Consider the following 64,332-nt stretch of genomic DNA (forward strand, 5'->3'; position numbering starts at 1 on the left):
ATTGTGATGTGCCCTCAGTTTCCACCTCTTCTTCAGTGAGTCTCATTACAACAAAGCAAGAAGAACACATTTTCTCAGCTGGCTTCTTCTCATTCAAACCTGTTCAAAAACCAAGCTTTTGCAACCAAAAACAAAGTGTTTCAAACCCATCTATATCAGATGAAAATTCAGCAGTAGATACCGTTTTCCCTCCCCTCCCATTCCTACCTCCAATCCCATTCCTACCTCCAATTCCCTTCCTACCTCCAATCCCATTCCTACCTCCAATTCCTTTCCTTCCTCCAATCCCATTCCTGCCTCCCAATCCATTTATACCTCCAAACCCATTCCTACCTCCAAACCCTTTCCTACCTCCTAGCCCACCAAGCCCACCCCAAACTCCAACTCCAGTGCAACCACCTTCAAATACTCCACTTCCATCACCAACATCTCCTAGTCCATGGTCACCACCTCCCGAGATTCCTAGTCCATCTTCACCACCTACCGAAAGTCCAACTCCATCGTCACCACCTCCAAGTCCATTGCCAGAACCTCCAACTTCAGAACCTCCAAGTCCATTGCCATCAAGAAGTGCACCCGCACTCAACTACTATACACTCTAACCACCATGCCCACACAGCCAATTTATCCAATGCTGTTTCATCCCCTTGAGATTAAATAAAGCACTTGACGAAGAACTGCGCAATTTAAATGAGCTTCCAGGAAAAAAAGTAGAAAGATTGAAATGTTAAGTTAAAATTAACTTACATGTTGTAGAGTGTTTGAAAAATTTAGATATGTAAGTTAATGTTAACTTGCCAGAGGAATTTATACAAGTTGGTGCTATACCTGTTCATAAATTGGTTACTTTCGTTATCGGTCGTGAGATATATACGTATATTTTCTGATGATGATCTGCGGATAAATACATATATGTTAGCAATTGGTTAAAAATATAAGGGTATGCCACTATATTAATACAATATGTTAATAATAGCTGAATGATGAACTGCTAAAATTCTTTGGACTTTGAATAGAAGCCAACATACCCAGAAATATTTGATAGAATGGTACACAGTGATCAACTGCTTCAAAGCCAACGATGGAATCTTCCTTCTAGATTTATGCCACTTCCTTGAAAAATCGATTTTCTTTGCAATATCTGTCTTGCTGTACTTATAACTGTTTAAGGAAATCCTAAAAATATTTTTCTGCTGGAGGGTCTAAAAGTTTATACTAGAAAAGGCTTATGTGTGTTATCATATTTGTTTGTTGAAAGTTTGTGGTTCTCAGATTTTCTTTTGCTTTTATTTATTCTTCACATCCCTCTTCTGATTCTCAAAGCAGGAATTCTTAGTAATCGGTTTTCAACAATTAAAGATAGAATATCACAAAATAAATTAACTAGTTTTCAAAAAATATAATAATAATAACAATAAAAGATAAGAATAAAAAAAAATTAAAAAATGTAAAAAATGAATTTATTAAAAATTGTTACTTATGAATATATGTATGTGTTAATTATTAAAAACTTTAATTCAAATAATATTTCTATTTCTCTTTTGTATGAGAGATAAGGTAAAAAGAGATAAGAGTTATCTCTTCGTTTAATGTATGTAATATTATAACTTTCAAAATATAAAATAAAATAAAGTTTGACGTATTTGGATGTGGGTGGAAAAGATAAAGATAGGTAGATACAAGGAAAAGAATTGGCAAGTGATGAGATTTAGGAAATTCTAACATTTTAAAAACATTTTTAGCTCTAATTAATAAGTAAGGAAGGATTCAGGTCAAACTATTTTATGTTAGTGTTAATAAACTTATATGTGTTTTATTAACATATTTTACTTATTTTGAACACATATTGTTTTACTTCCTTTAAATTTTTTTTCTAGTTTTTAATTCATTATACCAATACATCAAACTTTTCTTTCTTTTTATATCTTTATTATTTAATTTAATTATTATTTCATATCCTCTAGTCTACTTTCAATTAGGTCATGGCATTCTTTATTAGTTTATATCTTTGTCTTGAGTTTATATCTATACATCATTTAATTTATTTTTAATCGCATACTAGTCTTCTTTATTAATTTGTATTTATGATATTTAATCACACTAAATTTATTTTTTCTCATTTAATAAATTTTCAGTTACATATTGGTCTTATTGATTTTATTTATTTGTATGTTTAATTTACTTTCCAAATGAGTTCATATCATTGCTATTACATGGAGATTTTATTAAAAAGAAAAAAAAAACATGGAGAGCCATGTGATAAAATTACATCTCAAGACAAAACAACACTTGTTATGAAAAAAAAAACTTCATGATTTCTTTTAAAAAAATAATTTCATACTTTAAATTACTTCGTATAATAAGAAAAAGATAAATTCTTTAGCATATTAAAATATTTATCATTAATCCATCCTCTCATTTTTCAAAAAATGTCTTTAATTTTTATAAGTCTTTTATCTAGAAGCTTAATACTAAACTTTTTTGACCTATTCTTACCGGTTTAGTCCCTCCAAACCATTATAATTGTCAGAGTCCATCACCAAGACAAACATCTGTAATTTGATACCACTTGTGCATATAAAGGAGCATGTTCATCAAGAAGACAAAATACCAATAAAATCTAAGCACATATATTGGGTAATGTTTATTTTATTTATTTATATTTTGTATTGTTTTAAATATAATTCTTTTATAATTCAAAGTCAATATTTTTTAATTCAATAAACTTAGATAAAGCAAAGTTACCTATAAGTCCTATTCTTATTTTTATACCTTCTCAAGTATACCTTTTTATTTCTCTTTGTATTGTTTTTATTGATTATATATATATATAATATTGATCATTTATTCATCATTTAATTTATTTTTAATCATATACTAGTCTTCTTTATTAATTTGTATTTATGATATTTAATTTACTTTTAATTAAGTATTGATCCTCCACACTAAATTAATTTTTTCATTAAATAAATTTTCAGTTATAAATTCATCTTATTGATTTTGTTTATTTGTATGTTTAATTTACTTTCTGAATAAGTGCATATCACTATCATTACATAAAGATTTTATTAAAAAAGGAAAAAAAAGAAAGAAAAAAAAACACGGTGAGCTATGTGATAAAATTACATCTCATATAGGCAAAACAGCATTTATTATGAAAAGAAAAACCATGATTTCTTTTAAGAAAATAGTTTCATACTTTAAATTTATATACTAAGAAAAAGATAAATTCATTAGTATACTAAAGGAATTATCATTAGTCCATCCTCTCATATTTCAAAAATTATCTTTAAATTTTTTTTAAAATTTATCTAAAAGCTTAATATTAATTTTTTGTGATCTTCGGGAGCCATCGTGAAGATAAATCTAGGTTTTGATACCACTTGTGTCTATAGAGAAAGATGGTCATTGGAAAGCCAAAATATCAATATAATCTAAGCACCATATATTTGGTTAATGTTTATTTTATTTATTTATATTTTGTATTATTTTAAATATAATTATTTTATAATTCAAAGTGAATATTTTTTTTAATTCAATAAACTTAGATAAAACAAAGTTCTATATGTCATATTTTTTATACATTTTCACGTATTCCTTTTCATTTCTCTTTGGATTGCTTTTCTAGATTATTTATATACAAACATGATGTATATTAATTCTCATCATGTTAAATTGAGAAACTGATATGATCGTATTCAGAAAAGATTACGATTATTTCTGACTTTGTCAAACTACGTTTTTTTCTAGCATATATTCTCTTTCCCATGTATGCCAAACCACGTGGATCCAAAAAGCCACTGAAACATAAATCCTGATTATTGCGTGGATTTCTTTTCTGATCTCCAAAGCAAAGTCATTTTCATAGCGTGTGTTTTGTTACTGGTCGTAGAGAATCCACGTATATTAAGCAAATGGAATATGATATACTGCCATTCCTTTATACTCTCATTTAACAATCATAAATAATATTATTTCATTTTAAAATTTTGTTTATATATTTTTTATCCGTTAAATATAATATTTTACTATTAAAATGAATTGTAAAATAGAAATGAAATAAAAGAAAAAGTGATCACTATAGTTTTTTAAACTACCATCAGTTTTAAAATGTCATGTTTAGGGAATTTTACATTTTCCTTTACAACTGATTTTGTTGTTACCGTGTCACGGCATTGTTGTCGTAAGTCTACGAAATTGTAGGGTTATCATCCGTGAGATTTTCTACGTAAGAGAAAGGAATGAGATTTTAGAAGTGGGATTATGTTGTGGAAGTGCATAATGGAGAGAGTAGAGTGGGATTTAGGAAGAGAAGATTGTACATGACAGTGTGTTTTGGGTCTCACGGATAGGAGATGGGTATAGATGAACTAAAACTAGGTATAGCGTTTGATGTTGTCAATCTAGTGTGGAAGTGGAAAAAAGAAGAAGAAAGAAAGAGTTAAGGAGAAGGGTGGGTACATGTAAATGAAAGAAAGGAATTGTAGGGAGAGTTAATTGGGTTAGTTCTCATTGTTGAATATTAAACTAAGATAGCTTTTCAAAAGGTTATGATTTTACGTAAAAGTGGTTGGTGAAGTAGGAAAAATAAGGTACAGGAAATGATAGAAAGAAGTGAGGCCATCATTAAAACAAGGACCCGATATTTTAACAATTTTTTCTAACAAATTTTTAACGTGTCACTGTTTTATTAATTTGTATATTTGAAATGGACCAATCACAAATTATCACATATACGGTTGTAAACAAGTTGTCAAAAAAATTGTTAAAAGAACTTTTTCTTAAAATAATTAAGATAAAAGTAAAGAAAGGATGGGTAGTTTACTAGGTTCACATGAGAAATTGAGTTGTTTTATTTTGGTGGATCCATGTGGGGTTTACTTAGGGATAAAAGTATTGATTTTATTTTATTTTAATGAATTTGGTGTTAGTTATTAGAAAATGGGTGTATATAGTATATGTTTTCCGTTTTCTTATTTTGGTTGACTTGTCATTAGTTTGATGATTGTTTTATTATTGTTTCGAGAACGTCTATCACATAAAGGTTTGTTGCATGATTGTGTGAGTATAATATTGTTTATTTTTTGGAATTGGGTTTATGTTTGTGATGCCTGGTGAAGCTCCTAGAAGAGTGGTGGAAGTAGCATCGGTACATACTTGGTGAAGCTCCTAGAAGAATCACTAGTGCAGTAAAGGGAAACGACACTGGTTATTTTCGTATATATACAGTGGTTCATGAACCGAAGCATATACAGACGAGGCAAAAAAGGGTATTCTTTTTACCTCGGTTTTGAACCGAGGCAGTATGTGGGGTCTTTAGCCTTGGTTGCTTCCGAACCGACGCGCTAGATACTTCTTTTTTTCAGAAACTGGGTCTTTTGCGTGAGATGTGCATACTAGTTTACGCTTCTAGAATATAACTATCGAAGAGGCTACTACCTCGGTTATAAAAACAACTAATGCGTAAACCTTTCAAAAAAAATTCAAAATAAAAATGTAAATGAAAAATTTGAAAATATCTACTAACTATAGGCCTCGGTTCGCGCTTAAACCGATGTATAAAGGGCCTATGACATTGATTAAAATGGAACTGAGGCAGTAGAGGTTGACAAGATGGATTTGAAATGTTCAAAATCAATTTATGGCATACTACCTCGATTGGTCAAAGAACCGAGGCAGTAGGCCTATTTCAAAAAAATTGTGAGGTTTTTTTGACACTTAACCTTAAAGTTATATGTAAGTAATCGGTAGTGAGTTTGTGAGTGACCGAGTGAGTTTGGGTGTAATTTGGTTACTTTGGCGAAATAATTGTATGATTATATGTTGGTGACTTTGATTTCTGATAGTGTAGTTGTTAATGATTTGTTCTGATGACTTGTTTCTATTAGTTCACCCTTGCATGTTGTGGTTGTGGTTTCCACCCATGATGATCGTACTTTTATGAGAGTAGATGATGTTACAAGTGTAGCAGCTAAAGCGAAGTTGAGACTTTCATAAAAACCAAAAATGCAATTAATGTAAATTCCATAAGACGTGTTTTGAAAAGTTTACATAAAATTGTTTATGGATAAACAAATATATTGGCATGTGATTATAACATTATATGATTAACACCCGAAATGGATGTTATTTTTGCTTCCTTTTTTTACATTTCAAAACTACCATTTTAAAATCAAGTGTTCATATGATAATGCAAAATATTTTATTTTTTTGTATTACAGAATGACGATGATTTCAAAATCTATTTTTCTTTTTAATTTTGTAAAATGGTGATCTCAAAATATCATTATTATTCCTGAATAATAAATCTATTATATATATATATATATATATATATATATATATATATTTTTTTTTTTTTTTTTTTTTTTTTTTTTTCAAAACTAAGAAAAGGTACTTGAGAAGAAGAAGGTCTTATCCATCTTCAAAATCGTGGTGGTGTTTTTGTGGCACTTGAGAGGAAGAGACACCAAAAATGGCTTCATCTTCTGTTCAGTGTTGTTCTGTTTGGGTTCCTTCTCTTCCTAACCTTAACACTAACACCCTTCGCTTCCTTTCAGTTAATCCAAACTCCGTTGCTTTCTCCTCCCCTTCTTCCAGAATCAGAGCATCTTCTTCCTCCCCAACCCTCGAAGAAGCTGCTATGAGCATCGACAACCTGCGACGTTTCATCAACCTTAACTCTGGAAAGTGGAACGGCTCTTTCTATGTACCATCTCAAAACCCCTTTTAATAATTTTTTCTTATACCCTTTTTCTTTCATGGACAAACTTTGGTTTTACTTCTTTCTCTCTTTCTAGTGCCTTTGTACTTGTGCAATGTGCTTTGTCTTAGAAGGATTTTCATTTGTTGGTAATGTTTTTACAAAATGTAGAGATTATATGCTCTTTACATTGTCATCCAATCCAGTTATAATTCACATGTATGCTAAGTTTGTTGAATTTCATGATAACTACCTTGAGAAATGCCCGAAACACATATGAACACCCTCCCTTTAATTAGTTGAAACTTCATGACTTTGGAGTTGTTAGTGTAAATTTTTTGCGGCCTAAAAAATCAAAAGGAAAATGCTATCTGGTTCGGTTGGGGTACTGGCTAAATAATTAAAGAAAAAGAAATTTTTGTTTGGAGTTATGGGAAAAGATGTTGCAAATCATTTTACAAGACCCAGAAATTAAACTACCTCATGCACAAACTAAAGGCATTTTACATTGTCATCTGATCAAAATTGACATGAACGTTAAGTTTGGCGATTTTCAGAGTAACTAATGTAAAAGTTCAGCTAGAATGATTTCTGGTTAAATAGCAATGTAAAACTTTTTACTGTGGTAGTGTGTGCAAATTAAAATTTAATGATTGTTATCGTCTATTAAGTTAAAATTTCGAAAGGAAAAGTACTCAACTTAAACAACTGTGCCCAAGTTATTTTCTATATATTATTCATCTCATTTTTTGAGTAGCACTGTTTTCCTCTGTTTTGTAGCAATTTGATTCATGTGGGAATATGTTACAACAACTGAGTACCAAGCTTTCCGCTAGCTCTTATGGGGAAGATGAACTCATGAGTCTCATTCAAACGTAATAAACTTTTCTCTCCCTCTTATCAGCATGCTTCTTTTCTTGTGAACAAAGCAAAAGTAAATAATGCAACACAACTAGAACTTCAGACGAATTGTAAACAAAGAGCATTGATTGTTTTTAATCTTATTTTTAAATTGATATAATGTATTTTTTTGGACAAAATCTTCTTTTCTTTTTGCTTTTGTTTTATGGTTTTCAGAATTTACAAAATAAACAAAGAAAATAACAAAATATTGTTTTCGCTCTCTCCTTTTTTTTTTTCTAAACTTTGTAAAATGAGGACAAAAATTTAAAACGAATGTCATTTTTGTTATTGTTAATAGCAATTAAAATAAACAAAGTGCATCTGAAATTTTGTGATACTTGAATCTAAAACACAGATGATGTCGACCTTTACAAGGAGAGTGGATTCAGTCTACTTAACTGTAACCCCATTGTATTAAATCATTTAAGTCTCAGAATTATTTGTTCATCATCAGGTTGCTTAAAGGTTGAGAGGACATCTTATGTTAATTGTTGCTTCTTGCAGGCTTTATATTAAACAACCTTCATCAAGTACTTCAATTTCTGGAGATGACAATGATGCAGAATGGGCTGAGTACAAAATTAAAGAAACCAATATGTTTACTGCTGACAAATATCAACAAGTGAGATTTTCTTCTTATGCTGGAATGTAACTGTAAACCATCATCTTTTCAAAACATTTTTTGGTTCCTTCTTTATGATCCCATTGTTTCTTTAGTGTATCCATCACAATTAGTTTGCAGATAGGCTTTTTTCCATCTGAGAGGGCATTTGCATTGAGATACCAAACAGCTGGCATGTTGGAAACAGTATTAAGGCAAGGTGTTCTCGGAGAAGATGACACCGGTGAAGAATCACCAAGGTAAAAATGCTTCTTTTCATAGAAGAGACCAGGTAGTACTATTTGACAGATTTCTATATTTGTGAAGTGTAACAATTGCTGACGTTATAACATTTATCATGCATTACTGCTTTAGCAAATGAAGTCTAGGCTGCATTGGTTTGGTGAAGATAAAAATGGATTGTGCTTCACTTGTTCAGATTGCCGTGGCATAGAGATAAATGGCTAATAGTAATGAGTTCTTGTCATATCATTTGGCAGCTTGCATAATATAAGTGGTAAAGTGAGGAGTGTGGTGGGTTGGTGTGACACTATATCTTTATTTCTACTCGTACTAAAATAATAAACTAGTAAAATAACTTTGCTATGCTCCATTGAAAGTGGAGATAGAAATTATGAAATGTCAACATTTAAATGTGACGCTGCAGTCGCTGCTCTTGATGATAGTAATTTTCAACTTGATGTGAAGTTTTATTCCAATGTAACATATGCTGGTGTTGCCTTATTATTTACATCATATTACTTTATCAACCTATTTTCCTTTATGCTGTTCAACTTTTGAGTCATAGTAAAATAATGACTTGATGCTAGTATTATAGTCTTTCCGGCAAAGTAGGGAAACAAATGTTTCAAACACTGATTCTTTGGTTATAATTAACAATATATCATGGCAATTGCTTACTTAGTTACTTTGAAACCTTCAGATTTAATGTCATTTTGATTAATCTGAAACATCCTAGAAACCAAGTTTTATTTGACTACGTTGTTTTTCACATTGATTACTTGATGACATTGCTGTATCAAAAACCAAGATCTTCTTTAGTAGTTTTTCTTGGCCTTTTCAGTTTTACCCTTCCCCTTTTAACACCCTAATGTGAAAAACTACACTATTTGCCACCTTACATTTGTAATGAGAACCTTTTCCTCTTTGGATTGAAGGTTTTATTGTTGAGTGATTTGACCACTGAGCTCCGACATGGTAAAAGGAAGGCATACTAAATTACTAGCACGCATGTCTTATTTTATGCCTAAGATTATTTACTTTACACTTCCATACGGTGCAGAAATCTCAAGCTTCCCTCTCGGCGACCTTCTGTTGTATGTGAGAATTGCCTGTACTCTCTTCAAAGAGATAAGCGAGCAAGAGCCTTTCACATTTTGGAGCCAAAAGGTACTGTAGATATGCTTATCGTCTTCCTAGAGGAAAGAAGTGATGGGGCTCCTCCTCTACTTGACAGTTCTAAGGTGAGCTTAACTGAGATAGGTGTAGCTTTCATTTATTGTGTATGTCCACTGCAGATTTGATAAGAGTTTTTGTTTTGTATGTTCTACTCATGCTGCAGCAGCAGAACAATATCTTATTCTATAGTTTCTTATGACCTTTTTCATTCATTTTGAATTCATTTCAGGATGCAAATAATAGGATTATACCTTTTCTTGGTAAATGGAAAGGCCATTCCATTACAAAACGAAGTGGTGTTTATGGTTCCACAATTGCTAAAGCCGATACCGTTGTGTTACATGAGATGGATCACAATGGCCAACTTATTCAGGTATTTTACTACTCAATAACAAATGTGGCCTACTCAGTGAAACTTTAGTTCAATAGAATTGTTAAAACACTGAATTATGCAATTTGTGTCTGTGAAAACAAGTCAAAATTTTAGTGCCCTGATGCTTTATTTATCCCCTTTGCTTGTCTTCTGTTTGAATATATTTTATGAAGTTTTTACTCTCTAATTCCCTTTTGCAATATTGGTTCTACTATTCAGATGTTTGAAATGGAGTTATTAACATACAACAGTCCAAAAAGTATCGTCAAAGTTTTTCAGAAGATGCAGACATATACTATATGAGATGCATAGAATCTTTATTGAATGACATTTTCTTCTGTATACTTCTTCATCACCCCCTTTCAAATTTATTTTATTGGAGCAATGTACTAACATTTGATAAACAAGTTATTTCTTCTATTTGACTCAACATGAGTCCTTTTCCCCTACCTTCATATGTTGTAGACCATAAGATATTTTAAGATTATCACCACTTTCTGAATACTGGAGGTTTATGTTGTTGCTATTTTTGTTTGGATATCAGGATGTTACTTCAATATCTGAGGGGGAAAATGTTACAACCAATGTGCATTGGAGTGGCAGAATATCAGAGTATTTGGTGACATTTGATGGAGGTTATCAGATGATACTATTACCGGGGGGCATGTACATGGGATGCCCTTGTGATATAGCAAAAAGTGTGGCAGAATCAAAATCGTTCCATTTGGAGTTCTGTTGGTTGGAGACACCTGACAAGAGGCAAAGACTTGTTCGCACATATGATGTGCAAGGCTTGGCTGTCTCATCTACTTATTTTTATGAGACCAAATTGTGAATCCTATGTTGTCCTTTTTCCTGAAAATGGATCCTATAGTTGAGTATGAAAATGGCCTGTGCAATAAATGTTCATATTTGTCTTTGCATCCATTGGAGGAATGTGATTTTCTAGTATATTTATTGAGCCTCTGGTGGGAATGCAGATTTTTGTTGTTGTTGTTGGGTTACATAATATTAATGGTGTGTCAACTTAGATGATAATTATGTTTATGAATCCAAAACAAATCAATTATTATTGAGCAATTCTCAATTTCCTTAAAACAGTAAACTGGATTGACCGTTAGAAATAACGTAGATTAATTTTGTATCTAATCTTCTAATTACAGAACATCCTAGTTTTTTTATTGATTTTATCTTTTGACGGAGATTAAGAGAAAGAAATAGAAATAATAATGACTTTTTTTTATGTAATTTTTGTTGTCAGTTATTTTTTTTTATGTTTTAATATTTATAATTTGGTCTCTTAACAAATAAAATATTATTTATAGTCTTTATATAATAAATCTTTCATTGATATATGTTTTTACTCATAATTTAATTAATTAGATTATTTTAATAAAAATAGTCATCTTAATATATTTAATAAATTGTTATATATATATATATATATATATATTTATTTATTTATTTATTATCATCAAAACTTTATCCCACATACCAACATATCCAACAATGTAGACAATTCACGACTCACATTCATCCACATAAATCTATCATCTACGAATTGAGCAATGTCTGTCATATATACATTTGTAGAAAACCTACTCTTAATGTACTAAGCAATCAAGATCCTCTATCACAAATAGAAAAAGATATAACTAAAACAATTAATACATAATTATCTGAAATAGTGTTAGCTTTAAAAGGAGAGTTTTAATAAAACTTAAATTTATCTTTGAAAGTATTTTGCAAATATGCTTATTGGACACTAACAGGCAATGGTTTATCAAAAAGTTCAAAAGCTCTTTAAAATCCCTTTTGTGATGGTAAAAAGCACAGAAACACATTTTACACAAAGAAGTAGTTAACCACTTGTTTTTATACTTGTTAACCCTTAACACGCGCTACATATATTTTTTGCAATGTCAATCATAAAAAAATTCACTAATCAATCAATTAATTACAAGTGTTGTCTTTGTCACTCCTAGATTATAATGAGTATGCAAAGTTGTTCTTAACTATTCACTAATTAATTGATTGTTTATCCATACCTTTGACCCTAAGCTTCACCCTCATAAGTTAGAACTAGGAAAGTTTTGTTGGTTTTTCATTCGTATGACATTCCTCAAATTTAGTTTTTTTTTTATTAATAATGAATTGGGTTCATTACTCATAAATGCTTTAATTTCATATTTTTGACTCATCTAATTTTTGCTCATTATTTCGGTGATAACTTTTTTTTAGACATATTCCCATTTTTTGGTAATTCCTATTGCATTGAATTCCTATGCTATTTTCAACAATTTTTAGAAGTTGAGGCATATTTGCTGCAAATGATTTGAGTTTGTTTTTCTCTCTCCAAATTTTAGTTTTGTTCTGTGATATTAATTTGCATTTCTAAATTAGAATTCAAATCAAAAATCGATTAAATTTTATTTTGACAAATGAATATAAGTTGGATTAAATGATATTGATATTTAATTTATGTAAATAGGTTTCATTGATTAATTGAATGATTAATTGTTTAAATTTGGATTTAATCTTTAGAAAACTATGATTTTCTCTGATTGTTTGATTATTGGAATTTTGGATTGATTTTTTTTTTGTATCTCTTGATTTAGCTTTTGATTTCTATTTTTGTTTTATTTTTTCAATCCCAAAACCCACCAAACTGCCTAACAACATAATTAGTACAAAACGATAAGAACATCGCAAGAACAATTAGACAGATAAATAAGAAAGATTGGAAAAGAAAACAGACAGAGAAATTAGATATGGTTCAATTAAAATGATAACTAAACTTCAATATACATCTACTATCACAAATTCATTACAAATACATATTAAAACTTTAAGGTTTCTCTCAACATGAACTCTTAATTCTAGGTTGAATATAATAGCTCATACAAGGTCCTATTTATACAGAAAATAATTTGACAAAACTAACTAAAGTCAAACATGCCAAAACAGTAGAAAAAGACACATGAGCAATACTTCACAAACATCAAACCAGATAGACACTAGACTAAATCCAAGTAATGAAAGAATTTACTGTGAAGCAAAGCTTTTGGGATCATACTAAAGGATTATGATTTAGAGGCCTTCACCACCTCCTCATATGCTCATGCAATCTCCTCTCACACAAATAGTTATTTCTTCAAAAAGAAAATTTCTTGACAAAAAAAGAAAATTTCTTGACAAAAAAAGAAATTAAAACCTATCCATCTCTGATACAAAGAAAATCAGGCCGCCGGTTCTTCATGGTTGGCTTCTTCCTGGTTGGCAGCGGCCTGGTTGGCTTCTTCCTGGTTGGCAGCGGGTCTTGGCCGTGGCCGTGGAGTATCACGTCTGATTTCTTCTATAATAACGAAGGACTGCCGGCATCTTGCCCACTCCAGCTTCGCTCGCTCGAATTTTCCTTCTTCTAGGTATTTCTTGCACAGCTCGACATGTTGGAAAATAATATCAGCATGAGTTTCTACTAGCCTGTCCATGGTGACGTGGGGAAAATGACAGAGTTATCCCCCTTCCAAACGACGACCTTTTATAATGGACAATGATACTTCGACATCAAAATTTGACAACATTTTGACACAACCACGTGTCGGGTTCTGATTGGTCTAAGTGGAAGAGATTTTAAAAATTGAAAATGACATGGAAATGAAGGTCAGATGGGTTTTGATTGCGCGGGCTTCATTTTGGGATGAATGGGGTGCCAAGGAGAATGGTAGGAAGTCTTTATCCTAGATTTTTTAGTCTTAGGAGTGGAAGATTAATCTCATGTGTAGTAGGTCCAGTTACTCTTGTAGAGTATAAATAATACCATTAGTGCACACCTCTATTAATATCTATGTCAAAGCATCATACATGGATAAGTGAGTCTAGAGTGTTTATAATTGTATGTTTTTATGACTTATAGAATGTTTCAGTGTTGAATTTATATGTGGTGTATTACATTTTTTATGAAGTTTTGTTTTGAATACTAACTCACCCTACGTGTCTTTTGTTGTTCTTGTGTGTTGTATGTTTATTTTGCGATGATCACCTTATTGGTGGGAGCAAATAAAAGATAGATGTTGAAGTATCGTTAGTGGAGAACAGTGATGTTACGTAGTGTTTTGTTTGTCTAATCTAATAATTAAGTTTAATTCTTATTAATATAATTATTATTAGTATTATTTTATTTTAGATAACTATAATAATAATAATAATATACTTATAAATGGTGACAAATCTCTCTTGTTTTATAATTTTATAATGCTTGGTTTTATTAATATAAATTGCGAAAAATTAGGATATTAATTACAATATATTTTATTACTTTAAAATTAAACAATTATATACTTTTTTTTTCTACAAATCATCCTTAACTGAACAAACTTTTTTTATCCGTAACAATTTTTATTAATAGTTTATTATGTTGTTGTTCTAACTTTACCTTACACCTTGGGTGTTTCGGAAACAAAAGTTTTAAGTAACCTGAACACACGTAAAATATATATATATATATATATATATATATATATATATATATATAAAAGTATGATACTTTTAAAAATATGTGTAGAAGAAATTTCACGTACATTTATAAAAAAATGAATTAAACTTTTTATGTAAAATTAATTTAAACATAATTTAAAAAATAAGAATTTGGATAAATCATATGAAATAAGTTTTTACAAATTAGTTTATCTATTAATTAATTTTAATTTATAAAATAGTTTTATTTCAATTTTTTCTTCCATTAACATTTATGTACAATTTTGGATAAATAACTTTTATGTATTCAAAGTTAAGCTTCTTCATATGGAGAGTATTTCTTGTATCACCTTCATATTTTTCATTATAAAAAATACTTAATTATTTATGAGTTTAAAACATTTTGAATTATGTAATTCAAACAAATATTTTAAATTACATAATCCAAATATAAATTTTAAATTATATTATTTAAAAATCTAAAAATATATTTTAAATTGTGTAATCTAAAAATATATTTTATACTTTTGAATTATACAACCTAAAAATTTAAATACACGATTGTAATAGACATTTCGAACACAAAAGAGTCAAAAGATAGAGGTTCTACTTAATTGGGTCCAATTACTCTAATTTGAGATAGAGCTATTTTTCACTTAGTGCTTCTTTCTGCATCTCTTACAGATATTTTTAAATTTAGAAATATCTTTTAGAACATCCAATCTAAATATAAAATTCTTTTTTTAATTTCAGAAAGTATTTTTGAATTTAAAAATACCATCAAAAATAGTTATTTCGAAACACCTCCCAAAATATATATATATATTTCTAAAGTCATTTCTACATTCAGAAATATCTTTAAAACACTCATTCTGAAATGTCAAAGATATAAATCTTATCTGGAATAGTAAATCCAAAATATTAGTAAATCCAAGATTTTATGTAATGCGGCATAGAAAAAAAGAAAGAAAAAATGATGATTTGAAGATGAGAGAAATGATGATGATTTTGAGATGTGGTGCTCATAGAAGAAGCAAAATTAAATAGTTAAGGTTTTTAATATTGTTTAATTGAGGGGTAGAATTTATATTAAAAGTTTTACGGTGGTGCAGATAGAAAAAGTTGGGGTGAAGGAAGTAGAAGCGTTTTTCACTGGGTCCAGTTAGAATTGTTATTCAAACAGTTTAATTGGGCCAAGAATAAGATTCCAACAAGTTAAGCACATCTTTTTCTACCTGTCTTTTTCAGAAAATATATATGATGAAAATAAATTTTATATTGTAAAAAATACTGAATAAAAATATATGTGCTGTATTATAGGATGTGAATTTACATATGTTTCTATTATAAATTTGTTTACCGTACAAAAATCAAATATGTTTTCCTTGTGTAATTAATTTTGTGTACAAGTTTTTTTTTTCTAAAAAGTTATATTTTAAGATCAACACATTTAATTATGATATTTTTTAATTGAAATTAAAATGAAAAAATTATCCTTTAATAGAAATGGAGTTAACAATGATACAAATTATAATAAAATTATGCTTTTAGTTCTACTTTTTCTTATTCAATTTAGCCATTTATGATTCTTTTATCTATTTTTTATAATTTTAAAATGTTTCAATTTTGTTCCTTTAAACAATATTTATAAAAAGTTAAGTACTTGGTTAACCAAAAGTAAAATTTTTATAACATTATAGAGAGAGTAACTTTATATGAACTAAATGCATATCTTACCCAACAAATTATCATTTTTAATTGAAAATAAAATTATTTCAAATTATCATTTTTATTTGTAATCTAATTTATGATAAAAAATTATCTTTTTCATTAATAATTGAACAATCATGATGCGGATTATTTTTCAAACTTGCAATATAATTACAGATAAAAGAGTATCTTAATTAATTTAATTTTAATTAAAAAAATTTACTATTGTTAATTTGATAAATATAATCAGTTATTGTAATTGAAAATATAAATTTGTATAACTATTAATTTATTTTAAGTTCAATTATAACAATTTTTTTCTTTAGATTTTACGTATAATATAATATTATATATATATATATATATATATATATATATATATATATATATATATATATATATATATATATATATATATAATTGCTAACGCGTCTGTTTTTTAATTGATACATTTTAGTAATGTGTATCGGGTTTTAGTAGACAAAAATACTCTTATATATCATGGATTGGAATTGTTAACGTGTGTAAGCCTGTTTTTAGTTGGTACATTTTAGCAATGTGTATCGGGTTTTAATAGACAAAAATACCCTTATATATCATGGATTCTAAGTTTTAAGGTTAAGGGTATTTTAATAATTTTCTTTCTCCAAACTTTAAAAAAAAAAACCAAACCCTTACTCACCTCTTTCATTCCTCTCAACCCTTTCTCTTTCATCTTTCTCACTTCAACCTTTTCTCTGTCATTCTACTGTAGACTCCAATTGAAAAAATCAGAAACATTTGTCGTTAAACAATTTTTCTTTGTAAAAAGTTGAGTCATCATATTCACCTTCAGGCAAAGGTTCATTCAAGATCTCTTCAATTTCACCATCTTCACTAACCTCTCTAATTTCATCATCTGCATATGTTGAATCATCATCTCTAAAAAAACCCTCTAGGCCAATTACCAATTCTTTTCGAATGTCATTATGCTTGTGAAAATTAGATAAAATTATATCTGACAAAAATTATAAAATGAAAACTCATTATAAAATCATTTTTTGTAAGAAATTGTTTAACAACGAGTGTTTCTGATTTTTTACGGGCCAATTACCAATTCCTTTAATGTCATTATTCTTGTGAAAATTAGATAAAATTAGATAAGACAAAAATTATAAAATGAAACTCATTATAAAATCATTTTTTGTAAGAAATTGTTTAAGAACGAGTATTTCTAATTTTTTCCTGGTCAATTACCAATTTCCTTATGCTTGTGAAAATTGGATAAAATTAGATAAGACAAAAATTATAAAATGAAAACTCATTATAAAATAATTTTTTGTAAGATTGTTTAACCGCCCGTGTTTCTGATTTTTTTCAGTTGGGACAGAGAAAATGTTGGAGTGAAAGAGATGAAAGGGAAACGGCAAATAATATAATTTCAGTATAGTTCATGTTTTTTAATACCTAATTATAGTGCAAATTATATTTCAAAAGAACAGTTGAATAATTATGATATTTATTTTTCAAAATTTTATAATAATTACTTTGATTACTATTTATAAAAGATAAGTCTTATTACAATTAATTTGGTAAAGGATAAAAAATGATATTTTAGAAGTGATAGTAGTATAAAAATAATGAGACTTAATTATTTTAATATTAAATGGTTTTAATATAAATAGTTTCATTATAAACGAGTTTCATTGTTTTAAAACACATCATCCTTCTATAAACTACTTTTTATAGAGTTTGTTAACTTGGGTTTTTTCTACTTGCTTGTTTGATTAAATAATCGAGACCGTTAGTATTAATCATTGCGGCGAGTTTTTCAATCTAGACTGATCAGTTTCTCTGTTTGATTAATTTGAGTTTTCAACCCTTTTCCTTGGTTTTTTCATATATATGTGGCATGTGGACTCTGCTTAGCTTGCATGTTTCTTTTCAGTCTTTGGTCTGAGTTTCTGTTGATTAGTAGTTCTAACGGTGTTTTTTGATCATGTTTCTATTGTTCGTTGAAGCAGATAGAGCTTCCTAAGCTTTTGGAGCTGTTGTGGGACACCTAGAGTTGTTTGATTTCCAATAAGGAGAGCGAGCTAGTTACTTTGGTTTTAGCTGATAGGCAAGTTTTAATTGATGTTTGTATGATTGTATGACAATTAATTTAAGTAATTGGGTTGTACGATGAATTTTGGCTTGTTGAGTTGAATTGTATGTGTTGGAGTTGGTCTTTAAATTACATGTGTTTGAATCTCTACGATGATTGAACGATATAGTTTATGATAGCATTGAATTGTATCATCAAATTGTACATGAGTTGAGAATTAATGTTTTGGTTAGTGCAAGTTGTTGTTGAACTTTGGTTTGATAATAAGTGAGAATAATTGCTAGTTTTTTTGTCTAAAAATAGGGTTTTAACATGTGAAATTATAGAAGGATTATTCTTTGAGTAAGTTTGATATTTGGGATATGTTTTTGTGTAAATTAGGACTTGGTTAGCCCCTCATTTTGCTAAAATATGGTCTACATTATGTGAAATATGATGTTAATGATTTTGGATAACTTGTTTGATCTAATGGACTGAGTTTTTGACCAATTGAGCTAATTGATATTCAATATGAGGTATACACATGTTTTCAAATCAATTATCGAGCCAAGAATACCAATTTGGTCATTTGGATAGGTCTTGATTGCATCCACATCAAGTTTCAAAGTTGTTGGTACAGTGCTAAGCGACCTTATGTGGCGTTAAGAACCACCAAACCCAAGAGACACTAGGCTCGAGGAAGTTGAGCGTCGAATAGGGACGTTGAGCGCTGCAAAACCAGAGAGCCACTGGGCTCCAAGGCACTGAGCGACCACTTTGGGCACTGAACATTGTAAAGTTAATGAGTTCTCTTAATTTCTAAGGGTTAAGTGGTGGTTTTGGACGTTGAGTGTCACTTTTCCACTACAAGTTTAAGCTTCTTTTTCCTTTAATTCTATGGGCAAGAGATTGTCTCACTAGCTGAAGGTCATGGCTCACTGGGACCTAGCACTAGGCGCCTCCTTTTTCAAGTATTTTCATGTTTTCTATGTTTGAAATGATTTAAGTATACTTAAATTTACAATTATTGATCCTTTATGAATGGTATAAATATGGTTGAGTATGAATGATATGAGATGTGAGAAGAATTTCAAGGAGAGATTTTGTGATTTGAGAAAGTGCCAGTGTATGCTTGACAGACAAATTTTGAAAAGGAAGTATCCTAATATTCTACCAACCATTTAACTTATGTAGAGTTTTTCTTGGCCTTTTCAGTTTTACCCTTCCCCTTTTAACACCCTAATGTGAAAAACTACACTATTTGCCACCTTACATTTGTAATGAGAACCTTTTCCTCTTTGGATTGAAGGTTTTATTGTTGAGTGATTTGACCACTGAGCTCCGACATGGTAAAAGGAAGGCATACTAAATTACTAGCACGCATGTCTTATTTTATGCCTAAGATTATTTACTTTACACTTCCATACGGTGCAGAAATCTCAAGCTTCCCTCTCGGCGACCTTCTGTTGTATGTGAGAATTGCCTGTACTCTCTTCAAAGAGATAAGCGAGCAAGAGCCTTTCACATTTTGGAGCCAAAAGGTACTGTAGATATGCTTATCGTCTTCCTAGAGGAAAGAAGTGATGGGGCTCCTCCTCTACTTGACAGTTCTAAGGTGAGCTTAACTGAGATAGGTGTAGCTTTCATTTATTGTGTATGTCCACTGCAGATTTGATAAGAGTTTTTGTTTTGTATGTTCTACTCATGCTGCAGCAGCAGAACAATATCTTATTCTATAGTTTCTTATGACCTTTTTCATTCATTTTGAATTCATTTCAGGATGCAAATAATAGGATTATACCTTTTCTTGGTAAATGGAAAGGCCATTCCATTACAAAACGAAGTGGTGTTTATGGTTCCACAATTGCTAAAGCCGATACCGTTGTGTTACATGAGATGGATCACAATGGCCAACTTATTCAGGTATTTTACTACTCAATAACAAATGTGGCCTACTCAGTGAAACTTTAGTTCAATAGAATTGTTAAAACACTGAATTATGCAATTTGTGTCTGTGAAAACAAGTCAAAATTTTAGTGCCCTGATGCTTTATTTATCCCCTTTGCTTGTCTTCTGTTTGAATATATTTTATGAAGTTTTTACTCTCTAATTCCCTTTTGCAATATTGGTTCTACTATTCAGATGTTTGAAATGGAGTTATTAACATACAACAGTCCAAAAAGTATCGTCAAAGTTTTTCAGAAGATGCAGACATATACTATATGAGATGCATAGAATCTTTATTGAATGACATTTTCTTCTGTATACTTCTTCATCACCCCCTTTCAAATTTATTTTATTGGAGCAATGTACTAACATTTGATAAACAAGTTATTTCTTCTATTTGACTCAACATGAGTCCTTTTCCCCTACCTTCATATGTTGTAGACCATAAGATATTTTAAGATTATCACCACTTTCTGAATACTGGAGGTTTATGTTGTTGCTATTTTTGTTTGGATATCAGGATGTTACTTCAATATCTGAGGGGGAAAATGTTACAACCAATGTGCATTGGAGTGGCAGAATATCAGAGTATTTGGTGACATTTGATGGAGGTTATCAGATGATACTATTACCGGGGGGCATGTACATGGGATGCCCTTGTGATATAGCAAAAAGTGTGGCAGAATCAAAATCGTTCCATTTGGAGTTCTGTTGGTTGGAGACACCTGACAAGAGGCAAAGACTTGTTCGCACATATGATGTGCAAGGCTTGGCTGTCTCATCTACTTATTTTTATGAGACCAAATTGTGAATCCTATGTTGTCCTTTTTCCTGAAAATGGATCCTATAGTTGAGTATGAAAATGGCCTGTGCAATAAATGTTCATATTTGTCTTTGCATCCATTGGAGGAATGTGATTTTCTAGTATATTTATTGAGCCTCTGGTGGGAATGCAGATTTTTGTTGTTGTTGTTGGGTTACATAATATTAATGGTGTGTCAACTTAGATGATAATTATGTTTATGAATCCAAAACAAATCAATTATTATTGAGCAATTCTCAATTTCCTTAAAACAGTAAACTGGATTGACCGTTAGAAATAACGTAGATTAATTTTGTATCTAATCTTCTAATTACAGAACATCCTAGTTTTTTTATTGATTTTATCTTTTGACGGAGATTAAGAGAAAGAAATAGAAATAATAATGACTTTTTTTTATGTAATTTTTGTTGTCAGTTATTTTTTTTTATGTTTTAATATTTATAATTTGGTCTCTTAACAAATAAAATATTATTTATAGTCTTTATATAATAAATCTTTCATTGATATATGTTTTTACTCATAATTTAATTAATTAGATTATTTTAATAAAAATAGTCATCTTAATATATTTAATAAATTGTTATATATATATATATATATATATATATATATATATATATTTATTTATTTATTATCATCAAAACTTTATCCCACATACCAACATATCCAACAATGTAGACAATTCACGACTCACATTCATCCACATAAATCTATCATCTACGAATTGAGCAATGTCTGTCATATATACATTTGTAGAAAACCTACTCTTAATGTACTAAGCAATCAAGATCCTCTATCACAAATAGAAAAATATATAACTAAAAAAATTAATACATAATTATCTGAAATAGTGTTAGCTTTAAAAGGAGAGTTTTAATAAAACTTAAATTTATCTTTGAAAGTATTTTGCAAATATGCTTATTGGACACTAACAGGCAATGGTTTATCAAAAAGTTCAAAAGCTCTTTAAAATCCCTTTTGTGATGGTAAAAAGCACAGAAACACATTTTACACAAAGAAGTAGTTAACCACTTGTTTTTATACTTGTTAACCCTTAACACGCGCTACATATATTTTTTGCAATGTCAATCATAAAAAAATTCACTAATCAATCAATTAATTACAAGTGTTGTCTTTGTCACTCCTAGATTATAATGAGTATGCAAAGTTGTTCTTAACTATTCACTAATTAATTGATTGTTTATCCATACCTTTGACCCTAAGCTTCACCCTCATAAGTTAGAACTAGGAAAGTTTTGTTGGTTTTTCATTCGTATGACATTCCTCAAATTTAGTTTTTTTTTTATTAATAATGAATTGGGTTCATTACTCATAAATGCTTTAATTTCATATTTTTGACTCATCTAATTTTTGCTCATTATTTCGGTGATAACTTTTTTTTAGACATATTCCCATTTTTTGGTAATTCCTATTGCATTGAATTCCTATGCTATTTTCAACAATTTTTAGAAGTTGAGGCATATTTGCTGCAAATGATTTGAGTTTGTTTTTCTCTCTCCAAATTTTAGTTTTGTTCTGTGATATTAATTTGCATTTCTAAATTAGAATTCAAATCAAAAATCGATTAAATTTTATTTTGACAAATGAATATAAGTTGGATTAAATGATATTGATATTTAATTTATGTAAATAGGTTTCATTGATTAATTGAATGATTAATTGTTTAAATTTGGATTTAATCTTTAGAAAACTATGATTTTCTCTGATTGTTTGATTATTGGAATTTTGGATTGATTTTTTTTTTGTATCTCTTGATTTAGCTTTTGATTTCTATTTTTGTTTTATTTTTTCAATCCCAAAACCCACCAAACTGCCTAACAACATAATTAGTACAAAACGATAAGAACATCGCAAGAACAATTAGACAGATAAATAAGAAAGATTGGAAAAGAAAACAGACAGAGAAATTAGATATGGTTCAATTAAAATGATAACTAAACTTCAATATACATCTACTATCACAAATTCATTACAAATACATATTAAAACTTTAAGGTTTCTCTCAACATGAACTCTTAATTCTAGGTTGAATATAATAGCTCATACAAGGTCCTATTTATACAGAAAATAATTTGACAAAACTAACTAAAGTCAAACATGCCAAAACAGTAGAAAAAGACACATGAGCAATACTTCACAAACATCAAACCAGATAGACACTAGACTAAATCCAAGTAATGAAAGAATTTACTGTGAAGCAAAGCTTTTGGGATCATACTAAAGGATTATGATTTAGAGGCCTTCACCACCTCCTCATATGCTCATGCAATCTCCTCTCACACAAATAGTTATTTCTTCAAAAAGAAAATTTCTTGACAAAAAAAGAAAATTTCTTGACAAAAAAAGAAATTAAAACCTATCCATCTCTGATACAAAGAAAATCAGGCCGCCGGTTCTTCATGGTTGGCTTCTTCCTGGTTGGCAGCGGCCTGGTTGGCTTCTTCCTGGTTGGCAGCGGGTCTTGGCCGTGGCCGTGGAGTATCACGTCTGATTTCTTCTATAATAACGAAGGACTGCCGGCATCTTGCCCACTCCAGCTTCGCTCGCTCGAATTTTCCTTCTTCTAGGTATTTCTTGCACAGCTCGACATGTTGGAAAATAATATCAGCATGAGTTTCTACTAGCCTGTCCATGGTGACGTGGGGAAAATGACAGAGTTATCCCCCTTCCAAACGACGACCTTTTATAATGGACAATGATACTTCGACATCAAAATTTGACAACATTTTGACACAACCACGTGTCGGGTTCTGATTGGTCTAAGTGGAAGAGATTTTAAAAATTGAAAATGACATGGAAATGAAGGTCAGATGGGTTTTGATTGCGCGGGCTTCATTTTGGGATGAATGGGGTGCCAAGGAGAATGGTAGGAAGTCTTTATCCTAGATTTTTTAGTCTTAGGAGTGGAAGATTAATCTCATGTGTAGTAGGTCCAGTTACTCTTGTAGAGTATAAATAATACCATTAGTGCACACCTCTATTAATATCTATGTCAAAGCATCATACATGGATAAGTGAGTCTAGAGTGTTTATAATTGTATGTTTTTATGACTTATAGAATGTTTCAGTGTTGAATTTATATGTGATGTATTACATTTTTTATGAAGTTTTGTTTTGAATACTAACTCACCCTACGTGTCTTTTGTTGTTCTTGTGTGTTGTATGTTTATTTTGCGATGATCACCTTATTGGTGGGAGCAAATAAAAGATAGATGTTGAAGTATCGTTAGTGGAGAACAGTGATGTTACGTAGTGTTTTGTTTGTCTAATCTAATAATTAAGTTTAATTCTTATTAATATAATTATTATTAGTATTATTTTATTTTAGATAACTATAATAATAATAATAATATACTTATAAATGGTGACAAATCTCTCTTGTTTTATAATTTTATAATGCTTGGTTTTATTAATATAAATTGCGAAAAATTAGGATATTAATTACAATATATTTTATTACTTTAAAATTAAACAATTATATACTTTTTTTTTCTACAAATCATCCTTAACTGAACAAACTTTTTTTATCCGTAACAATTTTTATTAATAGTTTATTATGTTGTTGTTCTAACTTTACCTTACACCTTGGGTGTTTCGGAAACAAAAGTTTTAAGTAACCTGAACACACGTAAAATATATATATATATATATATATATATATATATATATATATATATATATATATATATATATAAAAGTATGATACTTTTAAAAATATGTGTAGAAGAAATTTCACGTACATTTATAAAAAAATGAATTAAACTTTTTATGTAAAATTAATTTAAACATAATTTAAAAAATAAGAATTTGGATAAATCATATGAAATAAGTTTTTACAAATTAGTTTATCTATTAATTAATTTTAATTTATAAAATAGTTTTATTTCAATTTTTTCTTCCATTAACATTTATGTACAATTTTGGATAAATAACTTTTATGTATTCAAAGTTAAGCTTCTTCATATGGAGAGTATTTCTTGTATCACCTTCATATTTTTCATTATAAAAAATACTTAATTATTTATGAGTTTAAAACATTTTGAATTATGTAATTCAAACAAATATTTTAAATTACATAATCCAAATATAAATTTTAAATTATATTATTTAAAAATCTAAAAATATATTTTAAATTGTGTAATCTAAAAATATATTTTATACTTTTGAATTATACAACCTAAAAATTTAAATACACGATTGTAATAGACATTTCGAACACAAAAGAGTCAAAAGATAGAGGTTCTACTTAATTGGGTCCAATTACTCTAATTTGAGATAGAGCTATTTTTCACTTAGTGCTTCTTTCTGCATCTCTTACAGATATTTTTAAATTTAGAAATATCTTTTAGAACATCCAATCTAAATATAAAATTCTTTTTTTAATTTCAGAAAGTATTTTTGAATTTAAAAATACCATCAAAAATAGTTATTTCGAAACACCTCCCAAAATATATATATATATTTCTAAAGTCATTTCTACATTCAGAAATATCTTTAAAACACTCATTCTGAAATGTCAAAGATATAAATCTTATCTGGAATAATAAATCCAAAATATTAGTAAATCCAAGATTTTATGTAATGCGGCATAAAAAAAAAGAAAGAAAAAATGATGATTTGAAGATGAGAGAAATGATGATGATTTTGAGATGTGGTGCTCATAGAAGAAGCAAAATTAAATAGTTAAGGTTTTTAATATTGTTTAATTGAGGGGTAGAATTTATATTAAAAGTTTTACGGTGGTGCAGATAGAAAAAGTTGGGGTGAAGGAAGTAGAAGCGTTTTTCACTGGGTCCAGTTAGAATTGTTATTCAAACAGTTTAATTGGGCCAAGAATAAGATTCCAACAAGTTAACCACATCTTTTTCTACCTGTCTTTTTCAGAAAATATATATGATGAAAATAAATTTTATATTGTAAAAAATACTGAATAAAAATATATGTGCTGTATTATAGGATGTGAATTTACATATGTTTCTATTATAAATTTGTTTACCGTACAAAAATCAAATATGTTTTTCTTGTGTAATTAATTTTGTGTACAAGTTTTTTTTTTCTAAAAAGTTATATTTTAAGATCAACACATTTAATTATGATATTTTTTAATTGAAATTAAAATGAAAAAATTATCCTTTAATAGAAATGGAGTTAACAATGATACAAATTATAATAAAATTATGCTTTTAGTTCTACTTTTTCTTATTCAATTTAGCCATTTATGATTCTTTTATCTATTTTTTATAATTTTAAAATGTTTCAATTTTGTTCCTTTAAACAATATTTATAAAAAGTTAAGTACTTGGTTAACCAAAAGTAAAATTTTTATAACATTATAGAGAGAGTAACTTTATATGAACTAAATGCATATCTTACCCAACAAATTATCATTTTTAATTGAAAATAAAATTATTTCAAATTATCATTTTTATTTGTAATCTAATTTATGATAAAAAATTATCTTTTTCATTAATAATTGAACAATCATGATGCGGATTATTTTTCAAACTTGCAATATAATTACAGATAAAAGAGTATCTTAATTAATTTAATTTTAATTAAAAAAATTTACTATTGTTAATTTGATAAATATAATCAGTTATTGTAATTGAAAATATAAATTTGTATAACTATTAATTTATTTTAAGTTCAATTATAACAATTTTTTTCTTTAGATTTTACGTATAATATAATATTATATATATATATATATATATATATATATATATATATATATATATATATATATAATTGCTAACGCGTCTGTTTTTTAATTGATACATTTTAGTAATGTGTATCGGGTTTTAGTAGACAAAAATACTCTTATATATCATGGATTGGAATTGTTAACGTGTGTAAGCCTGTTTTTAGTTGGTACATTTTAGCAATGTGTATCGGGTTTTAATAGACAAAAATACCCTTATATATCATGGATTCTAAGTTTTAAGGTTAAGGGTATTTTAATAATTTTCTTTCTCCAAACTTTAAAAAAAAAAACCAAACCCTTACTCACCTCTTTCATTCCTCTCAACCCTTTCTCTTTCATCTTTCTCACTTCAACCTTTTCTCTGTCATTCTACTGTAGACTCCAATTGAAAAAATCAGAAACATTTGTCGTTAAACAATTTTTCTTTGTAAAAAGTTGAGTCATCATATTCACCTTCAGGCAAAGGTTCATTCAAGATCTCTTCAATTTCACCATCTTCACTAACCTCTCTAATTTCATCATCTGCATATGTTGAATCATCATCTCTAAAAAAACCCTCTAGGCCAATTACCAATTCTTTTCGAATGTCATTATGCTTGTGAAAATTAGATAAAATTATATCTGACAAAAATTATAAAATGAAAACTCATTATAAAATCATTTTTTGTAAGAAATTGTTTAACAACGAGTGTTTCTGATTTTTTACGGGCCAATTACCAATTCCTTTAATGTCATTATTCTTGTGAAAATTAGATAAAATTAGATAAGACAAAAATTATAAAATGAAACTCATTATAAAATCATTTTTTGTAAGAAATTGTTTAAGAACGAGTATTTCTAATTTTTTCCTGGTCAATTACCAATTTCCTTATGCTTGTGAAAATTGGATAAAATTAGATAAGACAAAAATTATAAAATGAAAACTCATTATAAAATAATTTTTTGTAAGATTGTTTAACCGCCCGTGTTTCTGATTTTTTTCAGTTGGGACAGAGAAAATGTTGGAGTGAAAGAGATGAAAGGGAAACGGCAAATAATATAATTTCAGTATAGTTCATGTTTTTTAATACCTAATTATAGTGCAAATTATATTTCAAAAGAACAGTTGAATAATTATGATATTTATTTTTCAAAATTTTATAATAATTACTTTGATTACTATTTATAAAAGATAAGTCTTATTACAATTAATTTGGTAAAGGATAAAAAATGATATTTTAGAAGTGATAGTAGTATAAAAATAATGAGACTTAATTATTTTAATATTAAATGGTTTTAATATAAATAGTTTCATTATAAACGAGTTTCATTGTTTTAAAACACATCATCCTTCTATAAACTACTTTTTATAGAGTTTGTTAACTTGGGTTTTTTCTACTTGCTTGTTTGATTAAATAATCGAGACCGTTAGTATTAATCATTGCGGCGAGTTTTTCAATCTAGACTGATCAGTTTCTCTGTTTGATTAATTTGAGTTTTCAACCCTTTTCCTTGGTTTTTTCATATATATGTGGCATGTGGACTCTGCTTAGCTTGCATGTTTCTTTTCAGTCTTTGGTCTGAGTTTCTGTTGATTAGTAGTTCTAACGGTGTTTTTTGATCATGTTTCTATTGTTCGTTGAAGCAGATAGAGCTTCCTAAGCTTTTGGAGCTGTTGTGGGACACCTAGAGTTGTTTGATTTCCAATAAGGAGAGCGAGCTAGTTACTTTGGTTTTAGCTGATAGGCAAGTTTTAATTGATGTTTGTATGATTGTATGACAATTAATTTAAGTAATTGGGTTGTACGATGAATTTTGGCTTGTTGAGTTGAATTGTATGTGTTGGAGTTGGTCTTTAAATTACATGTGTTTGAATCTCTACGATGATTGAACGATATAGTTTATGATAGCATTGAATTGTATCATCAAATTGTACATGAGTTGAGAATTAATGTTTTGGTTAGTGCAAGTTGTTGTTGAACTTTGGTTTGATAATAAGTGAGAATAATTGCTAGTTTTTTTGTCTAAAAATAGGGTTTTAACATGTGAAATTATAGAAGGATTATTCTTTGAGTAAGTTTGATATTTGGGATATGTTTTTGTGTAAATTAGGACTTGGTTAGCCCCTCATTTTGCTAAAATATGGTCTACATTATGTGAAATATGATGTTAATGATTTTGGATAACTTGTTTGATCTAATGGACTGAGTTTTTGACCAATTGAGCTAATTGATATTCAATATGAGGTATACACATGTTTTCAAATCAATTATCGAGCCAAGAATACCAATTTGGTCATTTGGATAGGTCTTGATTGCATCCACATCAAGTTTCAAAGTTGTTGGTACAGTGCTAAGCGACCTTATGTGGCGTTAAGAACCACCAAACCCAAGAGACACTAGGCTCGAGGAAGTTGAGCGTCGAATAGGGACGTTGAGCGCTGCAAAACCAGAGAGCCACTGGGCTCCAAGGCACTGAGCGACCACTTTGGGCACTGAACATTGTAAAGTTAATGAGTTCTCTTAATTTCTAAGGGTTAAGTGGTGGTTTTGGACGTTGAGTGTCACTTTTCCACTACAAGTTTAAGCTTCTTTTTCCTTTAATTCTATGGGCAAGAGATTGTCTCACTAGCTGAAGGTCATGGCTCACTGGGACCTAGCACTAGGCGCCTCCTTTTTCAAGTATTTTCATGTTTTCTATGTTTGAAATGATTTAAGTATACTTAAATTTACAATTATTGATCCTTTATGAATGGTATAAATATGGTTGAGTATGAATGATATGAGATGTGAGAAGAATTTCAAGGAGAGATTTTGTGATTTGAGAAAGTGCCAGTGTATGCTTGACAGACAAATTTTGAAAAGGAAGTATCCTAATATTCTACCAACCATTTAACTTATGTAGAGTTTTTCTTGGCCTTTTCAGTTTTACCCTTCCCCTTTTAACACCCTAATGTGAAAAACTACACTATTTGCCACCTTACATTTGTAATGAGAACCTTTTCCTCTTTGGATTGAAGGTTTTATTGTTGAGTGATTTGACCACTGAGCTCCGACATGGTAAAAGGAAGGCATACTAAATTACTAGCACGCATGTCTTATTTTATGCCTAAGATTATTTACTTTACACTTCCATACGGTGCAGAAATCTCAAGCTTCCCTCTCGGCGACCTTCTGTTGTATGTGAGAATTGCCTGTACTCTCTTCAAAGAGATAAGCGAGCAAGAGCCTTTCACATTTTGGAGCCAAAAGGTACTGTAGATATGCTTATCGTCTTCCTAGAGGAAAGAAGTGATGGGGCTCCTCCTCTACTTGACAGTTCTAAGGTGAGCTTAACTGAGATAGGTGTAGCTTTCATTTATTGTGTATGTCCACTGCAGATTTGATAAGAGTTTTTGTTTTGTATGTTCTACTCATGCTGCAGCAGCAGAACAATATCTTATTCTATAGTTTCTTATGACCTTTTTCATTCATTTTGAATTCATTTCAGGATGCAAATAATAGGATTATACCTTTTCTTGGTAAATGGAAAGGCCATTCCATTACAAAACGAAGTGGTGTTTATGGTTCCACAATTGCTAAAGCCGATACCGTTGTGTTACATGAGATGGATCACAATGGCCAACTTATTCAGGTATTTTACTACTCAATAACAAATGTGGCCTACTCAGTGAAACTTTAGTTCAATAGAATTGTTAAAACACTGAATTATGCAATTTGTGTCTGTGAAAACAAGTCAAAATTTTAGTGCCCTGATGCTTTATTTATCCCCTTTGCTTGTCTTCTGTTTGAATATATTTTATGAAGTTTTTACTCTCTAATTCCCTTTTGCAATATTGGTTCTACTATTCAGATGTTTGAAATGGAGTTATTAACATACAACAGTCCAAAAAGTATCGTCAAAGTTTTTCAGAAGATGCAGACATATACTATATGAGATGCATAGAATCTTTATTGAATGACATTTTCTTCTGTATACTTCTTCATCACCCCCTTTCAAATTTATTTTATTGGAGCAATGTACTAACATTTGATAAACAAGTTATTTCTTCTATTTGACTCAACATGAGTCCTTTTCCCCTACCTTCATATGTTGTAGACCATAAGATATTTTAAGATTATCACCACTTTCTGAATACTGGAGGTTTATGTTGTTGCTATTTTTGTTTGGATATCAGGATGTTACTTCAATATCTGAGGGGGAAAATGTTACAACCAATGTGCATTGGAGTGGCAGAATATCAGAGTATTTGGTGACATTTGATGGAGGTTATCAGATGATACTATTACCGGGGGGCATGTACATGGGATGCCCTTGTGATATAGCAAAAAGTGTGGCAGAATCAAAATCGTTCCATTTGGAGTTCTGTTGGTTGGAGACACCTGACAAGAGGCAAAGACTTGTTCGCACATATGATGTGCAAGGCTTGGCTGTCTCATCTACTTATTTTTATGAGACCAAATTGTGAATCCTATGTTGTCCTTTTTCCTGAAAATGGATCCTATAGTTGAGTATGAAAATGGCCTGTGCAATAAATGTTCATATTTGTCTTTGCATCCATTGGAGGAATGTGATTTTCTAGTATATTTATTGAGCCTCTGGTGGGAATGCAGATTTTTGTTGTTGTTGTTGGGTTACATAATATTAATGGTGTGTCAACTTAGATGATAATTATGTTTATGAATCCAAAACAAATCAATTATTATTGAGCAATTCTCAATTTCCTTAAAACAGTAAACTGGATTGACCGTTAGAAATAACGTAGATTAATTTTGTATCTAATCTTCTAATTACAGAACATCCTAGTTTTTTTATTGATTTTATCTTTTGACGGAGATTAAGAGAAAGAAATAGAAATAATAATGACTTTTTTTTATGTAATTTTTGTTGTCAGTTATTTTTTTTTATGTTTTAATATTTATAATTTGGTCTCTTAACAAATAAAATATTATTTATAGTCTTTATATAATAAATCTTTCATTGATATATGTTTTTACTCATAATTTAATTAATTAGATTATTTTAATAAAAATAGTCATCTTAATATATTTAATAAATTGTTATATATATATATATATATATATATATTTATTTATTTATTTATTATCATCAAAACTTTATCCCACATACCAACATATCCAACAATGTAGACAATTCACGACTCACATTCATCCACATAAATCTATCATCTACGAATTGAGCAATGTCTGTCATATATACATTTGTAGAAAACCTACTCTTAATGTACTAAGCAATCAAGATCCTCTATCACAAATAGAAAAAGATATAACTAAAACAATTAATACATAATTATCTGAAATAGTGTTAGCTTTAAAAGGAGAGTTTTAATAAAACTTAAATTTATCTTTGAAAGTATTTTGCAAATATGCTTATTGGACACTAACAGGCAATGGTTTATCAAAAAGTTCAAAAGCTCTTTAAAATCCCTTTTGTGATGGTAAAAAGCACAGAAACACATTTTACACAAAGAAGTAGTTAACCACTTGTTTTTATACTTGTTAACCCTTAACACGCGCTACATATATTTTTTGCAATGTCAATCATAAAAAAATTCACTAATCAATCAATTAATTACAAGTGTTGTCTTTGTCACTCCTAGATTATAATGAGTATGCAAAGTTGTTCTTAACTATTCACTAATTAATTGATTGTTTATCCATACCTTTGACCCTAAGCTTCACCCTCATAAGTTAGAACTAGGAAAGTTTTGTTGGTTTTTCATTCGTATGACATTCCTCAAATTTAGTTTTTTTTTTATTAATAATGAATTGGGTTCATTACTCATAAATGCTTTAATTTCATATTTTTGACTCATCTAATTTTTGCTCATTATTTCGGTGATAACTTTTTTTTAGACATATTCCCATTTTTTGGTAATTCCTATTGCATTGAATTCCTATGCTATTTTCAACAATTTTTAGAAGTTGAGGCATATTTGCTGCAAATGATTTGAATTTGTTTTTCTCTCTCCAAATTTTAGTTTTGTTCTGTGATATTAATTTGCATTTCTAAATTAGAATTCAAATCAAAAATCGATTAAATTTTATTTTGACAAATGAATATAAGTTGGATTAAATGATATTGATATTTAATTTATGTAAATAGGTTTCATTGATTAATTGAATGATTAATTGTTTAAATTTGGATTTAATCTTTAGAAAACTATGATTTTCTCTTATTGTTTGATTATTGGAATTTTGGATTGATTTTTTTTTGTATCTCTTGATTTAGCTTTTGATTTCTATTTTTGTTTTATTTTTTCAATCCCAAAACCCACCAAACTGCCTAACAACATAATTAGTACAAAACGATAAGAACATCGCAAGAACAATTAGACAGATAAATAAGAAAGATTGGAAAAGAAAACAGACAGAGAAATTAGATATGGTTCAATTAAAATGATAACTAAACTTCAATATACATCTACTATCACAAATTCATTACAAATACATATTAAAACTTTAAGGTTTCTCTCAACATGAACTCTTAATTCTAGGTTGAATATAATAGCTCATACAAGGTCCTATTTATACAGAAAATAATTTGACAAAACTAACTAAAGTCAAACATGCCAAAACAGTAGAAAAAGACACATGAGTAATACTTCACAAACATCAAACCAGATAGACACTAGACTAAATCCAAGTAATGAAAGAATTTACTGTGAAGCAAAGCTTTTGGGATCATACTAAAGGATTATGATTTAGAGGCCTTCACCACCTCCTCATATGCTCATGCAATCTCCTCTCACACAAATAGTTATTTCTTCAAAAAGAAAATTTCTTGACAAAAAAAGAAAATTTCTTGACAAAAAAAGAAATTAAAACCTATCCATCTCTAATACAAAGAAAATCAGGCCGCCGGTTCTTCATGGTTGGCTTCTTCCTGGTTGGCAGCGGCCTGGTTGGCTTCTTCCTGGTTGGCAGCGGGTCTTGGCCGTGGCCGTGGAGTATCACGTCTGATTTCTTCTATAATAACGAAGGACCGCCGGCATCTTGACCACTCCAGCTTCGCTCGCTCGAATTTTCCTTCTTCTAGGTATTTCTTGCACAGCTCGACATGTTGGAAAATAATATCAGCATGAGTTTCTACTAGCCTGTCCATGGTGACGTGGGGAAAATGACAGAGTTATCCCCCTTCCAAACGACGACCTTTTATAATGGACAATGATTTTCGAACGACGGCCAATGTTCAATCAAAGGGATACACCATGAAAATGTTGATAACTTACACTATGGGTGAGTTAACGTTTACCACCTATACACAAAGCATATACCATATCAAAATACAATAATTAAAGCATTAAAATTAATATCATTCATCTAAAATTTAAACATGATATCATCATTTAATTAAGAACACTTGAACATTTTTATCCTTATAATATTAAATAAAGACCCCTGTTTTACTTCTTAACAATTACTTTTCGATCAGACACTTATACATATAGCATAATTTTAATTAATATTGCACCAAATCCATTTTAAAACATTAATTATTATTATTATTTTTTATTACGTTTCATTTCTTGCAAAGAAAACCAAAATATAATATATATTAAGATGACTTTCCAATATTAGTAAACTTTACACGGTTGATGAATGCTTTAATATAAAAAAATCTGCACTACTTAAAGTGATACATACATTAAAGGTCCTACCACCACAAGCTTAATTTATTTATTTTAAATAAATCATTTCCCGTGAGGGACCTTTCATTAACCTTTAAACCTTTTATTAGCTTTTAAATATAATAACAGTGGTGACATCAAACAAATTTTTCCTTATTTCCAATGTATACCATCAAAATCCAGTAGCTCCAAACTCTATTAATGTGTACCCATAGTAATTGATAAGTACTGCAGTTGATAAGACATTTCACTTGCACCTTCTATTTACGTAAGATAAATTGGTACTACTAACACTGCATCTAAAATAAGACAAATCTCTCTCCAACTAAAGTTAACCCCTCATGAAATAATAGATGCAACCAAGACTGTCTATCAATCTTTTAATTTAAAGAAAACTTACAAAAGTCTAACCCTTACCCTCATACAACTCAATTATAGTTTAGGAATAAACTTGACTATGAAAATGATTACAGATCAATTTGAATTCATGTACTAAGTTCATATAGAGTATCAATAGAGAAAAAGATGCCTGCACAGTAATATGCAAATTATTATCATAAACATTTTCACCAAAAACGTTCAACGTTTACTAAGTTCTTAGAACAAATTAGTACCTGCTTGTACCTCTCTTTTTTCCTCTCGGCCTGCACAATAAAATCTTTAGTAAGAGATTAGAGGGTAAAAATCATAAAGAATTCTAAATCTACAAAGCCAAATGGACAACAAGAAATGAGACACAAAAGTGACGATACAATGACGACACTCCGGCGGACTGCAAATTTTGACAACAGAAAGCGACGCTTCTGGAAAGAGACACGAAAATGGTTGGGTGGGAGGAAGACGCACAAACGCTGATACGACTGTGGAACAGCGAAAACGCGTCCTTTTCGGTGGCCGTTGCAATCAAAACTTTGAATGACGCTGGTCACCGGAACGGACAATACTTCCTCAGGCGACACTCTGGCGGACAACGAAAATGGGTGGGTGGGAGGAAACGACACTCTCTCTAGGAACATCGGCACTCCGACGGCACTACGACGGCCCTCCACCAGTGGGTGGTTGGGTGGAGGGAAAAGAGGACTCTCTCTAGGTTTCACGCTCTCTCTCTTTAAGCTTCGATTCTGTCTCTAATCATGCCTTAGATTCAAAATCTGAATTGTGAAAATGAACCCCCAAAATTTAGACCAGGTTCCGACGGTGTAGACAAGGTTCCGGTGGGAGTATGGTGAACAGTGAAAAGTTGGCCCACGACCGATTCTGCTTAGACACACTTGTGGCTGGGAAGACCCTCTTTCTAGGGTTCTCTCACGAAAATGAGATTTTCAATTTTTGAAATCCCAAAATGAAGCCCGCGCAATCAAAACCCATCTGACCTTCATTTCCACATCATTTTCAATTTTTAAAATCTCTTCCACTTGGACCAATCAGAACCCGACACGTGACTGTGTCAAAATGTTGTCAAATTTTGATGTCGAAGTATCATTGTCCTTTTATAATTGGAATGATTTTCGAAACTCTGTGTAAATTTCTCTATGTAATGCATTATCTTTGTTGAATCTTGTGTTCTATTCTTGTTATTCACACATATGATGGGAATTTATGCTATTTGAGTGGTTGTAATTATTGGAAAATGTTTATACTGTGGACATAGGTAGAATAACCAAGGTAATTTGATTCTAGACATAAATTGAAACTTTTGGTCATCATAAACATAATATTTAATGCAAAACTTGTGTATGAAACGACTATTGTTTTTGCATGAAGATTTAGAATTTGTCATCTAAGGGATTATAGGCTTGTATACTTTTGATGTTGATGCTTGATTATGTGAGAAATATATTGCGTAGAGAGTTTTACATAGTGAAGAACATGAAATCCAATCCCGGTGAATCTATACTTGAATTTATTTCATAAATTGTAAACATGAAATTTATGTTTTGTTTGTTAAAAATCCATTGATGTTCATATTTCTAGCCAAATTAGTAAATAATCACAGTTAGCTAATTCAACACAAATCTGTTGGAAAAACGATACTTGAACTTACCATTTATATTAGTTATGCGATTCAATACATATAACAAACAAATAAATATGTAAGTCTTGGTATCTTTTCTTTCATAATTTCTTTCATAATTTCATATATATATATATATATATGAAATTTTCTTTTTTTCCGTAAAAATATCTTTTTTCCAATTTTACTTTTGAACGTTATTTTTAATTAAAATAATTATATTTTCATTTCTTTAAGAGTCTAGAAAATAATATTTTTGAATTGATAATGGATTAATTAAAATAGTGATACTTACTTATTTTAATATTAAAATATTAAAGTGTAAATATAAAGTTTTATAAAAAAGTTTTACTATTTAAAATCATCACTTTTTTTGGAAATCATTCTTGTGAAGCTTTCTCAATTCTTTCTTAGCTTTCTCACTCTCTACTCCTCTATTTGAAGATTGGAGATTGCGAACCGCTAGAGTGATCTTCACGGCGTGTTCTCCAACCAATCAGTATATATGTTTATACATGTGTCCCATGTCCTAATGTTTCTTAATTAAACTACATTTATGTGTTTGTGTCTGTTTCGCATTCGGGTTTCATATATCCAATGCTCTAATAACCATCTAATTTCAAGTGAAGATGGATGACATATGTGGTGGGAAGAATATGAGGTGCTCTAATAACCATCTAATTTCAAGTGGAGATGGATGACATATGTGGTGGGAAGAATATGAGGTCCTAGTATAGGGGGTTTACCTTGGCCAAAGATATTAATGAACTAACTTTTTGTATGATAAGATAAAACACATTATCAATGACTCTGCAGAACAGTAGAAATATGCATAACTTTTCAAAGTCTGATATTAATATTTGTATCTAAATAATTGAGTCTTGTATAAGTCTTTGTATATGATATGTTTTTTTAGCAATGATTTGTATGAATGACTAAGTATGTGATGTTAATTTTATTTCCATTATATAAAAATTCTTTTGCACATTAATTTACTTTCTACAATGTTATTTTCTTCTTTCTACAATGTTATTTTCTTCTTTGCGGCAATTAATTTAATTGGTGAGTTAAGAAGGAAATAACAATTGATCTAGCTTAGGAAAAGAAAGATGTAACAATTTAGTTTCCAGGTTTGATCTAGTTGTACATAATCCTTTTGAAAAATTTGGTAGTTATCTTCTTTCGGTGTAATATCTTGAAGTTATATAAAACCATTCCATACAATTTTGGTATTATGGTAATACTTAAGCTAACTATAATAAATTTTCCTCTAGATATTGGATTATCTACTATTGAATTATTGATTTTGTGATGCACATTTTAGTGGTATTAATTTATTAAATGGGATATTACATTTTTACCTTTTAAATAACCAATAAGTTTAAATTTAATTATTTTTTAAATTATAATAAATATTTCATCATTTTATCTTTTTAAATTATTTATTTAAATTTAGTTATCTTTCTATTTAAATTATTTATCTATATTAAAAAAAGTACAAAGTTTCCATATTTTTATCAAAATAAAATGTTAAGTTTATGTTATTTTGTTTTGAAGGATATGAAACAAAATGTTAAGTTGGTGTTATTTTCCAAGTTTTTTTTAGTAATAACTTGTATGATTGAAAACATAGAAGAAGCAGCATATTCGAACATTAACAGAGATGCTGATAAGAATGTGCCACCTAAGCGACAACGTATGGCACATGAGTTGCGTTAACTACTTTACTCAAATGATGTCTTTTACAGTTACACCACAGTGATCAACCTTGTTAATGCTTTGTTTAGTTACCCTTAAGAATACAACATCATGTACAGAAAAAAAAGTTCAGCCATTCCTTCATTTTGTGCCAGAAATGAAAATCTGCACCACCTTATGCATGCTGGCCATGGTTTTGGTGATGATGACCAGCGACTTCATCACCGTCATGGCAGTGACTGAGAGTCACATTCCCACCACTTTGGATGGCCCATTTGAGCCTGTGACCCGCCGGTTCGACCCATCACTGCGACGGGGCAGTGATGACCTGCCCATGACTCATCCAAGGCTCAGAAAGAATGTCACTTTGAATTTCCCTGAACAGATTGCTCTTGCAATTTCTTCACCAACTTCTATGTGGGTTTCTTGGGTTACTGGTACTTTACCTCCTCTCCTCAGAGTTTCCAAAAAAGCTGTCATTTTTAAGAATAATTAGTCCATGATAGTTCAAAGGGGTTTTATTTGGCATCTGATCTCAAAAGCTTGATAGTTCTCACAAAAAATGTCTTTTAAGGTAGTTTTTGTTCATCACATGTTATCATTAAAATGCAATTTAGCATCTCCAAGTAAGAACTAAATTGCACTTTGATGATAATATATAGGGAAGATAGCTACTTTCATGGACTTTTTTTCTTAATTTATTTGAATTACAGGATTATATTGAATCTGTCGTACACTTTGAGAACGAAATAGACCATTCTACTGTCATAAGAAGGATGATTTATGATTTGCCGACAGTGTAACATTCTTTAAATTGAAAGTGGGCAGAAAATAAATTATTTTTTGAATGTTAATAGTGTTGTGTTCTAAAGCATCAAGTTGTTGTTACTTGTTTGTGTTGTTTGGTTTCGGATAAGGGGATGCACAGATTGGCCTCAACGTGACCCCAGTAGATCCTGCATCTATTGGAAGTGAAGTGTGGTATGGAAAAGAGAGTGGCAAGTACACAAGTGTTGGGAAAGGTGATTCTGTTGTTTACAGTCAGTTGTATCCCTTTGAAGGCCTATGGAATTACACCTCTGGTATCATTCATCATGTGAAACTTGAAGGTATGTTTGAGTTTCTTTTGATTTGTATTTCTGCTCAAATGGAGGGTTGTTGGAAATATAAGTGAGTCTAAATCCCATGTCGAGTAGAGATGAAAATTTTTAATAATATATAAGAAAATAAGACTCCGAAACTCGTTATCTTAATGTTTTGAGTTGGTGATGATGTCAATTCTTTATATGGGTTGGACTCATGTTTCATTGGTGTTATCTGTCTTGTGCTTAAAAGACCTATTGTTGTTATTGTTAATTACTTAGGTTCTTAAAAGCAATACTTTCCAAAGTTTGATGTTTGTCTTGTGACACAATTCTTGGATAAAAGAACTCTTTTGAACGATTGTTCTTGTGATAAAATTCCTTTAAAGGAATGTGACTTATTTTCTGTAAATTTTTTAAGATACAAACTGTAAGATATAAACCAAGTGAATAATTGCAATGATACAAATTTGTTAGCAGTTTGGAGAAAGTTCAGAGATACTTCTTTCTTGGTGCAGGTCTTGAACCTGGAACAAGATATTATTACAAATGTGGGGATAGTTCTATTCCAGCCATGAGCGAAGAGCGTTTTTTTGAGACTTTTCCAAAACCTAGTCCAAATAATTATCCAGCTAGAATAGCAGTTGTTGGAGATCTGGGCCTCACAAGAAATTCTACATCAACTATTGATCATCTAATTTATAATGATCCCTCAATGATTCTAATGGTTGGAGATTTGACATATGCAAATCAGTATCTTACAACTGGTGGAAAGGGAGTTTCATGTTATTCATGTGCATTTCCAGATGCTCCTATTAGAGAAACGTATCAACCTCGATGGGATGGGTGGGGAAGGTAAACTACCTCAACTTCTGAGTTCTATGACAAATTATGTAATCAAGACTATCTGAAGCAGACTAATCTAATTGTGTGTTAAAAGATAACTTGAAAAAAAATCTACTTTTCTCTATATGGACATGGGATAAATAGGCATTTTGTTGGAATTTATGTAAGTCTAAGTTCCACATGAATTTTGTAAGGGACAAGTTTTTTTCAAAATGTTTCTTCTGCTTTGATATTATTCTGCATATTCTTTCATTTGGTAGTTTGTTAGGCTTGTGAATTTGCTGCATTATTAGTGCTATGCATATATGCTTGTTAGAAAAACATATTGAGGGTGGAAGGGGAAGAGGTGAAACATTAGAATCTCTGATACAAATAGTTGAAAAGCAATTTGGTTTCTGAAACATCAGGTTTATGGAACCTTTGACCTCAGAAGTTCCTATGATGGTTATTGAAGGGAATCATGAGATTGAACCTCAAGCTGGTGGGATCACATTCAAATCATACATGACACGATTTGCAGTTCCTGCAGAAGAAAGTGGCTCTAAAAGTAACTTCTACTACTCTTTTGATGCTGGGGGCATACACTTTATCATGTTAGGAGCATATGTTGATTACAATAGTTCTGGTAAATGATAACTAATGCATACCTTGTGTAAATTAACCACTGAATGCACATAATTTTAGATGCTTCAACTCAACTTGAAGTATTTCAATTCAGGTGCACAATTTTCTTGGCTGAAGCAAGACCTGCAAAACATAGACCGTAGTGTGACCCCTTGGTTAGTAGCTGCAATGCATCCTCCATGGTATAACAGTTATGCTTCACACTATCAAGAATTTGAGTGTATGAGATTGGAAATGGAAGAGATTCTTTATCAATACAGGGTTGACATTGTTTTCAATGGTCATGTGAGTTAAATTTTTGTGCTTTAGAACATTAGTTTGAAAATATCCAAGATCTCTCTTCTGCAGTTTTACATAGATTTTTTTCTTATGATGGAGTTATGCTGTTCATATATTATAGGATTAGGAAATGTGAAAAAATGCATTCTAAGCCTGCCTGAAATTCTAAACCTAGAGCTTTTATGGAGATAAATTCATGGATGTTGCTCTTTTCACTTGTTAATTTAATTAGTTAGTCTAGGACTTTTTTTGGCAAAATATGTAATGAATATCTTATTTTGCACAATTTTTGGAAATAGAATTATCTGCAACTGTGTTGAAATTAAGAGTATTTTACAAGTAGGTTTTTCCTATTGTTCACACAAGCAGTGTCACATGTTGTCCATGTTGCAGGTTCATGCTTATGAGAGGATGAACAGAGTTTATAATTACACATTGGATCCTTGTGCACCAATCTACATAACTGTTGGAGATGGTGGAAATATAGAGAAAGTAGATGTTGATCATGCAGATGACCCTGGAAAGTGTCCTTCTCCTGGAGATAACATACCAGAATTTGGTGGAGTTTGCAAATCAAATTTTTCCTCTGGTCCTGCCAAAGGAAACTTTTGTTGGAACAAACAACCTGAGTGGAGTGCTTTTAGAGAAAGCAGTTTTGGACATGGAATACTTGAGGTTAAACCTTCATACTCTGAACCTTTTCACAATAATAAGACAAATTTACAATATACAAGTGAGTGCAAACTTCATCTTACAAGTTGATTTTGTAGGATTGAATTAGACTTAAAATCCATTACTTAAAGATGGTATAAAAAACATTTAAAAGTCTATCCTAATGAAAGTTATTGTTTATTAAAGTTATAGTGCCATCTGTTATCGAACCATCCATAAATACCTAGTCCCTGCTCAAAATGTATACGCCTTGGAATGATGAGGTATGTTGGAGTTTCACATTGATAAAAGCCAAGGAAAATTTACAATATATAACCCGGTACAAACCTTATTTTACAAAATGATTTTATAGGGTTGAGTTTGGCTTAAATTTCACTTATTAAGGATTTCTATTACTGGTTCAATTAGCTCATTCATCTATTGTTTTGTTCTGGTTAATGGTCATTGGAATATGGATAATACTATTACTCATGATCTATGAATCTATTTGGATAAAGTTTTCAATACACTTATAAGAAAAAAAATGGAATGAATTTCTCCATGAATTAAAATAGCTTATGCATATGCTATTTTGTAGAACTTGTCTTAGATTAATATTTTATAAGACAGTTTTTTAATTATGTATATGTTAATTTTAGCTTATGGAGAAGTTTATTTCACTTTTTTCTTCTCTTGGAAGTATTGTGGAGAAGTTTATCCAAACAGATTTTATGTGCATATAATCACAAGCTTTGGGATGCTATGTTTGTCTTTGTTAGTTTGTGCTTGCTTCAACATTGCAAGATGTTTACACCAATGTTTAGTGGTGGTGTGCAACTTGATAAGGAAATAATTTAGTTGTTACATTCATTTGTACATGGAATCAATTAGAACGATTCATACGTTTGGGTGTAAATGAATCAACCTAGTCAAGTATTTGAAGCTAGTGATGAATAAAGTAGTGCTCCAACTTGAATGTTTTATATAGACATGTCAAATTCAAATCTTGAAATTGTTTGTTTGAAACTTGGAAGCTTGAGTTCAGCTGATTTAAGTCTATAATTTGATTATTTTCCTTACCTTTATCAAAATTCTTTTTGAAGTATCTTTTAGGTTTATTAATTTAGTCTTTCAAAGATAGGCTTATGCTAAATGATGAATTCTCTATATGAATGGTACTTCTAGCTTTGGGTCTCTAATGTCTCTAATTCACTGGTCAAACTTGCTTCTTTTTTCTTTAATCTCTTCCAACAATTCGCAAGTGGGAAAAGATTAAAGAGGAAAAAACAAAAGTAATCACAACATTATCTTGTTGATGACAAAATCAAAGAACAAAATCTGTCCATGTATATTTTGGATGAAAAAGTTTCTTTGTATGTGGTTATATAATGTATTTCATTGAATTTTTCTTTCTGTTCATGACATGGATACAGTCCATGGATTCTCACCTACATGATATCTTTTCTTTTCTTCAAAATTCTATCATCGTATGTTGCATGCAGGCTGTGAATTCCACGTATGCACTGTGGACTTGGCACCGAAATCAAGAAAACTATAAAGAAAATGCAGTTGGTGACCAAATATACATTGTGAGGCAACCAGAATTGTGCATGAAAGACTTAAAAGTAATGTTTCCATATATAAGCTTTATCATGCACAAGCTTTTTCCTCAATATGATATTATATGTGAACGTGAGAATTTCATATAGTCTTTTTTTTTATATTTTATATCAACTAGAGATAAGACAAATTTACTGTATATAAGTAAATAAAAAACTTATTTTATTAGTCTGTTTTATAAGATTTAGTTAGACTTAAAGTCTATTTCCTATATATAAAAAGTTTATCTTAAGAATGTTTGTTATTTGTTGGACTTATTGTATTACTTGTATATAAGTGAGTAGAATCACATCTTAAAAACTGATTTTATATAATTAAGTTAAGCTTAAAATTAACTTTTTATGTGAACCAACATTCTCTAAGACAAAGGGAAACTGTTTTAACTGACTTCAAATCTTTGTTTTGTTGTTTTCAACTGTGCAGAAGCTACATCCAATACCATGTCTAGCCAATAATTTTATTTCTTGTTGTCTTCTTTGGTGTAAAATTGAATTGATATCCCTAAGGATTTATGATATGTTGGTTTCAGTTTGATGTTATTCCCAACTGAGATTGAAGAGTAAATTCAGTTTGGTGACATATTTGATCACCCTAAAATATAGGTTTTCACATTAAAATTTTGTCTGAAAACTTTCCTTTGAAATGCTTTTGTAATTTGAATTCAAGCTGTTAAAATCCATGCACAGTAAAATTCACTTGATAAGTATTATTTTTGGTGCAAATTTTTCCAACTTTTCCAAGCCGCCATTTTTGAGTTGCATTATTGATTTCTATTTGTGTAGAATAGAAATTTTTCACTTGATATTTTACTTATTACAGAAGGGTTTTGTTTTGTTATGTCAATAGTTGATTATCAATTTTGTTTGCTTTACTTTTATTGTCAATTTTTCATAATAAAAATATTGAAGTTATTTTTTGGTTTTTATGATTTCAATTTTCCTTTGCCTTTGTTGTAACAGCCACAAGATTCACAACAATCACTTCCATACAATTCTAACCCTAAATCGTCTCATGCTCCTACCCATCTTTCTGAGGTATGTATGCTCCTTTGTGTTTATTTTCTTTACTTTAAGGGTTTGCTTGGAAACATTTTTTTCATAAACAATTTCAAGAGAGAAAAATAATAAAGCAAAATTAGTTTTTTGAAATTAGTTCATATGTAAGTTAATTTGAAGAAGCATAAATTAATTTTAATTTATGGAAAAAAAATTCATTTTTTTTTTATTTGTCTCTCGTAGAATTCTATCATCATATTCCTTGGACTTCTCTTTATATATGGTCTATATTCTCAGGTAAATCAGATTGCATCTCTTGTTTGTGTCCTTGTGAAATTTTGGTGTGTGAAAAACTATATCTTAATATTACAAAATTAAAATGTTCCAAATTATGTTGTTATTGATGTTGAAAAAAATGAAAGCTGTTGAAGAATTGGCTCTGATTGTTTTCTTTCTCTTTCATTTTGAAGGTGAAATGGAGCTAGGTTTCATTGTATAAAATCACAAGAATATTGGAGTGTAAAGAATATTCTCTTGATATTTCATGGATGTATATTATGGGTGATTTTATTTGGCTTTTAAGAGAGGGAAATCACTTTTTTTAAACAGAAAACAGACAGAGAAATTAGATATGGTTCAATTAAAATGATAACTAAACTTCAATATACATCTACTATCACAAATTCATTACAAATACATATTAAAACTTTAAGGTTTCTCTCAACATGAACTCTTAATTCTAGGTTGAATATAATAGCTCATACAAGGTCCTATTTATACAGAAAATAATTTGACAAAACTAACTAAAGTCAAACATGCCAAAACAGTAGAAAAAGACACATGAGCAATACTTCACAAACATCAAACCAGATAGACATTAGACTAAATCCAAGTAATGAAAGAATTTACTGTGAAGCAAAGCTTTTGGGATCATACTAAAGGATTATGATTTAGAGGCCTTCACCACCTCCTCATATGCTCATGCAATCTCCTCTCACACAAATAGTTATTTCTTCAAAAAGAAAATTTCTTGACAAAAAAAGAAAATTTCTTGACAAAAAAAGAAATTAAAACCTATCCATCTCTGATACAAAGAAAATCAGGCCGCCCACTAGTAGAAAAATGACATTTTATAACAAACCTATTTCTTCTCTGTAACACTTTTCCCCTCTTTTTATCCTGTTAATTTAGTTTTCATTGATTCTTGAAGAACAAAAAATCGTGTTTTAAGTCTCGTGTGTATTGGGCATAGTAATGTTGAACTGTATTCTTCCATTATCTCTGCTACTCTTTCTCTCAACTGCCCATGCTTAAATCAATTTGCTCACTCCATATTGATTTGTATTAAATTTTATACACTCTCCATTTACTGTTATAATAATTTGTACGTATTTTTATTTGATGAGCTTTGTCTTCACGATTTTCTTAAACCTTAGAACAATTTGACATAATAATTTGTTCAAGAAAGGTTGTCTCTGGAGAAGGATGTGAGGAGTTTGTATCAAGAAAAATCGAAGAAAATATAATTATTGAAAAAAACCAAGATACAAAAAAAAATTAATAAAAGAAAAGTTTGAGAAATAAATAAAGAGATTTCTACTTTTATGAAGAAATGAAAGGAAGTGGGAAATATTACTTTGAAATAAAAATAAAAAAGGTTTTCTACTGTTGTTGGAGTATAAGTTCTTTCTTTCTTTTCCTACTTAGCTATTTATTCTTCATAGTTGAGGGGACATTAAAGTTGAGACGAAGCTATGTACGTTTAATGTAGGAAACACAGCAAAGCAACTCAATGTGTAGCTTTCACAAATCTGAACTTACAACCACTGCATTGGCATATGCTTGGATATATTAAGCTGTTGTCTCTCCACCTTTACTTTCATCCCCTTTCCTACAACACTCTCCAATTAAATCAGATTTGGGTCAATTAGCTCTTCAACATGATGTTATCATGTCCATATCCCTCCACACCTTACGAATATTCGTCAAATATATACATTGTACCTGTGTTTCATCCACTAACGTAAGTGTGTAATATTAATTTAAGAGTAATAATTGTGTTTAAGCTTAATAATATATTAAAGCAAGATTAAAAGAAGAGTTAGGTAAGATGTTTAAGATTCCAATAGATAAGGTATATATCATTACTGTATTATCAAACAATTCTTCTTCTTTTTAAGCTAGTTGATAAAATAAAAAATACTATAGTAAGTTAGTTTCTAAGTTGATATAGTAACTAAGATTTTTGTTATCAAAATAATTGATGGTTCCTTTCAAATAACTATTTCAGACAAAAAGGGTTGTATAGTAGACTGCTTAGATACATATGCACGATATTACTATAGCATCCTCAATCCCATGGGAAGCTGATTTTTTCAGTTTGTATTTGTTGTGACTTATAATGTGAGATGATATTTCAGTTCTAATTTAAATTTTATGCTTTGTTCTCTACAGGAAGACAATATTGTTGTTCAGTGATTTCCACACCTTTGCCATTATTATTGCTTCAACTTGGTTAATGTAAGATTTTTATTTCAGTTTATTTTAGCCTTTTTTTATTCATATATGACTCTAGAGATTTCTTTTGCTCCCTTTAGATTAAATTTATCAGGAAAACTTCTTTTCGTATGTGTGTGCTTTCACAAAATTCTCTGTGATTAATTTAATAACTAATGTGTTTGATAAGTTAGGTGAGATGTGACAGTGGTTTAGTTTAACACCAATGGTGCCTATAATATACACAAAAGTAATGGAACAAATTGCACAGAGCTTTCCTTTGAATTTGTTCCTTTGAAGAAGAATGGGAAAACAGAGGAGTCTATATATATATAGGTTGTGTGATGATACTTTGAAGTAAAGTCTGTTGGGAGTGTTATTGCAGGCCACACTGAGTAGTAGTAGTAGTCTTCAAGTATATTTTTCTTGCTGCCTTTACATCAAAGCATAATACTAAGTCATATGCCTTTGATTATTAATATATAAATGTGGCATAAGATTGTGTATGGAAGAGTTCCTTTTACAGGAGCAGGAGAACCTTCACATGTAGAATGATTTTTTATACGCCAAGAATACTTTTATTTTCATGAAGATAGCTAAAGTGATTGCATATTATTTAGTTATAACTAATATTTATTATATGAAAAGTCGGCTTCAAGTATGGTAGTCTTGGATTTTGCTTTCTTTCCCTTGCTTTGTTGTCTCACCAGCTTTTGTCAATTTTGTTACTTCTTTCTCTGTTGGAAACAAGGAATTATCCAACTTTCTATTTCTTTTTACTGTTTATGTTGTCACCAATTTATAAATGATTCATTGTATATAATTACCCCATAGCTTTATTAATTTTTCATGATTAATTGTATATAATGTGGTTAAAGGCTTTATCAGTTGTCATTTTCTGGATCAAGATTTAGTTATATCTTCCTCAGTAGTTTGCTTAATCTTTATCCCAACATCATTAAAAAATTGCTAAATTTCTTTATTTTGAGTATGATAGGCCTTCCAAATTAACAAGTATTATGTTCAAACCTGAGATATAGATAAAATCAGAATTTCTATTTGTGCTTCAATATATTCAACTTTATTCACAAATCCAGGTCACCTAGTAAAGGATTGAACCTTTCACATCTTCTCTCACAAATCCAGGTCTTACTATTTGAGATGCTGCCATTGTTGATGCTGCCATTACGAGACTTGAAGAAACGTGTACCTTGTTGATGCTGCCATTGTTGTTGCAAGAAATCTGTGACCTTTTTGAAATTTAACACCAGTTTTTAATAGGTGAGTTCAATGCTCTTTTGTCAACGTTTTTCTACAACTTCTACAACTTCACTGCTCATATAATATAGGACACATTTCTGGTCTTTCACTTTCAGATTGGGAACGAAACTCACCATTATTTACTTGATAATATTATTTGCAAAAGAGAGAAAGTAAGAGGGTTGATGCTTGTCTATTAATCTGTGCTGATCTAGTCAATAATCTGGACTTTAGGTTGTTTGTCTACTTTTCTTACTTCACTATGTTTGTTTGTTTCTTTTGTTGTTTGAGATCCTAGATGGAGTGCTAATGTTAACTAAATGGCTTCAACAACTCAAAAGGGGGATTAATTTGGTTGTGAAGCCAAGATTATTTGAAAAATCTTCCTCTTTTGAAAGTGTTTTATATATACATACTGGATTGGAGGTGATATTAAGGGCTGCCTATAGTACAATTTCACCTTCTTAAATCACAAATTTATAATTCTTGAAGGAGTTGTTTAATTCATACAAGTTTACAAGTGTCTAAAGCCATTGATCTATATTCAAATTCTGCTCTGGAACATGATATCTTCTGCTGGATCTTCTGTCAATGAAGTAACTAAGAATGCAATAAATAACTAATTGGGTATGTGAGAGACCAATACTGTGAAGTTACTTTCGAGGGCAAGCTACTTTGTGTGGAGAAGGGAATGAATTAGAAATGCTAAGTAAATTTTCCTGTTGCTGGTTTAGTATAAAAAACGAAAGATGATTTTTAAGTTCTATTAGATGTGTAAATAATAGAAGGGAAACGTCGCTGTGATAGACTATGTTCTATTAGATGATTTTTAAGTTCTAACCGGTGAAGAAAAAAAAAATAGTTGTGAAACTCACACTGATGGAAGCTCATTCAAGGTTGCGGGGTGTTCCATCTATTTCTAGGAAGAAGATGCAAATAATCACACCTAATGTAAGAGACGTTCACCTTCTTTGTTTTGTGTTTTGTGATTGTTATTTTTATGACCAATTGGTTCTGTTGTTGGTTTTGTGAAATTTGGTTTAGCAAAATATACAGAGCTACATGGTGCAAAGGCTAGCTAGAGTATAATCTGATATTTTGTGTCTTTGATTTGAATGAGTCTTCATTATTTGTATTTAATTTGCAGTGTCGACGTCAATTGGGCAGCTATGAGTGTGGGTATTATGTAATGAAACACATGCATACCATTATTTGTACAAACATTATTGAATCATGGAATAAGGTATTAAAATACTAACTAAATACTTATCCAACTATTCATTACAATATTGTTTTAACTCTATTATTTTATTTGTAGATCTTTAATGATTCATCTCCCATGGAAGCTGCAGACATGGAAGAAATTAGAAGGAATTGGGCTTCTTTTATTTTAAGTGTTAGTAGAAACTTGGCTACACTTAAATAGTGTATGTACATTAATGTAATATTTTGGATTTAATATATAGTTTCATGTATAAATGATGTATTAAATATTAGACTATTTAATATTTGAAATGAATTCTATTTTGTTAGTTTCAATAAATTTGTTTATTTAAAGCTATATTTATTATAAATGGATTGGATGAGAGGATAATACAGGAATATTATTATAATTTCATTGGATGTCAAATTTAATAATCAATTTTTTTTTTAAAAACATTTATTATAACGTAATAAGCAATGTATGATATGGTATGTTGATCACATATTATAACGTACAATAATATATACGTAATAATATATAACATATTATAACGTACAAAATTTTCTACGTACATCAGAAACTACGTTATAATATGTTGAACATATTATAACGTAAATTTTTGCTACGTTATAAAATGTGCAGACTTACTATATCGCCCAGAACTATATCCCCAGTAACTACGATATAAAATGTCATTTTTGTACGTTATAAAAAGTCATTTTTCCACTAGTGGCCGGTTCTTCATGGTTGGCTTCTTCCTGGTTGGCAGCGGCCTGGTTGGCTTCTTCCTGGTTGGCAGCGGGTCTTGGCCGTGGCCGTGGAGTATCACGTCTGATTTCTTCTATAATAACGAAGGACCGCCGGCATCTTGACCACTCCAGCTTCGCTCGCTCGAATTTTCCTTCTTCTAGGTATTTCTTGCACAGCTCGACATGTTGGAAAATAATATCAGCATGAGTTTCTACTAGCCTGTCCATGGTGACGTGGGGAAAATGACAGAGTTATCCCCCTTCCAAACGACGACCTTTTATAATGGACAATGATACTTCGACATCAAAATTTGACAACATTTTGACACAACCACGTGTCGGGTTCTGATTGGTCTAAGTGGAAGAGATTTTAAAAATTGAAAATGACATGGAAATGAAGGTCAGATGGGTTTTGATTGCGCGGGCTTCATTTTGGGATGAATGGGGTGCCAAGGAGAATGGTAGGAAGTCTTTATCCTAGATTTTTTAGTCTTAGGAGTGGAAGATTAATCTCATGTGTAGTAGGTCCAGTTACTCTTGTAGAGTATAAATAATACCATTAGTGCACACCTCTATTAATATCTAGGCTTAATTACCTACTTAGTCCCCATGTTCGGAGGTAATTTGCTGTTTAGTACCCGGTTTTAAAAATGTAGGCATTTGATACCTATGTTTTGAAATTTGTATCAATTGAATCCTACCCACTTAACGCCGTTATAAATCTAACGTTTTTCTGACATCAACTTTGAATTGTGGACGAGCGGTAGTGGACGAGCGTCCGAGCATCGTTGGACGAGCGTCCTCTTCTGTTGGACGAGCGTCCTCCTCTGTTTGGACGAGCGTCCTCCACTGTTGGACGAGCGTCCTCCACTGTTGGACGAGCGTCCTCCACTGTTGGATGAGCGTCCTCCTCTGTTTGGACGAGCGTCCTCTTCTGTTTGGACGAGCGTCCTCCACTGGTGGACGAGCGTCCTCCACTGTTGGACGAGCGTCCTCCTCTGTTTGGACGAGCGTCCTCCACTGTTGGACGAGCGTCCTCCACTGTTGGATGAGCGTCCTCCTCTGTTTGGACGAGCGTCCTCCTCTGTTTGGACGAGCGTCCTCCACTGTTGGACGAGCGTCCTCCACTGTTGGACGAGCGTCCTCCTCTGTTTGGACGAGCGTCCTCCTCTGTTTGGACGAGCGTCCTCCAGTGTTGGACGAGCGTCCTCCTCTGTTTGGACGATCGTCCACAACCGCTCGTCCACAATTCAAAGTTGATGTCAGAAAAACGTTAGATTTATAACGGCGTTAAGTGGGTAGGATTCAATTGATACAAATTTCAAAACATAGGTATCAAATGCCTACATTTTTAAAACCGGGTACTAAACAGCAAATTACCTCCGAACATGGGGACTAAGTAGGTAATTAAGCTTAATATCTATGTCAAAGCATCATACATGGATAAGTGAGTCTAGAGTGTTTATAATTGTATGTTTTTATGACTTATAGAATGTTTCAGTGTTGAATTTATATGTGATGTATTACATTTTTTATGAAGTTTTGTTTTGAATACTAACTCACCCTACGTGTCTTTTGTTGTTCTTGTGTGTTGTATGTTTATTTTGCGATGATCACCTTATTGGTGGGAGCAAATAAAAGATAGATGTTGAAGTATCGTTAGTGGAGAACAGTGATGTTACGTAGTGTTTTGTTTGTCTAATCTAATAATTAAGTTTAATTCTTATTAATATAATTATTATTAGTATTATTTTATTTTAGATAACTATAATAATAATAATAATATACTTATAAATGGTGACAAATCTCTCTTGTTTTATAATTTTATAATGCTTGGTTTTATTAATATAAATTGCGAAAAATTAGGATATTAATTACAATATATTTTATTACTTTAAAATTAAACAATTATATACTTTTTTTTTTCTACAAATCATCCTTAACTGAACAAACTTTTTTTATCCGTAACAATTTTTATTAATAGTTTATTATGTTGTTGTTCTAACTTTACCTTACACCTTGGGTGTTTCGGAAACAAAAGTTTTAAGTAACCTGAACACACGTAAAATATATATATATATATATATATATATATATATATATATATATATATAAAAAAGTATGATACTTTTAAAAATATGTGTAGAAGAAATTTCACGTACATTTATAAAAAAATGAATTAAACTTTTTATGTAAAATTAATTTAAACATAATTTAAAAAATAAGAATTTGGATAAATCATATGAAATAAGTTTTTACAAATTAGTTTATCTATTAATTAATTTTAATTTATAAAATAGTTTTATTTCAATTTTTTCTTCCATTAACATTTATGTACAATTTTGGATAAATAACTTTTATGTATTCAAAGTTAAGCTTCTTCATATGGAGAGTATTTCTTGTATCACCTTCATATTTTTCATTATAAAAAATACTTAATTATTTATGAGTTTAAAACATTTTGAATTATGTAATTCAAACAAATATTTTAAATTACATAATCCAAATATAAATTTTAAATTATATTATTTAAAAATCTAAAAATATATTTTAAATTGTGTAATCTAAAAATATATTTTATACTTTTGAATTATACAACCTAAAAATTTAAATACACGATTGTAATAGACATTTCGAACACAAAAGAGTCAAAAGATAGAGGTTCTACTTAATTGGGTCCAATTACTCTAATTTGAGATAGAGCTATTTTTCACTTAGTGCTTCTTTCTGCATCTCTTACAGATATTTTTAAATTTAGAAATATCTTTTAGAACATCCAATCTAAATATAAAATTCTTTTTTTAATTTCAGAAAGTATTTTTGAATTTAAAAATACCATCAAAAATAGTTATTTCGAAACACCTCCCAAAATATATATATATATTTCTAAAGTCATTTCTACATTCAGAAATATCTTTAAAACACTCATTCTGAAATGTCAAAGATATAAATCTTATCTGGAATAGTAAATCCAAAATATTAGTAAATCCAAGATTTTATGTAATGCGGCATAAAAAAAAAAAGAAAGAAAAAATGATGATTTGAAGATGAGAGAAATGATGATGATTTTGAGATGTGGTGCTCATAGAAGAAGCAAAATTAAATAGTTAAGGTTTTTAATATTGTTTAATTGAGGGGTAGAATTTATATTAAAAGTTTTACGGTGGTGCAGATAGAAAAAGTTGGGGTGAAGGAAGTAGAAGCGTTTTTCACTGGGTCCAGTTAGAATTGTTATTCAAACAGTTTAATTGGGCCAAGAATAAGATTCCAACAAGTTAAGCACATCTTTTTCTACCTGTCTTTTTCAGAAAATATATATGATGAAAATAAATTTTATATTGTAAAAAATACTGAATAAAAATATATGTGCTGTATTATAGGATGTGAATTTACATATGTTTCTATTATAAATTTGTTTACCGTACAAAAATCAAATATGTTTTCCTTGTGTAATTAATTTTGTGTACAAGTTTTTTTTTTCTAAAAAGTTATATTTTAAGATCAACACATTTAATTATGATATTTTTTAATTGAAATTAAAATGAAAAAATTATCCTTTAATAGAAATGGAGTTAACAATGATACAAATTATAATAAAATTATGCTTTTAGTTCTACTTTTTCTTATTCAATTTAGCCATTTATGATTCTTTTATCTATTTTTTATAATTTTAAAATGTTTCAATTTTGTTCCTTTAAACAATATTTATAAAAAGTTAAGTACTTGGTTAACCAAAAGTAAAATTTTTATAACATTATAGAGAGAGTAACTTTATATGAACTAAATGCATATCTTACCCAACAAATTATCATTTTTAATTGAAAATAAAATTATTTCAAATTATCATTTTTATTTGTAATCTAATTTATGATAAAAAATTATCTTTTTCATTAATAATTGAACAATCATGATGCGGATTATTTTTCAAACTTGCAATATAATTACAGATAAAAGAGTATCTTAATTAATTTAATTTTAATTAAAAAAATTTACTATTGTTAATTTGATAAATATAATCAGTTATTGTAATTGAAAATATAAATTTGTATAACTATTAATTTATTTTAAGTTCAATTATAACAATTTTTTTCTTTAGATTTTACGTATAATATAATATTATATATATATATATATATATATATATATATATATATATATATATATATATATAATTGCTAACGCGTCTGTTTTTTAATTGATACATTTTAGTAATGTGTATCGGGTTTTAGTAGACAAAAATACTCTTATATATCATGGATTGGAATTGTTAACGTGTGTAAGCCTGTTTTTAGTTGGTACATTTTAGCAATGTGTATCGGGTTTTAATAGACAAAAATACCCTTATATATCATGGATTCTAAGTTTTAAGGTTAAGGGTATTTTAATAATTTTCTTTCTCCAAACTTTAAAAAAAAAAACCAAACCCTTACTCACCTCTTTCATTCCTCTCAACCCTTTCTCTTTCATCTTTCTCACTTCAACCTTTTCTCTGTCATTCTACTGTAGACTCCAATTGAAAAAATCAGAAACATTTGTCGTTAAACAATTTTTCTTTGTAAAAAGTTGAGTCATCATATTCACCTTCAGGCAAAGGTTCATTCAAGATCTCTTCAATTTCACCATCTTCACTAACCTCTCTAATTTCATCATCTGCATATGTTGAATCATCATCTCTAAAAAAACCCTCTAGGCCAATTACCAATTCTTTTCGAATGTCATTATGCTTGTGAAAATTAGATAAAATTATATCTGACAAAAATTATAAAATGAAAACTCATTATAAAATCATTTTTTGTAAGAAATTGTTTAACAACGAGTGTTTCTGATTTTTTACGGGCCAATTACCAATTCCTTTAATGTCATTATTCTTGTGAAAATTAGATAAAATTAGATAAGACAAAAATTATAAAATGAAACTCATTATAAAATCATTTTTTGTAAGAAATTGTTTAAGAACGAGTATTTCTAATTTTTTCCTGGTCAATTACCAATTTCCTTATGCTTGTGAAAATTGGATAAAATTAGATAAGACAAAAATTATAAAATGAAAACTCATTATAAAATAATTTTTTGTAAGATTGTTTAACCGCCCGTGTTTCTGATTTTTTTCAGTTGGGACAGAGAAAATGTTGGAGTGAAAGAGATGAAAGGGAAACGGCAAATAATATAATTTCAGTATAGTTCATGTTTTTTAATACCTAATTATAGTGCAAATTATATTTCAAAAGAACAGTTGAATAATTATGATATTTATTTTTCAAAATTTTATAATAATTACTTTGATTACTATTTATAAAAGATAAGTCTTATTACAATTAATTTGGTAAAGGATAAAAAATGATATTTTAGAAGTGATAGTAGTATAAAAATAATGAGACTTAATTATTTTAATATTAAATGGTTTTAATATAAATAGTTTCATTATAAACGAGTTTCATTGTTTTAAAACACATCATCCTTCTATAAACTACTTTTTATAGAGTTTGTTAACTTGGGTTTTTTCTACTTGCTTGTTTGATTAAATAATCGAGACCGTTAGTATTAATCATTGCGGCGAGTTTTTCAATCTAGACTGATCAGTTTCTCTGTTTGATTAATTTGAGTTTTCAACCCTTTTCCTTGGTTTTTTCATATATATGTGGCATGTGGACTCTGCTTAGCTTGCATGTTTCTTTTCAGTCTTTGGTCTGAGTTTCTGTTGATTAGTAGTTCTAACGGTGTTTTTTGATCATGTTTCTATTGTTCGTTGAAGCAGATAGAGCTTCCTAAGCTTTTGGAGCTGTTGTGGGACACCTAGAGTTGTTTGATTTCCAATAAGGAGAGCGAGCTAGTTACTTTGGTTTTAGCTGATAGGCAAGTTTTAATTGATGTTTGTATGATTGTATGACAATTAATTTAAGTAATTGGGTTGTACGATGAATTTTGGCTTGTTGAGTTGAATTGTATGTGTTGGAGTTGGTCTTTAAATTACATGTGTTTGAATCTCTACGATGATTGAACGATATAGTTTATGATAGCATTGAATTGTATCATCAAATTGTACATGAGTTGAGAATTAATGTTTTGGTTAGTGCAAGTTGTTGTTGAACTTTGGTTTGATAATAAGTGAGAATAATTGCTAGTTTTTTTGTCTAAAAATAGGGTTTTAACATGTGAAATTATAGAAGGATTATTCTTTGAGTAAGTTTGATATTTGGGATATGTTTTTGTGTAAATTAGGACTTGGTTAGCCCCTCATTTTGCTAAAATATGGTCTACATTATGTGAAATATGATGTTAATGATTTTGGATAACTTGTTTGATCTAATGGACTGAGTTTTTGACCAATTGAGCTAATTGATATTCAATATGAGGTATACACATGTTTTCAAATCAATTATCGAGCCAAGAATACCAATTTGGTCATTTGGATAGGTCTTGATTGCATCCACATCAAGTTTCAAAGTTGTTGGTACAGTGCTAAGCGACCTTATGTGGCGTTAAGAACCACCAAACCCAAGAGACACTAGGCTCGAGGAAGTTGAGCGTCGAATAGGGACGTTGAGCGCTGCAAAACCAGAGAGCCACTGGGCTCCAAGGCACTGAGCGACCACTTTGGGCACTGAACATTGTAAAGTTAATGAGTTCTCTTAATTTCTAAGGGTTAAGTGGTGGTTTTGGACGTTGAGTGTCACTTTTCCACTACAAGTTTAAGCTTCTTTTTCCTTTAATTCTATGGGCAAGAGATTGTCTCACTAGCTGAAGGTCATGGCTCACTGGGACCTAGCACTAGGCGCCTCCTTTTTCAAGTATTTTCATGTTTTCTATGTTTGAAATGATTTAAGTATACTTAAATTTACAATTATTGATCCTTTATGAATGGTATAAATATGGTTGAGTATGAATGATATGAGATGTGAGAAGAATTTCAAGGAGAGATTTTGTGATTTGAGAAAGTGCCAGTGTATGCTTGACAGACAAATTTTGAAAAGGAAGTATCCTAATATTCTACCAACCATTTAACTTATGTAGAGATGAATGAGATGGAGGAAATAATGGCAGGAGGTATTTACCTTAGACTTTTGAGTTTTAAGAATGAAAGATTAACCTCATGAGTAGCAGGTTGATAAATACATGTTTATGTCTTTTTAGAGTACAAATGATACGTACTACAAGTGCACACTTTCAATGAAGTCTATGTTAAAGTATGTATCCAGAAGTCTAGAGTCAAATGATTATATGTTTATATGAGTTATAGAATGTTTTTAATGTTTAACTAATATGTGATGTATTAAATTGTTTATGAAGTTTTCTTTTGAATAATAGCTATTTGTTGTCTCTTTGGTTGTCTTTGGTGTGTTGTGTGTTTATTTTGCAATGATCACCTTATTAGTGTGAAGAAATAAGGTTTAGAAGTTGAAGCATCTATACTGGAGGAAAGTGATAACTATATTAATATTATATTTATAAGTTATAACAAATTTGTTTTATTTTATCAAATTTTATAACTCTTTATTTTATTTGGGATGTAACAAATTCAACATCAATTAAAAAAAATGTGTCCATAATTATTTTAATTATTCTTAAAAAAATTATATTTTCATAATTAATTAAAAAGATAAATTTGTGGCACCATTATTTTTTAATATGAAAATGTAGCTTTTTAGATAATGATTATTTGTATTTTTAATTATTATACAATTGCATATGTATTTTTACTAGAAAATGGTATCATTAGATGAATTGTTAGAAAGATGAAACCTATGTAGACTTGGAAGAGATTATTTATGAAACATCTGAACACTCAAGAGAAGTCTACTTATATAACACGATTCTATTAAGAAAATCAATGGTGAAGAGTATATATAGAGATAAAACATGAAAACTCATTTTTATCCTTATATACTTTTACTTAAAAACAAATAAAATAAAAAAATTTACAATATTTTCAAATAATTATAAATACATTAAAAAAAGTAGAATTATTGACTATTAATTTAAGAGAGAAAAACACTAAATGACTTTTCTTCCGACGATGACATATCCAACAGTTAATCTTTACAAAATAAAATAAATGATTATAATACTAATGAAATAAAAATAAAAATTAAATTAAAATAATATTTAACATAAATAGGAAACTCACAATCCTCCTCTCACAAAATTTGTAAAAGTAAAAAGACGTGTATTATGATTTTATAAGTATTAATAAAAGTAAATTATTTTCAAAACTCAAATGTTGTGACGTGTGATTAGAGTGTCACGAGTGAACAAGTTTTGAAAAGGAACAATTCAATTTTGCTTCCTACCAAATTCGAATGTGGGGACCAAACTCCGTTGATACAGATTTTGCTATCTGCCAAGAAACCAACCATTTTCTATGGCAACAAACTCTCATCAAATCTTTTCCTTCTCTTTTTCACTTTTTTCCAAAAAGTATCCATACAAAACTTATTATATATATTGTCCAAAATATATCCATAAAATATATATAATATATATAGATAAAATTCTAGAGTATATAAATTTTTTATTTTAAAAGATAATTTTATAAAATTAAATTAGATTTAAAGTCAATAGAGTATTAGAGTCAAAGAATAATTTATCTTAATAAAATTTATTGTTTGTTCAGTTTATTATCTTATTTTTTAAATATATCATTTTATTTATTATTAAACTATTATCAAATTATCTATTAATGTTCGGTCTATATACATATATTTTTTAATATGAAAAGAATAATATTGAAAATTTTACAATGATTCATCAAAATGTAAAATTTTTAACAAGAGATTTAGTAGTTAATGATGTTTTTATTAAGTCAGCGATTTTTCCTTTTTAATTCTAAAAAATAATCATTTTAAAAAGTTAAAAATTATATTTATTTTATTAATATGAAATCCTCATTACCTGTTTATATATTTAAAGAAAAGTTGAATGGATATTTTAAGTGACACCTGCATCTGTAAATAATATTGCTAACGTTTTATACTTTTAAATTGTGTAATCCCATAGATATTATGTATACCTTAAAATAAATTTCAATGATCAAAATAATAATTTCAGATTTTGAAGGAGTTAAAAATAAAAAAAATTACCAACTTTTATAATAATTAAAAAATTAGTTTTAAATTTTAGAAAAGTAAAAAAGTTTATATAAGCCATATCAGCAAAAGAAACGTTTTTCATTGTAAACCCTAAAAACATATATTTAAGGCTTATAGTTGTTATTATTATTGGATAATTATGAGAATGTTAATGGAACATCCTAGAATTAAGGTCAAAGCACAGGACCAATATGTTATTTTCATCTTAAAAAATGATTACCTTGTGTGGTTTCCACTGCAAAACCACGTATGAAATTGCAAAAAAAGTCAACATCACAATCCTAAATCTTCCTCTATCATGCAGACCAACTTCCCCAAAGCACTATTCGCCATTTACTTTGTTTAGTTATAACTTCTAATAAGGACGTGCATGACTTCAATTAGCCATTAGTTGTGAATTCTGATGTTCATCATCTTCACTTTCTCAAACAACACAACTTATTATTCCACCATTTTCTGCCATTTAATATTGGTAGCATGCCACTATCATTGTTTTCTTGATTTCCCAAGCTTGGAACAAAATCAATATTCTTTCACTTTCTCATCTTCAATTTTTCTTTAATTCTTTAAGATATTTTAAAAAAATTAAATATATTAAATATTAGATCAGTTTACAATATATTAATATAAATCTAAATCTCAGATTTTGTGAAATAAACTCAAAATTCACTTTTTATTAACATGAATTATTATCTAACCATCTACTAATATTTATAAATTCAAGTACATTTCTACTTTGCAATTAAGACTTAATATAATCCCTTTTTCATATATGCTTCTATTTTCAACCATTTTAACCAATAACCATTGTCACATGCTATTTTAGAATGGAAAAAGAACAATCATTCATCACGGGAATTTATCCCTGTTCCAGTTACAAAAAGTCGTTTCTCACGAATTTTAAGAAAATTAATCCCTTACATAATTTATAATTCAATTAAATAATATAATAATGTGAAGTGAAAATTTAAATTAAAATGTTATTATTTTGAATTGTTAAGTGAATAATCTTTATTTGATGAATGTCAACATATCATCACCCAAGTGTTGGAACTTAACTTTCTGAAACTAGTAGAAGAGGTTATTGTCACCTGCAACTAGGCTTAACATATTGCAAGACATATGAATGATACCTTTGTTTTTTATTATCTTGTTGAGACATAGTGGTGAAGCACCATATTTAGTTGTACTGACATCATTTATGATAAAATTTTATTTATTTTATGTAAAAGATTGACCCTATAGTTTCACTCATATAAAATAAATGTTGTAAATAGAATCTAATTTAATTTAATAAAAAGTATTAGAGTGTAAATGATCTAATCCTACATGTAAAAATGAGTGATCAACTGAACTTAATTATATATATCCCAAGTACTTATAATTAGGTCTTCTTGAATTATTTACACACAGGTGGTATTTTTTATTTATTTTATAAACGTTTAAGTAAATTATTATTTTAATTAGTCAACTTAACTATCCAACTGCTTAAAAGGACCAATAAACCCAATATAATTTATCTCAAACATATTTAATTAGGTTAAATTTTTATTATTATTTTGAGTTCAACCTAATCCGAATTACATAAAAACATCAGCAAAATTCTCTTAATTAATTAATTAATTGTATACATTTTGGTTCTTTCTCGTTTGATTAGGGTTTGGAATGTGTGCATTGTACATGTTTTTCGCTTCACGAGTATGTTCCGAAAGCAAGTTGTGTCAATTTTTTTCAGACAAACGATGAATATTCAATTAGCAAAACCAAGTTATTCAAATGAATCATAATCAAATGTAAATTATGAAATGGAAATTGGATTAGGAAGCTAAACCCACCCTAATTAAACTGATAAAACTGATTATCATAACTAAGACTGCATACCTGCCAATTCTTTTCTTAGCTTATATAGTGGTGTGTGATTGTGAAATCTTCTTGCACCAAATGCTTAAAATTTGCTTTCTATTTGATTTTTTTCATTTTGCATTTCTTTATTATGATTCCTTTTGTGTAATCATGAAAACTCAAACCTAATATATTGGTTCAATGGCTATTGTCTATGGTCGGTATGGTTTGACCACACTAGAGAGTTGACACCACTAAGCACGTATTAAGTATCACTTTTTTTTTTTCATATTTTATAATAATCACAACAAATTTGAAAATTTCAGAAGCTTGATTTTACTATAATTTTATCGACCCATTTGTTTTCCTATAGAGTTCAAATTATCAAAAGTTGTAACCTTGTGTAAAACAATTATGACTTAAATTATGTATTTTATCATTGTTTTGTTTTCTAATTTATTTATTACCCATTCCTCAACTATTTAGTAGAGGGATAACGTATAATAATTTTTGTTTTAAAATCCATCTTGGTAAATTTAATCAGACTAGCTTCTATGTGGATCCATTTCCCAACATCGATATTAATCTATTTCTTGTAATTGTTTGAGACTAGTTTTAAGAAAATTGAAAAATTTATATTTTTGAGAACTCAACCCCAAACGATTTACTTGCATCTAAGAGTATTGTTGTTGATAGAAGTGAAATTGTAATTTAGGGATAAACTTCCAAGTAGGTCTATGCCTAGTCTATAATAAATCTTTTCTTTTGAACTTAAATCAGTCTAACTCAAGCAAAAGTTGCCAACATTAAAAAAAATATAAAAGTTAATTTCATTTTTACCTCATCTCAAGAAAAATGTATCATATTCAAAACCTTATCATCACTTTACTTGACAATTCCCTGTGTAAGCTTTAATTGAGGGAATATATGTCATTTCTAATATTTAAATTTCTTTTTAGTAAATCATTTTCCAAAAAGAAAAAGAAGAGGATACATTTTAAAATTATATATTTTAGAGGAATAATCATTTGAAATATGTTTCCTTTTTCACAAAAATGGTACAATCTAAATAAATAAACTTGTATTGTTTAAATAAATTTAAAATGTTTGAATAAATTTTAATAATATCATTTTAAGAGAAAACAGAACATTTTTTATTTTTAATTTTAAATTGAAAAAGGGTAAAAGTGATTAAAAGTAAATATACAAATTAATGATGGTAAATCGTTAACTCTTACCCTATTACCGTTTTTTTTTTAATATTGATTATGACGACATTTAAGTAGCAAGGCCAAAACATTTGTTAAACTAAAAAACTAAAAAATGAGTTTTATTCGAAGATAGAAAATAAGCTTATTTCAATTTTGAAAACGGTAAAAAGAATAGAAGTATAATAAGAATTTTGAGGAATACTTACTTTCCAATTTAAAGTCATATTGAACTCATTAACTTAAGATGACAATGCGAATATATGTAGGTTTTCCATGCATTGATATGATGGGATAAATTAATGGAATTATGACTCAAAGGTTTCCTTCATTCAATTTTCAATTATGAACCCTAAAAGATGTGCATTCAACATTGCCTACTCCTAGGTTCATTTTTCCCTAAAAAAATTCAAGGAACACATGAATATCCCTTTAAGCTTTCATAAACTTTTTGGATGAAAGTTGAATCTTTTATATATGTTTCAAAACATGAAGTAATTTATGTTTAGCTTGATTTAAATTCAAACAACACACGGATAAAAAATAAATAATATCATAAGATTGATGGGCATCTAATTATAAAAAATAAATGGCGAGAATATAAATGCATTATAACATGTAGAATACAGTAACAACTTTTTTTAACCATTTTTTTACAATAGATTATGTGTAACTATTTTATTAGTCTGTATATTTGAAACAGACCAATTACGAGCTATCATTGTAAAAAAATTGTTAAAAAACATTTTTCTTATGATAAAAGGAAATGGAAATGAATGATATAGAGGAAGTAGAAAGATTTCACACATTATTTCATATTAATTTATGATAAATGCATAAGAAAATTATTATTTAAATTTCAAAAATTTTAAGATAAAACTGAAGGATAGTTATTATTTTAAAGATAAATCTTGTAAAGACTATCTTCAACTTTCATTCAATTAAAAGTGTATTCACAAAAAATATGATGATAATAATTATATATTTTAAATATAGTGTTCTAAATGTGTTTTATGATTATATATAATTATGGATTTCTAAATATGAAATTATAGATTAGAGTTTAAATTTTAAATTTTGTAGAAGAGTTTGGTTGTGGCCATGGATTATGAGTTGGGTTTCATGTTTGAACATTTCATACTCTTTGGTATGCTTTCAATGGTTCTAAGGTAGCATGTTTTTCTCTTTTTGTAGCTAAGATTTTGAAAACACAATTAGACTTTATTAAGTCATTAATTAAAATTCAATTTCAACCTAAACTACAAACAAATACAAGAAATTAAAGAAATCTAACAAAATCTATGAGTTCACAACTAAAAGTAAATAAATAATCTTTTTTATGAACAAGAATAACATTTATTATTATACTCACTTATTCTTGGACATTTTTATATATTTTTTCTTCTTCTAGATCCATTCTCGCATCACGCTTTTGCATAATTTACTTTGCCTCCAAAAGGTATAGGTTAAAATTTTAGTGAATTTTAATCAATAAAATTTCAAAAATTTAAAGCTTTATGAATTTTTAGAAAAAATTTTACATGTAAAATTTTAAGAATTAAATATGTTTTTCCTCTGTTAATTTTAAGAAGAAATTGGGATAAGTCTATTTTTGACACTTTTACCCAACTTAGTTTTCTAAATTTAAAAATACGTTAGAATTAGTCATTTTAATTATTGGTTGAATTTATTTAACGTTTTAATGTATTTTTAAAATTAATAGACTAAATTAAGTTAAAAATTCGAAAATAAACTTATTTAAAATTTTCCTTAAAATTAAAAAATAAAAAAATATTTATCTATGTGGTATTATTACGTAACAAAGTTACCTATTATCTTTTTAATAATAGAAGCCAAATTCATTGTTTTTATTCATTTTTTACCTTTATATTCTATTTCTAAAAATAGTAATAATAAACACGCATAATCATTTTTTTATACTTATTTCTCACTTGTTATATTTCATTTATGAAGAAAAAAACAAGTAAAACACATATTTATTGCTTTTACTCATTTCTCATTGTTCTATTTTTTAACAGAAAAGATAACTTTCTTTTGCCGCCACTTTAATAATAATGCTGGTTTTATATCTTGATAAATGAGTTTTTTTCTCTGGTAGAAAAGGATTTTATTTTCATATGTCAAGAAAATGTAAAATATAATAATTTAAGTAGAATCATGTCTTCTTTTTCAAGTTTTTATAGTAACTTATTTAAGTGTGTTTATAAAGAACTTTTATATGAAAATTCGTGCTGTTCTTTTATTGAAAAATTCGTATTATTTTTACAGTGAGAATAAATTTT

At 29.2% G+C, this 64,332-nt stretch overlaps 6 protein-coding genes across 12 annotated transcripts in view; 5 read left to right on the plus strand and 1 right to left on the minus strand.

Moving 5' to 3' along the window:
- The window catches only part of LOC124834484 (uncharacterized), a 1,321-nt gene extending 482 nt beyond the window's left edge, over window positions 1-839 (plus strand). Inside the window, exon 2 of the mRNA XM_047309187.2 lies at window positions 1-839. This exon is cut by the window's left edge and continues 171 nt beyond it. Coding sequence (XP_047165143.1) covers window positions 1-602 — 602 coding nt within the window. The 3' untranslated portion in view covers window positions 603-839.
- Window positions 840-6,412: 5,573 nt separating this feature from the next.
- On the plus strand, window positions 6,413-11,079 carry LOC148200139 (uncharacterized). Its single transcript, XM_088114398.1, has 7 exons — window positions 6,413-6,709; window positions 7,484-7,578; window positions 8,111-8,228; window positions 8,349-8,467; window positions 9,511-9,691; window positions 9,856-9,999; window positions 10,544-11,079. The coding sequence occupies exons 1-7, from the start codon at window positions 6,476-6,478 to the stop codon at window positions 10,832-10,834; spliced, it is 1,182 nt and encodes a 393-aa protein (XP_087970524.1). The 5' UTR covers window positions 6,413-6,475; the 3' UTR covers window positions 10,835-11,079.
- Window positions 11,080-19,493: 8,414 nt separating this feature from the next.
- On the plus strand, window positions 19,494-21,253 carry LOC148200140 (uncharacterized). Its single transcript, XM_088112042.1, has 3 exons — window positions 19,494-19,865; window positions 20,030-20,173; window positions 20,718-21,253. The coding sequence occupies exons 1-3, from the start codon at window positions 19,803-19,805 to the stop codon at window positions 21,006-21,008; spliced, it is 498 nt and encodes a 165-aa protein (XP_087968168.1). The 5' UTR covers window positions 19,494-19,802; the 3' UTR covers window positions 21,009-21,253.
- An 8,424-nt stretch (window positions 21,254-29,677) lies between these two features.
- On the plus strand, window positions 29,678-31,437 carry LOC148200141 (uncharacterized). The gene is made up of 3 exons (XM_088112043.1): window positions 29,678-30,049; window positions 30,214-30,357; window positions 30,902-31,437. Exons 1-3 carry the CDS (start codon window positions 29,987-29,989, stop codon window positions 31,190-31,192), a joined length of 498 nt encoding a protein of 165 aa, XP_087968169.1. The 5' UTR covers window positions 29,678-29,986; the 3' UTR covers window positions 31,193-31,437.
- Window positions 31,438-33,487: 2,050 nt separating this feature from the next.
- Window positions 33,488-35,708, minus strand: LOC148200142 (uncharacterized). The gene is made up of 3 exons (XM_088114684.1): window positions 35,128-35,708; window positions 34,990-35,019; window positions 33,488-34,002 (listed from the first exon to the last, which is right to left on the minus strand). Exons 1-3 carry the CDS (start codon window positions 35,389-35,391, stop codon window positions 33,973-33,975), a joined length of 324 nt encoding a protein of 107 aa, XP_087970810.1. The 5' UTR covers window positions 35,392-35,708; the 3' UTR covers window positions 33,488-33,972.
- Window positions 35,709-38,141: 2,433 nt separating this feature from the next.
- LOC148200143 (purple acid phosphatase 23-like) lies at window positions 38,142-49,483 on the plus strand. 7 transcript variants are annotated; one of them, XM_088113409.1, is made up of 14 exons: window positions 38,142-38,524; window positions 39,005-39,196; window positions 39,688-40,024; window positions 40,423-40,640; window positions 40,734-40,924; window positions 41,312-41,593; window positions 43,072-43,194; window positions 44,149-44,223; window positions 44,428-44,481; window positions 44,655-46,207; window positions 46,639-46,704; window positions 47,827-47,961; window positions 49,088-49,183; window positions 49,259-49,483. In XM_088113409.1, the coding sequence occupies exons 1-10, from the start codon at window positions 38,164-38,166 to the stop codon at window positions 44,667-44,669; spliced, it is 1,848 nt and encodes a 615-aa protein (XP_087969535.1). In that variant the 5' UTR covers window positions 38,142-38,163; the 3' UTR covers window positions 44,670-46,207; window positions 46,639-46,704; window positions 47,827-47,961; window positions 49,088-49,183; window positions 49,259-49,483. The 7 variants fall into 7 exon arrangements, with proteins under 7 accessions (XP_087969535.1, XP_087969533.1, XP_087969532.1 ...); XM_088113407.1 differs by lacking the exon at window positions 44,655-46,207 and having other exon boundaries at window positions 47,778-47,961; XM_088113406.1 differs by lacking the exon at window positions 44,655-46,207.
- Window positions 49,484-64,332: the final 14,849 nt, after the last annotated feature.

Source organism: Vigna umbellata, chromosome 4, assembly GCF_029865625.1.
Source record: "Vigna umbellata cultivar VRB3 chromosome 4, Vumbellata_1.0, whole genome shotgun sequence".
Taxonomy (NCBI): Eukaryota; Viridiplantae; Streptophyta; class Magnoliopsida; order Fabales; family Fabaceae; genus Vigna; species Vigna umbellata.

Bases quoted from the DNA above. Each gene is read 5' to 3' on its own strand.
- LOC148200139 (XM_088114398.1), top strand. From the start codon at position 6,476: ATGGCTTCATCTTCTGTTCAGTGTTGTTCTGTTTGGGTTCCTTCTCTT. The intron at 8,229-8,348 runs GTGAGATTTTCT...ATTAGTTTGCAG, and splicing joins CTGCTGACAAATATCAACAA to ATAGGCTTTTTTCCATCTGA. The intron at 10,000-10,543 runs GTATTTTACTAC...TTTGGATATCAG, and splicing joins ACAATGGCCAACTTATTCAG to GATGTTACTTCAATATCTGA.
- LOC148200140 (XM_088112042.1), top strand. From the start codon at position 19,803: ATGCTTATCGTCTTCCTAGAGGAAAGAAGTGATGGGGCTCCTCCTCTA. The intron at 19,866-20,029 runs GTGAGCTTAACT...AATTCATTTCAG, and splicing joins CTCTACTTGACAGTTCTAAG to GATGCAAATAATAGGATTAT. The intron at 20,174-20,717 runs GTATTTTACTAC...TTTGGATATCAG, and splicing joins ACAATGGCCAACTTATTCAG to GATGTTACTTCAATATCTGA.
- LOC148200141 (XM_088112043.1), top strand. From the start codon at position 29,987: ATGCTTATCGTCTTCCTAGAGGAAAGAAGTGATGGGGCTCCTCCTCTA. The intron at 30,050-30,213 runs GTGAGCTTAACT...AATTCATTTCAG, and splicing joins CTCTACTTGACAGTTCTAAG to GATGCAAATAATAGGATTAT. The intron at 30,358-30,901 runs GTATTTTACTAC...TTTGGATATCAG, and splicing joins ACAATGGCCAACTTATTCAG to GATGTTACTTCAATATCTGA.
- LOC148200142 (XM_088114684.1), bottom strand. From the start codon at position 35,391: ATGTTCCTAGAGAGAGTGTCGTTTCCTCCCACCCACCCATTTTCGTTG. The intron at 35,020-35,127 runs GTATCGTCACTT...TTTATTGTGCAG, and splicing joins TCCGCCGGAGTGTCGTCATT to GCCGAGAGGAAAAAAGAGAG. The intron at 34,003-34,989 runs GTACTAATTTGT...CTTTGTGTATAG, and splicing joins AAAAAGAGAGGTACAAGCAG to GTGGTAAACGTTAACTCACC.
- LOC148200143 (XM_088113407.1), top strand. From the start codon at position 38,164: ATGCTTTGTTTAGTTACCCTTAAGAATACAACATCATGTACAGAAAAA. The intron at 40,641-40,733 runs GTAAATGATAAC...ATTTCAATTCAG, and splicing joins TGTTGATTACAATAGTTCTG to GTGCACAATTTTCTTGGCTG. The intron at 44,224-44,427 runs GTATGTATGCTC...TGTCTCTCGTAG, and splicing joins CTCCTACCCATCTTTCTGAG to AATTCTATCATCATATTCCT.